At 43.6% G+C, this 60,948-nt stretch overlaps 1 protein-coding gene across 1 annotated transcript; it reads right to left on the minus strand.

Annotated features, from left to right (window-relative positions):
- Positions 1-21,723: 21,723 nt before the first annotated feature.
- Positions 21,724-56,179, minus strand: TFCP2L1 (transcription factor CP2 like 1). The gene is made up of 16 exons (XM_063429203.1): positions 55,811-56,179; positions 48,079-48,230; positions 34,524-34,600; positions 33,946-34,051; positions 33,356-33,462; positions 33,115-33,267; positions 32,880-32,990; positions 30,338-30,429; positions 29,577-29,622; positions 28,401-28,454; positions 28,100-28,202; positions 27,699-27,789; positions 27,483-27,583; positions 25,303-25,445; positions 22,615-22,666; positions 21,724-21,966 (listed from the first exon to the last, which is right to left on the minus strand). Exons 1-16 carry the CDS (start codon positions 55,870-55,872, stop codon positions 21,929-21,931), a joined length of 1,488 nt encoding a protein of 495 aa, XP_063285273.1. The 5' UTR covers positions 55,873-56,179; the 3' UTR covers positions 21,724-21,928.
- Positions 56,180-60,948: the final 4,769 nt, after the last annotated feature.

Below are 60,948 nucleotides of genomic sequence, written 5' to 3' on the forward strand. Positions count from 1 at the left end.
GGCCAGAAAGAGTCCCTGTGGGTTTTAAAATTCGCCTGCCTATTGAAGTCTATGGCGGTTCGCCCGTTTGCGAACATTTGCGGAAGTTCGCGTTCGCCGTTTGCGAACGGAAAGTTTTATGTTCGCGACATCACTACTTATGAAATTCAGAAACCAATATGGATGTTTTAGACTTTGAAAGCCACAAGAATGCATGTATTTTAAATAAAGCTTCCAATTTGTACCCAAATACAAGGCAAGCTATTAACATTGCAGGAGATAAGAAATTCTAAATTACCGTATTTATCGGCGTATAACACGCACTTTTTCTCCCTGAAAATAGGGGGAAAATCATGGGTGCGTGTTATACGCCGATATCCCATATTTACTTACCTGTCTTGAAGCGTGGGCCGGCTTCACAGCGCGCACTGCGGTACTGGAACTTAAATTTCAGGTTCCGGTTTCCGGCGGGACTGAAAGGAACACTTCCTTTCAGTCCCGCCGGAAACCGGAACCTGAAATTTAAGTTCCAGTACCGCAGTGCGCGCTGTGAAGCCGGCCCACGCTTCAAGACAGGTAAGTAAATATGGGACAAGAGGGAAAGTGCACTAGGGGACACTATGGGAGGGGGGACACTATGGGGGGGGAGGGGAGGAGGGGGGTGACACACTATGGGGGGTGGAGAATACTATGGGAGGGGGGGAAGAATACTATGGAAAGGGGGGGACACTATGGGAGGGGGTGGAGAATACTATGGGAGGGGGGTGGAGAATACTATGGGAGGGGGGAAGAATACTATGGAAGGGGGGGACACTATGGGATGAGGGGGGAACACTTTGGGAGGGGGAACACTATGGGGGGGGAGAATACTATGGGAGGGGGGGAGAATACTATGGAAAGGGGGGGGGAACACTATGGGATGAGGGGGGGGGCTGTCTAGTAGACAGCCACTAGAGGAGGAGTTAACCCTGCAAGGTAATTATTGCAGTTTATGAAAACTGCAATATTTACAGCTGCAGGGTTAGGAGTAGTGGGAGTTGGCACCCAGACCACTCCAATGGGCAGAAGTGGTCTGGGTGCCTGGAGTGTTCCTTTAACAACTAGTAAGGTAAGCTTGCAATAATAACGTCATTCCAATAAATAACTGTGTAATGGTGCCCCGAGTGTTCCTTTAAAGTGGCCCATTAACTCCTACATGGCAGTGAATTGAGCAGTGAGACTGCAGGGGCATGATATATACACAGAAACTGTATCATTAAACTAAAGTTGTGTTGGTGACTATAGTGTCTCTTTAAGGAGCAGTTGGTCTCCTTTTCCTCATCTTTCATCCCGAGTGTACCAGGCCTTACTGAGAGATTAGTTTAGTTTGTCTCTATGCTCTGCAAAAGGCCTACAGGCCCCACTATGCTCACAGTTTTGGTGGCAGACTGCACACGGCATTTAAAAAAAATACCCACAACCACAACTTAATTTGTCTACTTTTATATATAAATCATATTTTAATCCACATTAAATCAGAGTAGACTGGACAGAATCTGTGTGTATCAAAAATGACACAGAGAACCTACAGCAATCAATCTGATTTGGATTGCCACTCCCTGATCCTCAGGCTGCTGCTTACATAAGAATGGATGGGCAAGCCCTTCCTGTGTAATTAAACTGTGTCTGCATGTGTCCTGCTTGCCATCAAACAGGCTGTTCCTGGGAGACAGATGTACACATTATTTCTTGGATCTCTAGTGACGTTTCTGTGGCTACTAATGAAATACAATAACAGTAAATAATTACCAGTGACACTATTTGGGTATGGTTATTATTGTGCCCCGTGCAGACGGTTATAGTTAATTACTAATTCCTGGACTGGATTGCCGGTTTGATCACAAACAGCTGGAAGCTCTTACAGGAACAGACAAATGACAAACGTAAAGAAGTAAATAAAATACATTTTATTTAATAATAGTAACAATTATTCAAACATGATCCTAACTAATAAAATGATAATTTGTATAGGGCAATAGATATGTCAACTAAATTCTGCAGTACCTCTTAAATGCAGTGAGATAAAACATACCCCCCAACATTTCACATGGGCAGAGAGGGACACTTTAATTTTGTGGGATGTGAGTGGGCGGTGGCCAGGGGCAGGGCTGTTTTGAGAAATGATAGGTGACTTACTAATAATGTATGCAATGTAACAATGTGTCTTACTTACACCTGTAGGTTTATTCATTGGGCTTCTCACACGTTTACTGTTTTTTTTGTTAGAAAATTCAGTGGAGGATGTTTTCATTAACAATCCACGTTGTTAGTTTGGACAATCACAAGACACGGAAAAAACGTGAATGCTAAACTGGTCCACTAACACCGGACCTATAATGTCCATTTCTCCATACATCGCCCCATCCCAGTTAACAGCCCGTTTCATTCTTATTATATATATATTTGTATTTCATTTAAATACTTTATATCATTCAATTTCTTGTTATAATGTTCATACTGAGATGTTTATGTTTAGAATATCTTGATTTTATTGGTGTGTTCCGTTACATCTAATTTAACAGCCCCCCCCCCCCCCCCCCCCCGTGAGTTCCCTGGTTGAGCACTTATTGTAGTTAGTAGATCAAGCCTTCTAGACTGATGCTAACAGCCGTATAGCTTGATATCCTAGTCTGCAGGATTTGAATCAATGCAGAGGCAGAGAGATTACATGTTTTTGGACAGGAAGGACTCTGAAGTCACCTTTCCCATTCATCTAATAATCTCAAAGACAAAACAATCCACTGAGCCAGCCAGACCTGTCCTCTCGGATACCTTTCAGCATTAGGCTTTGATGTTATTTGGAATAACAAATAGGAAATGGATTTTATCAACCTGGGGGGAGGGAACTTGGATCGCACCTGTCTAGATCAGCACTTTCTGGTTTAAGGTGGGGCAATCAAATATTTTTGTGGGTACGAAGTATGGGGCGAGATTTTATTGTGTTTGTTTTATCAAAAAAAAGTATTTTTTAAAGCAAGGAGGGTTTCTCCAAGCCGACTTAACGGAACACACCAACACCATAATCTCTACAGCCTGATGCAGTGGTTATGGTGCCTTTAGTGCCTTGGTGCTCTCTGATAGTAAACTCCAGTCCCTGATTCTGGATTCCAACTGCAGGAAAATTCGGCTAACCCCACTGAGCATCAGCAAATCAATGTCCGCTATGAACCTGGTCTTTTCAGCTGGATAGACCCAACCAGGTGGTCCTGCAAGACATGACCAGATATGACATGGACATCTAAGGCCCCAGGTAAATTGTCAAATTGTTCTGAAATGGTTAAATAAATTACTCTGGGAGGGCGCAAAGACACTCCTGGTACTGCAGTGGTTATGGTGCTTGGAGTGTTACATAAATCAACCTAAAGTGCTGAGAGGGGAAAATCCAGGTCTCATGAATTCTCATGTTTACTATCACCAATAATTCATTCATATGTTTATGATCCTGGAATTGAGTTCCTCCATCTTGCCGCTTTATCTGTTATTTTTTCTTCATTTATTTAATTCTTATAAAGCTTGCAATCCCACATGTAGTGTTACAATGTATACAAATATTTACAGATCCTCCCACCCCTGATCTCTCCAAAGTTTGACATTGAGCTCAACGATTGTAACTGTGTCCCTAAAGGGACATGCCACTGTTCAAATACAAAAAGAAATAAAAATATCAATCAATCACATATAGTATATATTCCCCCAATGAAACCAGACATGCATTTAATTATGCATTTTTTCTCCTTTGCTAGTTTGCAGCTCAATAAACAGTCTTTGCAAGGCAGGTGCTTTGGGCAATTGCTGCCTCTTGAGTTTAGTTTTTCTGAACTAGCCAACCAGGAAGTAACAGGTCCACTTATCTGATTGACAGAAGGGGGAGGGGGAATTTCTAAAAGTGACAATTGAAATCTGCACTTTATGCAAAATGAAAAAAAGGCCGACACACTCTTCACACATAAAACGTTTCAGACATCTTACATGCTTTAGGGGTTTGGGGTGCCCCTTTAATGGACTGTAGCCAGAAATCAAGAAATAACATAAGGAAAGAAAGAGGGCATTTTCCACGTTTCTACCATTGTGTGGCCATCAGTCTTCCAGTTATTACTGTGAGTCGGGTTCTAGATCCTTGGACAGAATTCACTAAAAGACTTTCCTTTCGTTCACCTTTACCCAAAACGGCTTGTTACCAGCTACCCGTATATTTATTTTACCCATTGTACAGAGTTGCAAAAATAATGAATAAAAAATAATGAATCAAATGAGTCATTTGGCTGCAAGTTCAATGTTTTGTGAATAAACGATTACATGAATATAAAGAAGGAAATATCTCAATCCCAAATCATATTAGCAATGATACACAGCACATTACAAAGAGCTGACGATAACCAGAATAAGAAAAATCTGAAAAATAGATAAATAGTAAAAGTACAGTAGGTATACAGGGTATGTATATTGTATTTATATAGCACTAACAGGTGTACTCAGCACTTTACAGGTTACATTACAGTAGAGGGAGGTACAGTAAGTGCAGTAGGTATACAGTGTATGTATATTTTATTTATATAGCGCTAACAGGTGTACTCAGCACTTTACAGGTTACATTACAGTAGAGGGAGGTACAGTAAGTGCATTAGGTATACAGTGTATGTATATTTTATTTATATAGCGCTAACAGGTGTACTCAGCACTTTACAGGTTACATTACAGTAGAGGGAGGTACAGTAAGTGCAGTAGGTATACAGTGTATGTATATTATATTTATATAGCGCTAACAGGTGTACTCAGCACTTTACAGGTTACATTACAGTAGAGGGAGGTACAGTAAGTGCAGTAGGTATACAGGGTATGTATATTGTATTTATATAGCGCTAACAGGTGTACTCAGCACGTTACAGGTTACATTACAGTAGAGGGAGGTACAGTAAGTGCAGTAGGTATACAGGGTATGTATATTGTATTTATATAGCACTAACAGGTGTACTCAGCACTTTACAGGTTACATTACAGTAGAGGGAGGTACAGTAAGTGTAGTAGGTATACAGTGTATGTATATTTTATTTATATAGCGCTAACAGGTGTACTCAGCACTTTACAGGTTACATTACAGTAGAGGGAGGTACAGTAAGTGCAGTAGGTATACAGTGTATGTATATTATATTTATATAGTGCTAACAGGTGTACTCAGCACTTTACAGGTTACATTACAGTAGAGGGAGGTACAGTAAGTGCAGTAGGTATACAGTGTATGTATATTATATTTATATATCACTAACAGGTGTACTCAGCACTTTACAGGTTACATTACAGTAGAGGGAGGTACAGTAAGTACAGTAGGTATACAGTGTATGTATATTTTATTTATATATCACTAACAGGTGTACTCAGCACTTTACAGGTTACATTACAGTAGAGGGAGGTACAGTAAGTGCAGTAGGTATACAGGGTATGTATATTGTATTTATATAGCGCTAACAGGTGTACTCAGCACTTTACAGGTTACATTACAGTAGAGGGAGGTACAGTAAGTGCAGTAGGTATACAGGGTATGTATATTGTATTTATATAGTGCTAACAGGTGTACTCAGCACTTTACAGGTTACATTACAGTAGAGGGAGGTACAGTAAGTGCAGTAGGTATACAGGGTATGTATATTGTATTTATATAGCGCTAACAGGTGTACTCAGCACTTTACAGGTTACATTACAGTAGAGGGAGGTACAGTAAGTGTATTAGGTATACAGTGTATGTATATTTTATTTATATAGCGCTAACAGGTGTACTCTGCACTTTACAGGTTACATTACAGTAGAGGGAGGTACAGTAAGTACAGTAGGTATACAGTGTATGTATATTATATTTATATAGCGCTAACAGGTGCACTCAGCACTTTACAGGTTACATTACAGTAGAGGGAGGTACAGTAAGTGCAGTAGGTATACAGTGTATGTATATTTTATTTATATAGCGCTAACAGGTGTACTCTGCACTTTACAGGTTACATTACAGTAGAGGGAGGTACAGTAAGTGCAGTAGGTATACAGTGTATGTATATTTTTTTTAAATTTTTTTTTTTTGTAAATATGATTTTTATTGAGTGAAAGGTTCATAGTGAGACTCGCAGGTCTCCAGTATCAGTTGTATAAAGTAGTCAGGACACAACATGTGTCAGATCAGTATAAAGGAATAAACATTGTACAAATTATAGAACGGTTGGGCGCGCAGGCCCACAGCATCGTTGGACTCGCAGGTCCCTAGTAAGTTTCTCTAAGTCATCATATTATAAGTTAACTGTTAGCTTCCACTATGCCATTTTCATAGTCTTAGCAGCATGTCTTTGAGACATAACAGTCCTGTCTGGGTTATCTGGTCCCACATAGTAGTTTAGTGCTGTAGTCAGTTCACAGTATGTGCAGGATAAAAACAGAGAGCGTACATTCGGGCCCGTATGCCCACATTATTACTGGAATCACATGTCCCCGTTTGACACAAGGTATCCCTTCTCAGCTAGTTGGGTCTATAAACAGTTATGTCGTGTACTATGTGTCTTATCCGTGTCTAGCATAACTTTACATGGCAATTTCAGATTATGATAAACATAGTATTATAGTGATGAGCACGTTATCCGTATTGTGGGACAGGTTGACCTGTCAATGAGATCGTTCCCTTTTCATGTCTGTGGATCCCCACCTCTCCGGTGGGTGATCCCGGAATAAGACGGGGCTGGGGGGGGGGTAGGTACAGATAAGGAAGGAGGGATGGGTCAGTCTTCGGTCCCTGTGTCAGTGGGTTGTGTGTCCCTAGGTACGTGTGCAGTCAGCAGGGTCTGAAATTCGGGTGTAGCGGTTGTCAGTATCCAGTGTGTCCATATATCTAGGTATGTCTGTTTTTGCGGGCCAGCCGCGTGCATGGTAAGGTCCTCTATGGCTCTGAGGTCTTCCATTTGGGCGAACCATTTGTGTATGGATGGGGTTTCTTTTTTCTTCCAGAACTGTGGGACTGTCTGTTTTGCAACGTTGAGGATTCGGATCGTGAGTGATTTTTTATACTTGGGTATCGGGGTTGTCGTGTGGTGGAGTAGCATAGCTGCCGGTTCCAGTGGCGGCGGGTTATCTGAGAATCGGGATAGTATTGTGTGAATAGAGCGCCAGAAAGGCTGTACGAGGTCGCATTCCCACCATATGTGTATGAGTGTACCTATTGTCTTGCCGCATCTCCAGCAGAGACGAGTCTCACTGGCGTGTATGTGGTGTGCCGTGGCTGGCGTGTAATACCACCGTGTAAGTAACTTGTAGGCCGTCTCTTGGCTTTTGCTAAATACCGAACAGTGATGTATGATGTTGCACATCTTTTCCCATTCTTGGGTGCTGAAAGTTTGGTGTAGGGATGCCTCCCATTGCCCCATAAATTTAGGTAGTTCCCCTGGTGTTTGTGACTGGAGGAGGGAGTACAGGTGGGACACCCCGTGTGGTAGTGGGTCTGGGTCTGTGCATAACCGTTCGAAAGCAGTGAGGTCTCTGGTCAGAGCTGCTCCTTGCGGGAGGAGTCTCACGTAGCTGCGCAATTGTTCGTATCTAAACTGTATGAGGAAGGGTTGAGGGGTCTCCCTGCACATCTCCGTCAGGCCCTTCAGTCCTCGTCTAGTGCAGACGTGTCTTAGTCGTGGTAGAGGGTCTCCCACGAGGGCCCGAAGGGCTCGCGGGTCTAGACCCGGTGGGAAGTCTATGTTGTGTGTGAGAGGTAGCAGTGGGGATGGATATGAGGAGAGGCCATGTCGGCCCATGCTCCTTCGCCACACCGTCAGTGTGGCTTTGGTGTAGGCTGAGTATCTTCCCTCCCTCTCCTCCCCTTTCACGTTTAGCCACGGGAGAAGGGGGGCGGGCACGCCCGCCATGTCCTCCTCCGGCTTTTTTCCAGAGCTTGGTGACCCCCATTTTGGACCACTCCATAATGCGCTGTAGGTGACATGCTTTATAGTATAGTGTGAAGTCTGGCAGGGCTAGTCCCCCTTTGTCTTTAGGTTGTGTGAGTAGTGTGTATCTTAATCTAGGTCTCCTGCCATCCCACACATACGCCCCCATTGCTCCCCTGAGTGCCTTGAAGAAGGAAGTTGGGATCACTATGGGTAGAGCCTGGAAGAGGTATAGCAACCTCGGCAAGAAATTCATTTTTACCACTTGTACTCTACCCAACCAGGATATGTGGGGGAAGGCCCACTCTCTTAGTTCTTTTTGGAACTGGAGTAGTAGTGGGGCGAAGTTTGCAGCGTACAGATTTGCTGCCTTCGTCGTTAACCAGGTGCCAAGGTACCTTATTTTGTCTGGGGCCCATTGGAATGTGTGGCTCTGTTTTAGTCGGGTGGCCCTTTGTGTGGGCAGGTTAATGTTTAAGATACAGGATTTCGAGAAGTTGATTTTCAGTCCCGATATTAGCCCATACGTGTGGAAGGCCTGTAATAGATTTGGCAGAGATGTGTATCTCCTGTTTGGATTCCTTTGATGTCGGGGTGGTGTCTGATAGTGTTTAGGAAGGGTTCCAGGGCCAGGACAAACAACAATGGGGACAGAGGGCAACCCTGTCGAGTGCCATTATAGATTGGGAAGGCTTCCGTAAGTGCCCCGTTTACCAGGACATGTGCCGTCGGCTGGGAGTACAGGGCTTTGATCCAGCCCTGGAGGTGTGGTCCCATTCCCATGTGTGCTAACGTCTTGAACATATACTCCCAGCAGACCCGGTCAAAGGCCTTCTCCGCGTCCGTGGACAGCAGGAGAAGGCCCCCGTCCACCCCTGTCGATCTATGCATGAGTGTGAGGGCTCGGATCGTATTATCTCTGGCTTCTCGTCCCATCACGTCCCATCGCATTTTGAGGTCATTATTGATGAGGGAGATAGGGCGGTAGCTCCCACATTGCTCCCTATCCTTGCCCTCTTTAGGGATTATGGTAATGTGCGCCGTCAATGTTTGCTTGGGGATGTCATGTCCCTCCCTTATTGCGTTGAACATGGCCAGTAACGGGGGGTAGAGGACATCTGCATATCTCTTATAATATTTCATGGGTAGTCCGTCTGGGCCTGGGCTCTTCCCCACTTTAGAGTGTTTGATCGCTAAGGCTAACTCCTCTATGGTTATGGGTTCCTCTAGTTGATTCACCGCAGTTGTCGGTAAGCTAGGGAGTGCGTGAGATTGGAGGTAGTCGTCTATGGAGGAGTGGAGCTTGTGGGTGTGTGTTGTGGATTGTGGTCTCGGTATAGAATACAACTCTGCATAGTATGCTCGAATAACCTCTTGTATCTTTGTGGGGTGTCTGTGTAGGGTCCCGCCCTTGTCTCGTATGTGGTCGATGTAGGTGGCCTGGCGCTTTTTATTAATCATGCGTGCTAGGAGCTTCCCACTTTTATTTCCGTTTATGGCAAAGAATGCCCTATGACGCAGAACCTCTCTATGGTGTTGGGATTGTATAAGTGAAGACAGTTCCCTCCGTAAGGAGAGGAGCGTTGCCTGATGTGTGGGGAGTTGGAGGCGTTTATTAAGGGTGTCTAGGTGTTGTATTTCAGTTAGTATTGTGGTCATCCGTGCCTCCCTCCGTCTCTTCACAAGTGTGCTTTTTTGAATGAAATGTCCTCTGACCACACTCTTGTGGGCTTCCCATCGTATGGTGGGAGAAGTCTGATCGTTATTGTGTGTGAAGTAGTCTTGTAATGTCGTTTCTATCTCTGTTGCTACCTCATGATTAGCAAGTAAGGCTTCGTTCAGCCTCCACTTGGAAACCTTCGGCCGGAAGAGGGGGGATTTCAGAGTGATGGTCACCGGTGCGTGGTCTGACCACGACGCGGTACCTTGTTCGGCTTTGAGCACCAGCGGAAGGTGGTACTGTGTCATGAAGAGGTAGTCGATTCGGGTGTACGAATTGTGGGGGTGGGAGTAAAAGGTATAGTCCCTTTCGTCTGGATGTAGCGCCCTCCAGCTGTCTACCAGTTGTGCCTTGGCCAATAAGGTTCTGATCGCCGTCATATGTTGTGTAGGGATATGGGAGTGTCCTAGAGAGGAATCCCATTTAGGGTCCAGGGCCACATTTAAGTCTCCCCCTAGTATCATGACGCCCTCTGTGAAGCGCTGGAGGGTGCGAAGTACCCGAGCTATAAAGCGATATTGGTTGCGATTTGGGACATATATGTTAGCGAATGTGTATACCGCGCCCGCTATCTCCCCTTTAATAAATGTGTAGCGGCCTTCTGGGTCTGTCAGCACTCCTGACTCTTTAAACGGGATGTGTTTGTGAATGAGAATTGCCGTACCTCTAGATTTGCCTCCCTGGAAGTCGCTGTAGTAGCCTATGGGGTAGTGGTGGTTAGTCAGTGTGGGTCTCGACCCTTCTCTGAAGTGGGTCTCTTGGAGGAATACTATCGATGCCTTATGGGATAGGAACTCTCTTGGCTCCTGACCTTTTTTCAGGTTTATTTAGGCCTCTGGCGTTAAGGGAGAGTATCGTGATAGGTGCTGGGGCAATAGACATGGTCAGTGTCTTATAGTCGGATGTGTTTGTGATCTGTCACGTCAGTCAAGGGATCTAAGGGTAGGACGGGGATAGGGTATAGGAAAGTGTGGGGTAACCGGGAAGGGGAAGGTCTGGGGCCGTGTTACACAATCCCGAAAGAATAATCGCTGTGTGTAGCGATTTCGGAGAAGAGCGTCGGGGGGCAGTAAAACCCCCTCTCCACTAAGGGGGTGGAGGGGTACCGCTCACCTGAGTCTCGTCGCTCGCTCCGGTAGGGCCGTCGAAGGAGTCCAAGAATTCCTAAGTGGGTAAAGCCCAGGGGACCAAGTGCGCTCGCAAACCGGTCGTCGCAGACCACCGTGGTCTCTCGGGGCTCCACCCAGTCAGGAACTTCCGTCTCCCCGACTTACAGCTCGATCCATCTAGAATGTAGCATATGTGTTAACCTCACCAAAAGTAACGGTAATTAAACATGGTATGCAGCCATAACATAAACAGTATAATTTAACATAACATAACATAACCCCCTGTGTACCTCGTCTGAGTAGTCCAGTGACAGGCTCGTCTCCCTACCCCCCTCCCTCCCCTTTTCCCCCTTATCTCCCCCCCCCCCCACCTCCCTCTCCCCCCTGGCTACGAGCGTCAATTCGTGATATAAGAGTTTTACCCCCTATTAGAATCCAAGATCTACCCTCGGGATGGTTCAGGACCTTGCCCGCCCTCCTCCCCTCTCCCAGCGAGAAGCCCGGTGTAGTGCTTGCCCCTTTCCACTGTTACATGTATTCCCTCTGGGTCCTAGCAGAGGCGGCTCTAGACTTTATGAGGCCTTAGGCGAAACTCAAACATGAGGCCCCACTAACAAAAAAGTGTCAGTGTATGTGCCTGAGAGTGTCTGACAGAGTATCCTTGTGTGTGAATGTATGTTTTTGTCTGAGACCCTATGTGTATGGGGTAGCTGCTTGAAGTGTGTTGTGTGTATGGGGGGGTGATGGTGAGAAGGAGAGGCGGGTGAGGGTGACAGGGAGGTGATGGTGTGGGGGGTGATGTGAGAGGGGTGATGGTAATGTGAGAGGGGTGATGGTAATGTGAGAGGGGTGATGGTAATGTGAGAAGGGGGGGTAATGTGAGAAGGAGGGGGAGTTGATGGTGAGGGGGGTAGATGGTGAGGGGGGTAGATGGTGAGGGGGGGTAGATGGTGAGGGGGGGTAGATGGTGAGGGGGGGTAGATGGTGAGGGGGGGTAGATGGTGAGGGGGTAGATGGTGAGGGGGTAGATGGTGAGGGGGTAGATGGTGAGGGGGGTAGATGGTGAGGGGGTAGATGGTGAGGGGGGGTAGATGGTGAGGGGGGGTAGATGCTGAGGGGGGTAGATGCTGAGGGGGGTAGATGCTGAGGGTGGTGGGGGTGGTGAGGCTGAGGGTGGTGGGGGATGGTGAGGCAGAGGGTGGTGGGGGATGGTGAGGCTGAGGGTGGTGGGGTGGTGAGGCTGAGGGTGGTGGGGTGGTGAGGCTGAGGGTGGTGGGGGTGGTGGTGAGGATGAGGGTGGTGAGGCTGAGGGTGGTGGGGGTGATGCTGGGGGTGGTGGTGAGGCTGAGGGTGGTGGGGGTGATGCTGGGGGTGGTGCTGAGAGTGGTGGGGGTGATGCTGAGGGTGGTGGGGTGGTGAGGCTGAGGGGGGTGGTGAGGCTGAGGGGGGTGGTGAGGCTGAGGGGGTGGGGGTGATGTTGAGGGTGGGGGGGCGGTGAGGCTGAGGGTGGTGGTGAGGCAGAGGGTGGTGGGGGTGATGTTGAGGGTGGTGGGGGTGATGTTGAGGGTGGTGGTGGGGTGAGGCTAAGGGTGGGGGGTGGTGATGCTGAGGGTGGTGAGGCTGAGGGTGGTGTGGGGGGTGGTGATGCTGAGGGTGGTGTGGGGGGTAGTGAGGCTGAGGGTGGTGGGGGGGTAGTGAGGGTGGTGGGGGGTAGTGAGGCTGAGGGTGGTGGGGGGTATTGAGGCTGAGGGTGGTGGGGGGGTATTGAGGCTGAGGGTGGTGAGGCTGAGGGTGGTGGGGTATGGTGAGGCTGAGGGTGGTGAGGCTGAGGGTGGTGGGGTGGTGGTGAGGGTGAGGCTGAGGGTGGTGAGGCTGAGGGTGGTGGGGGTGATGTTGAGGGTGGTGGGGGTGATGTTGAGGGTGGTGGGGGGGTGATGTTGAGGGTGATGCTGGGGGTGGTGGTGAGGCTGAGGGTGGTGGGGTGGGGTGGTGGGGGTGGTGGTGAGGATGAGGGTGGTGGGGGTGAGGCTGAGGAGGGTGGTGAGGCTGAGGGTGGTGGGGGTGATGTTGAGGGTGATGCTGAGGGTGGTGGGGGTGATGCTGGGGGTGGTGCTGAGAGTGGTGGGGGTGATGCTGAGGGTGGTGTGGGGCTGAGGGTGGTGGGGGGGGTAGTGGGGCTGAGGGTGGTGGGGGGGTAGTGGGGCTGAGGGTGGTGGGGGGGTAGTGGGGCTGAGGGTGGTGGGGGGGTAGTGAGGCTGAGGGTGGTGGGGGGTAGTGAGGCTGAGGGTGGTGGGGGTATTGAGACTGAGGGTGGTGAGGCTGAGGGTGGTTGGGGGATGGTGAGGCTGAGGGTGGTGATGCTGAGGGTGGTGTGGGGGGTGGTGATGCTGAGGGTGGTGTGGGGGGTGGTGATGCTGAGGGTGGTGTGGGGGGTGGTGATGCTGAGGGTGGTGTGGGGGGTGGTGATGCTGAGGGTGGTGTGGGGGGTAGTGAGGCTGAGGGTGTTGTGGGGGGTAGTGAGGCTGAGGGTGTTGTGGGGGGTAGTGAGGCTGAGGGTGTTGTGGGGGGCGTAGTGAGGCTGTGGGGGGTAGTGAGGCTGAGGGAGGTGGGGGTGAGGCTGAGGGTGGTGTGGGGGTAGTGGGGCTGAGGGTGGTGGGGGGTGAGGCTGAGGGTGGTGTGGGGGGTAGTGGGGCTGAGGGTGGTGGGGGGTGAGGCTGAGGGGGGTGTGGGGGGTAGTGAGGCTGAGGGAGGTGGGGGGTGAGGCTGAGGGTGGTGTGGGGGGTAGTGAGGCTGAGGGTGGTTGGGGTAGTGAGGCTGAGGGTGGTTGGGGTAGTGAGGCTGAGGGTGGTGTGGGGGTAGTGAGGCTGAGGGTGGTGTGAGGGGTAGTGAGGCTGAGGGTGGTGTGAGGGGTATTGAGGCTGAGGGTAGTGGGGGGCGTAGTGAGGCTGTGGGGGGTAGTGAGGCTGAGGGAGGTGGGGGTGAGGCTGAGGGTGGTGTGGGGGTAGTGGGGCTGAGGGGGGTGAGGCTGAAGGTGGTGTGGGGGTAGTGGGGCTGAGGGTGGTGGGGGGTGAGGCTGAGGGGGGTGTGGGGGGTAGTGAGGCTGAGGGAGGTGGGGGGGTGAGGCTGAGGGTTGTGTGGGGGGTAGTGGGGCTGAGGCTGAGGGTGGTGTGGGGGTAGTGAGGCTGGGGGCAGGGTGAGGCTGAACCTACCTTAATTTCCCTGGTGGTCCAGTGGGCTCCCTGGTGGTCCGGTGGCCACTGCTTCCGGTCTGCAGCTCCGCTGAGCTGCAGACCATGTAATCTCGCGAGTGAATCAGAGCGTTGCCGTGGTAACCCGCGGCAACGCTCTGATTGGCCGGTTCTCGCGAGACACATGGTCTGCAGCTCTGCTCACTGCGGAGCTGCAGACCAGTGTCTGCGGTGGCTGGCCGGGCAGCCAGGAGGGGCCTCGCACCCGGCGGCATACCGGGCAAGCCGCCGGGCCCCCTCCTGGTGTCAGGTCCTCGGTCACTGACCGAGGACCTGACACACTCTGCCCACAGGCGGTTTAGGCGGCCGCGAGGCCCCAGCCAGCGCGAGGCCTTAGGCGGCCGCCTAAACCGCCTAATTAGAGAGCCGCCTCTGGGTCCTAGTGTTCCCAGCGCCACCCACCCTCCTCCCTCCCTTCTCCCTCCCTTCTGATCCTAGCCCAGGCAGTACTTGCTGTGAAAAAGGGGGGTAGCCGGGCATTCAGTCCGTGGTAGTGTGCCAGCTGAATGTCCTTAATTTCAAGAGCGTGCATGCCCGTTGCATCTGTAGGAGGTGGGGGAGAGAAGCAGACATAAGGCACAGGGTCAAAGCGTCACTGGGGTCAAAAAGCATAGAAAGTTTGTTTATGGGGGTCCCAACATGTCCATGTAGTCAAAGTAATTCACTGCAGCTGGTATTTGCCTGATAGTCTGTCTTGCTGGGGGTATGGTCCCAGGAATGAGGAGACCCATGGTGTTCAGTTAGGCGTCCCCGCCGGTCTGATCGTTTGTGTGCGGGGGGGTCTGATTCGTTGAGGCCTGGGGCCTGTGCCCTGTTGCTTGGGGCCGAAGGCGTAAAAGTTCAGTGGATTCGGCCATTGCAGTGACTCTGGTGGCAGGTGGAGCTCCCTCTGGAGTGCTGCGGCGTCTTCTTCACTTTGGACCGTAAAGGGGCCATTGGGCGTTGCGACTTGTAAGCCCGTGGGGAAGCACCAACGGTACCTCATGTTGGCTGTTTGTAGTTGTCTTGTTAGGGGTTTCATCGCCCTCCTGAATGTTAAGGTTGCAGGGGATAGGTCTGGAAACAAGTGTACCTCTGAGCCCTCTAGTAGTATTTTGTCGGCGCCCCTGGCCTTGCGGAGGATCTCCTCCTTCAGGGGAAAGCTCTCCAGGCAGCAGATGATGTCTCTGGCTGGGCCTTCTGGGGGACCCGGAGGCCTCAGTGCGCGGTGTGCTCGCACAAAGTTTATGGGTGTCTGGAGTGGCCGGACAAGTAGTTTATTGAATAACTCAGATAACGTGGTCTGTATCGGTGTTCTCTTGTCCAGTTCCTCGGGTACCCCTCTTAAGCGTATGTTTTGTCTCCTTCCCCTGTTGTCTAAATCTTCTATGTGTAACGCCATTTGCTGCAGTACCTTATTTTGGGTTTGCAGTCTGTCTGTGTTCGCCGTCTGAGCTGCCGCCATGTGGTTGCTGTCTGCTTCTAGCTGGGCCACTTTCTGGCTAAGGCCTTGAATCTCTTCACGTAAGGCATGTAGTTCAGAGGTTATGGAGTTGCGGAGTTCGGCATTCGCCGTTTTCAGGTCTGCCTTTGTGGGTAATTGCTGTAGCATCGAGATCAGCTCCGGTGTGAGTGCGGGAGAGACCTCACGTGTCAGCTCTCCCTGCGGTGAGCGCGGGCGGGAAAGGCCGGAGGCCGTGGAGTCGCTCGAGGCCTGTTGGTCTAGGTCCGCCTGTGGCACCAGAAAGTGCTTCACGGATGGGGTCGGGTTGCCTTTCGGTGTGTCCACTGACCGCTGGGCACTTGATGTGCGGTTAGTTTTCCCCATTTTGAGTGTTAGGCTGTGCTGTTGGTGAGGTATTGTGCAGAGCCTGCGGGGAGCTCACGGATTAGGCTGCTATCTTCTCGGACCTCCAAGCCACGCCCCTGTATATTTTATTTATATAGCGCTAACAGGTGTACTCAGCACGTTACAGGTTACATTACAGTTGAGGGAGGTACAGTAAGTGCAGTAGGTATACAGTGTATGTATATTTTATTTATATAGTGCTAACAGGTGTACTCAGCACTTTACAAGTTACATTACAGTAGAGGGAGGTACAGTAAGTACAGTAGGTATACAGTGTATGTATATTTTATTTATATAGCACTAACAGGTGTACTCGGCACTTTACAGGTTACATTACAGTAGAGGGAGGTATAGTAAGTACATTAGGTATACAGTGTATGCATATTTTATTTATATAGCACTAACAGGTTACATTGCAGTAGAGGGAGGTACAGTAAGTGCAGGAGGTATACAGTGTATGTATATTATATTTATATAGCACTAACAGGTATACTCAGCACTTTACAGCTTACATTACAGTAGAGGGAGGTATAGTAAGTGCAGTAGGTATACAGTGTATGTATATTTTATTTATATAGCGCTAACAGGTGTACTCAGCACTTTACAGGTTACATTACAGTAAAGGGTGGGTACAGTAAGTGCACTAACAGGTGTACTCAGCACTTTACAGGTTACATTACAGTAGAGGAAGGTGTAATAAGCGCAATAGGCATACCGTGGGAGTATATTTTAATTGTATAGCTGCTGATATCAGTTTTGGGAAACTTATCTGATAAGTGGAATTGCCAAGTACTGAGCTCCTTGACCCATAGATATTTGCTGCATTTTGGTTATCTCACTAAAACAGTAATAGAAGCATCAGCACAATGTTTTGTCGTTTCCTTCCAAGATATTAAAAAAAGGTAGAGTCTCAATCAGAGGCGTATCTAGAAATCACTAGGCCCCTGTGCAAAAGTTGCCCTACCTCCCGCCCCCACGTGTCTCATTCTCCCCCATCCAGTCCCTACATGTGTCTCACCCCCCCCATCCAGCCCCTCCATGTGTCTCATTACCACCCCTTATTTCCTCCATGTGTCCCATCCCCCCCATCCAGTCCCTCCATGGAATTCTCCCACCCCCCAATGGCTTTCATACTCCCCTCATCATGTCTCATCCCCCCCCCATTCAGCCCCTTCAGGTGTCTCATTACCACCCCCATCTGTCCCATTCTCCCCTTTCAGACCCTCCATGTGTCATTCTTCCCCCTCTCCAGCCCCTCCATGTGTTTCATTCTTCCCCCTCTCCAGCCCCTCCATGTGTTTCATTCTTCCCCCTATCCAGCCCCTCCATGTATCTCATTCTCCCCCCTCCCTATCCAACAACTCCATGTGTCTCATTCCCCCTCCATCCAGCCCCTCCACGTGTCTCATTCTCGCCCCTTAGTTCCTCCATGTGTCCCATTCCCCCTCCATCCAGCCCCTCCACCTGTCTCATTCTCGCCCCTTAGTTCCTCCATGTGTCCCATCACCCCACCCAGTCCCTCCATGTGTCTCATTTTATCCCGCCCTCCATGGTACCCTCCCACCCCCCAATGTGTTTCATACCCCCCCCCATCATGTCTCATCCCCCACCCCAACCAGTGTCTAACCCCCCCATGTCTCATTACCACCCCATCTGTCCCATTCTCCCCTATCCAGCCCCTCCATGTGTCTCATCCTCCCCCCTATCCAGCCCCTCCATGTGTCTCATTCTCCCCCCTATCCAGCCCCTCCATGTGTCTCATTCTCCCCCCTATCCAGCCCCTCCATGTGTCTCATTCTCCCCCCTATCCAGCCCTCCATGTGTCTCATTCTCCCCCCTATCCAGCCCCTCCATGTGTCTCATTCTCCCCCCTATCCAGCCCCTCCATGTGTCTCATTCTCCCCCCTATCCAGCCCCTCCATGTGTCTCATTCTCCCCCCTATCCAGCCCCTCCATGTGTCTCATTCTCCCCCCTATCCAGCCCCTCCATGTGTCTCATTCTCCCCCCTATCCAGCCCCTCCATGTGTCTCATTCTCCCCCCTATCCAGCCCCTCCATGTGTCCCAGTCCCTCCATGGGTCTCATTCTCTCCCGCAGGCCCTCCATGGAACTTCCACCCCCTCCCTCCTAGTCCCTCAATGTGTCAATAGATGGCAATTATTTCAGTTTCATTATAATATAGAGTATGGGGAATATCATGTAGCTCATTCTGATGATTAATGGTATATGTGGTGGGAGAACAAGCATCATCCGTACTGACGTCAGGCAACTTTCCTCCTGGCTAAAGTTAGCATGGTGTACGAGCATGTTTAGGCTAAAATAATTTTATACAAAGGATCGGATTTAATTTTCATTCAAGAACTACCCGTTTAAAAAACAAACACCCTTCCCCAAATTGTATTATTTTGTCAAATACTTCTAGATTTTCCTTCCAATTACCTTACCATTGTAATATTACACCGGTATTAAAGTTAACACAGAGAAGGGTGTCTAAAATGTTTTAAATCAAGAAATGCACAATCTACTTTTGTACAAAGAAGTTTATTGCATTTATAACAGCTTCCAGTTTCAGAATGTTTTTCTGTACAACAGCAAAACAGCCAGTGCAAAATATGCTTTCATTTCCTCTCCATTGCACGTACAATAAAGTGGCAGTAACTGGTTCATTTGATGCCCTATTCACCATCAATTCACCCGCAGTCTCTGCACAGAAAGATTGCTACCTCCAGACACATCGCTGGGATTATGCAGGACAGACAGATCAGGATACAGTCACCACAAATATTAACTCACACACAGAAAATAATCCCAATTAATCAAACTAGCTTAGCATTTTCAATTAGTGGAAAGTTTCATTACAAGAAAGTTCATCGAAAAATGTTACAACACCTGAAATCCCAAAGCCAAGTGTTACGGTCATAGTTAGAAGGGGGCTGTTACCCCACAAGTGAAAATAGTGCAGAAGTGTTTAAGGCACCTAGCGGTCAGATTATTTGGGGAAGGGGTTGGGGGGGAATAAAAGACACCCAGATTCTCAGACCTGCTGAGATTACAGTACATCACACATTCTAGCACCTCACCCAACACCCCAGATACATCTAAAAAAAAAAACTCATTAAAACATTGATTCGAGAAGGGCAGATGCCAATCATAGTATTTATAGCCCAGTAATCACAAAGGAAACGCAGTCCTACCCTCTCCCCACATTTTGGAACCTATATAGAACAAAGGCAATATTGAAAGGAAATAACAGCATTAAACAGGACTTTCAAGTAAAACAGGGAAACACAATTAAAATTGCTTTTATGTGAAAAAAAAAAAAAAAATACATTTTGTGGCATTAACATACACATGGATATACATTTCCACTCCTGGTGTAAAAAAAAAAAAAAATATTACTTCCAGATGGCAGAATTAGCTTTTTTCTTTTTAAAGCAAAATAATCTGATTATTATTTTTGGATCAGTTTGCCCATCAATTTCAGCAGATTATTTTTTCTGTGTAAGAAGTGTTCTGAAGAGAAGTCAGACAGTCTCCCCCTCCTGGGCCCAACAGAACAAGCTGCTGTCTTACTCTGGTCTCTTTCACACATACATTAGAAGAGACACCAACATTCTCTAGTTTATGTGAAGCCTGTTCAGACAATTAAATCTTTTAAAACTACACAAATATCCTGCTGTAAAGGGAACAGTTTAGGTGGATTCAAATAGTGGTTATGGTGTTGATTGAGTCTGATAGTTCTGATTTAAGTTCCACTTGCGTATTCAATATACCCATTTCATCCATATCCTAATAATAATCATTGGCCAAGCACATCACCCGACCGTCTCAGACAAGGATGGAATTTATATTATTAATGTGGAAGTAGAACTGTAGAGGGTATGCTCAAACGGCTCCAAAAAAAAACATTTGACCATAACTACTACACTGGTATATAGTGGTTATGGTACCTAAAGATGCCGCTTTAATAAAAAAAAAAAAAAAAACAAGATTTTTAGGTTTTTAAAGTATTTTCAATACACTTTGTTCAAGGTGTTTCCAAACATAATACCTAAATAATGCACAGTGCTTTGAAACATCCAGCATTCTGTGTAAAGGGGGGGGGGGGGGGGGAAGGGGGTTAAATCTGAATCAAGCTGTGAGCTTTGTGCAAATAAGAAATATTTTTCTTTGGCATTAAAAAAAGGCTACAATAAAAATGGCAAGTGAACAACAACAACAGTGAGCATCAAAGCCACATGTCATGGGCCAAGATGAGAATAAATAAGAAATCTATAATTGTCGGGTAAGGTTATTCAGTAATCATCGGATTTTAGCACATTTTAATAAATCCACATGGCAAAGCTATGAATTTTCGCAAGCCAGATATTAAATTGTCAGCTCATGAATTAATGGGAACGCTGGAGGAATTATGGCAGAGCGCACAAACATTTACACAGTTTAGGGAGGGAGGAAACCACGTTTGGAGAAGAAAAATGCTCAACAAACCCGTAAATTTGGGACATAAAGGATGATCCACACCCGTCACCAATAACCTTTTGCGATGTTCGATGTTTAGGGAAAATATTTGCATTATTAAATTGGACAAGATTAATTGTTGTGAAAATAAATGTTTCTGCGACTTTTAGAGATTGTGAGGGAATAAAAGAAATTGTTAATCAAATTTCACACACTGAGATTATAAATTATATTGAAATATTATACCAGGAAGAATATATTGAGATTTCTCTCAGTTTCAAGTACAGCCCGGAAATTAACAAGAGAATCCATTTTTTATTTTGTTTAATTCCACCCTCATACAAGAGTAGAGTGTACAAAATAAACTTCAAATACTACACAATGACTGGTCTTGGATTACACCAACCCTAGTGCATTCTAAAAAAAATAAAATGGGACAATGCCTAGATCAGTGATGGCGAACCTTTTTGAGCCAGAGTGCCCAAACCGCAATACATGCCAACTTTTTTTTCCTTAAAATGCCAACACGGCAATTGCGCGTGTGTGTGGGGGGTGCGTGTGGGTGTTGTATGTGAGGGGTGCTGTGTGTGTGGGGGGGGGGTGCGCTGTGTGTGTGGGGGGTAGGGGCGCTGTGCTGTGTGGGGGTAGGGGCGCTGTGCTGTGTGGGGGTAGGGGCGCTGTGCTGTGTGGGGGTAGGGGTGCTGTGCGGGGGGTAGGGGTGCTGTTGTGGGGGGGTTGGGGTGCTGTGTGTCAGTATCCCCCCCCCCCTCCCTCCTTCTTACCTTTAATGAAGTGGGGGGGGGGACACAGCCGTCCCTGGTGGTCCGGTGGTGGTAAATACTGCAGGGGGAGGGATCTGTGAAGCAGCTCCCCTGTCCTCCCGCGCGATGCTGTGTGGAGCGTTGCCATGGTAACGCTCGGCAACGCTCCACACAGCATCGCGCGGGAGGACAGGGGAGCTGCTTCTCAGATCCCTGCCTCCCAACCCAGAAGCAGAGTAGGCGCCTGCCCAAAACATGCAGGCACCTACTCTGCATTGATGGTAAACCTATGGCCGCGTGTCCACAGAGAGGGCCCGGCGTGCCACGCGTGCCATAGATTCGCCATCACTGGCCTAGATCAATAACAAAAATGCTAGGGCCTGTCTCAGGGAGACAATGATATCAGATTAGCAAATTTGCTGCCTGCTATTCGGATGTCCATTAGTTGAGTATGTTAGTTTTCCGAATGATTGCCTTCTAAAATGCCACAAAATGTGGGCAAGCAAATCCCTACCTCATTGGGATATTCATTCTATACACAAAACATAAAGGTTCATTTTATTTTAGCAAATCAAAATTATCTTTTCTTTCAGAATGTATCAAAAAGTAGATGAAACAATTCTGACCCTTACACAGAATTGTTAATAAAGTCCCACCAGTTGCAGCTCTTTTTATTTACATTTAGCACATGCTGTGTCTGATACACTCAAACGCAACCTCCCTTCTTTAGATAGGCACACAAAACCAGATTTCTGTTCTCTGCTTCTAGATGGAAAGGGGGACATTGAAACTGGATGTTTGTTTGTTCTGTGGCCAGTAATACCGGCTTGCAGTGTGCACTGTTCAGAAAAAAGATGTTTTTGACGCCATATGGAGTTAAGATTTTCACTTTAAAATGATGTGATATCCTCCGTTTCCTTCAGCTGCAAATGGACACAAAATAGCATACATTACTTCATGTTAGAATGGCAGATAAGCCAGAAAATGATATAAGAAAGGGAGAAAATGAAGCTCAGATAAGAGAAATGGATACAAATCTAGAAAACGCTAAACATGAAAGAATATTAGAGACGTTGCAGCTATATCTATATCAGATCTGTCATGCTTGAAATGTGTGTTACAAGACTTAATTGGATGGGCCGCCCATTTCTAGAATACATTCCCACAATGCTTAGAGCTGCATTGCACCATAATGCTTGGACCTGTGCGTCCCCTCTGTAGTTACCATATTTGTCGCTTATACATCTAGAAAAGTTGTGTTACTGTGTTAAAAAACAAAAATTCATATGAAAATATAGAAAAATGAGACAGTACCCAGCCACTGTGTATCACATGTAAATATGTCATTTACATATTTGCCTGTCTGTTACTTTATGACCTCAAACAAAACAAAACAAAACCAATTGTCTGCGTGATGACCTGGTAGATATATTCCTGCACTCCAGGAGCCTAGAATGTTCATTTAACTATTCCATGGCAGAAGGAGAATACAAATATTACTAAAAGAATATTACTAAAAGGAAATTACTAAAGGAACACAAATAGATGGAAGCATGTTCTGCAATATTTACCTTTGAGTGTGTTAATCAGAAAACAGGATTCATCCGGGAAATTCTGGACCATCTGTAGAGAGAATAAATACATGTTTAAATTAATTTGCTTTACAAAATAAAATGTAATATTTAATAAAGCCCAGTTTACCAACATTTTAGGAGTGATAATGAACATGTTCCTGCCAATAACCTATTCTACCTAGTAAATGTCTGTAAATGAGCTGACAATGACAGCCCCCCCACTTCCCTTGCAAACAGGAAAGGAACCTTCACAGATCATATTCAGTCAGGGAATGGGAAAGAGTGAGAAGGTCAGCATTACAGAGATTGAGATAACATTTTAAATAGCGTTATTTTACAAATATTCGCTTTAACTGTACTGACTGGTTTTAGGATCTTACATTTAAAGAGTCAGTAATGCCTTAATAGAAACAGTCTTTAGAGAACTTGAGTTATATCGGAAAAAGTTATACATTGTGTGTTTTGTCTTTAAAGTGGGCAAAAACAAGCTCCAGGGAAATAAGACACAAAAATATTATCAATCTGAAATAAAAGTGCTATTCACATTGAGTTGTGTTGTCAGCCAATAACAATACAGGTGGCTGTGGAGATTAAAATAAAAGACCAGCTCTGCTTCACTATAGAATTCTGCCAATCCAGAACATGCAACCATGGGTTACTTTCAGAATTTTTGTAAATAAAAGTACTTGGCCCACACAGAAACATTTAGTAACAGTATGAATTTACTGGGTTTGTTAGCTTGTTACAAGTGGGATAAGTCTCTCCTACTGTAGGTAGGCTTAAGAGAAGTGATCCAAAGGCTGGACACACTATTGCTTCTATAGAGTCGCCGTCATTGAGTACATTTGTTTCAGCCACCATGATGCTAATTTGAGATAAAAAGAAGCGAAAAAACAAACTAAAAAAAGCTTAGTCAGCTCTTCCTGGCAAGCGTGTATTGCCTCAGAGAGAACGAACAATTTGTGCTTTTAATAACCATCTAAAGTATTTTGTCATTTCTCTGACAGGTGACCTTTCGTTAGGAGCTGAACATGACACACTATCACGAATGGAACGCTGCCAGGTCGCTGGGAGATGCAACTCTCCCATTTAGTAATAAACAAAAAATAAAAAAAAAATTACAAAAATGCTCTTCACATGGATAGGAATTTGGGAAGCTTACATGCTACCCCTGTTTTTACTTTACATTCCAGAGTAATTTATGTATTGGTTAAAAGGAAGACATAACTGAAGAGTAACAAGCAGACATTCCTCTTTATACACACATGGTATCCACAGACTGACAGGATTTAACAGATTAGAAGTTCTTTTAAAGGGACACTATATTCACCAGAACAACTACAGCGTATTGCATTTGTTCTGGTGAGTAGAATCATTCCCTTCAGGGAGGTATGAGGGGACCAGGGTGGCTAGAGGGTGGTTTTAACACTATAGGGTCAGGAATACATGTTTGTGTTCCTGACCCTATAGTGCTCATTTCAGCATTGGGGGAAGGTGTGTACGTGCGCGGGTGGAAGATATTTATCTCAGCACTTTCTGTTACAAACAGGCTTCGCAGACTAATTTACAAATACCTCATTCCCCTAGGTGGGATTAACATTTTTTGAAGCCTGGAAACTTGTGATACAGTCTCTACATAAATTATAGTACACGTTCCTCATTTTTCCAATGTTCCATTTGGTAAAAGATTTCCCTTAAATCTCAGATTTGCTCTGATATTTGACAGCCCAATTCCTACTTTTGACTATCCAGAGAGGATACACATTATTGATTTGGATACCATTTTGCTAGAGAAGACGAGAGGTGTTTTGGGTAAATTAACAGATAGGCAAAGTGTGTGTTTGACCTATGTGCAGAAGGACCTGTTTGGGTACAAAATTCCACACAATTGTAAATACCACCCACTGTGAGGCCTGTGTATAGAACTAGAACATTGATACACATTTAAATCTATTGGAAAGGTTTAATCTCATGGCATAGATATTTCGATGAATGAATTCCCTGGTCGGGTTATTTCGATGAATGAATTCCCTGGTCGGGTTATTTCGATGAATGAATTCCCTGGTCGGGTTATTTCGATGAATGAATTCCCTGGTCGGGTTATTTCGATGAATGAATTCCCTGGTCGGGTTATTTCGATGAATGAATTCCCTGGTCGGGTTATTTCGATGAATGAATTCCCTGGTCGGGTTATTTCGATGAATGAATTCCCTGGTCGGGTTATTTCGATGAATGAATTCCCTGGTCGGGTTATTTCGATGAATGAATTCCCTGGTCGGGTTATTTCGATGAATGAATTCCCTGGTCGGGCTATTTCGATGAATGAATTCCCTGGTCGGCTATTTCGATGAATGAATTCCCTGGTTGGGCTTGTGTGTAAACGGATTTGATAGCCACGTGTTTAGGCTATGTCTATGTATGCAGCTCAGGATCCTTTTTCCAAAGTACAGGAATAAATGATGATGTAAGCTGTAAGCACAGCTTTTTGTTTTGACTGGAAAGAAGTGTAGAGAGACAGTGAGAGAGATATATCACACCCGTGATCTAAACTTGTTTGACAAACTTCCACTTTTAGAACTGATTAATATATACATTAATATGTACTGTAACTGCCAAGGATATCCAGATTCCATCTCTCCATGTTTCCTCTATATTGGAGGGGGGTAGAAGGGATACTATACACACCTCTGAGCTCACCACCACGTGGATCCCAGTCGGCCCTTGTCTATAAACCTGATGGATTTGCTGGGGTGAGATGGAGTATAGACTGGCAATCTTTTCAATTAACTCCAAGGCAGTCAGTTCTTCCAGAAATATGGCGTGGTACACTGCAAGGGAAGGAACGCCTGTAAATAAAGACGTCAGGGCGAACTTCAAGGCTAAACCATACAGCACTTCCTCCAGTGGAGTCCTGGAACTATTTATATAAAAACTGGTTAACAGAAACTTATTTGATAAATCTCAAATTGACGAACACATTAAAAATGATTTATGTTTATATTTTAATCAAAAAGCAGCTCAAATCGCTGCTATCAGGGACCATAACTCCCATTAATGCTAGGCAGCTATCATTACAATGAAATTATCCCCTTAAAGGGATACTATAGTCACCAGAACAACTATAGTTTAATGTACGGCATTCAGCTTAATGTAGTTGTTCTGGTGAGTATAATCATTGCCTTCAGGCATTTTAATGCAAACACTGCCTTTTCAGAGAAAAAGCAGAGTTTACATTGCCCCTAGGGTCACCTCCAAGTAGCCACTCCTCAGATGGCCACTGGAGGTGCTTCCTGGCTCAGTGCTGCACAGTAAGCAGCACTGCCGTTCAGCATCTCAATGCTCTACATGGGGACGCTGAATTTTCCTCATAGAGATGCATTGATTCAATGCATCTCTATGAGGAGGTGCTGATTGTCCAAAACGGCGTTTGGCCCTGCCCCCATGCCGATTTTAGCCAAAGCATTTGATTGGCAAAAAAAAAATTAAAAAAAATAAAAAAAAATCGGCAATTGTGATGATGTCACTAAGGGGGCGGGGCCAGCAGACCCGCACGGTGCTGGAAATAAGGTGAGTTTTCATTGCTTGTAAGGGGGGGGGGGCAAGCATTTAGCATTTTAGGGTCAGGAATACATGGTTGTGTAGTAAGTCGGAGCGGGGACGGATTGATGGATAAGATAAGATGCCAGTGTTAAAATAAAACACAAAGTTCTATTGGAAGAACCAAGCGTTGGGAGGAGCTGTGCTATGGAGGCGAGGGAATCGAGGAGGGCAATTCTAATGACAGGATAGGATTTCCTAAAGGAGTAAGTTCTAAGTGACTTCTTAAATGGCCAGCGACTGATAGCACGGGATAGGGAATTCCATAGGAAACATTTTAGCTAGAATGTAAAGATAGAACTCTTTTTATAGTTTAGAAATGTACAATAGGTACAGAAATTAAATGGTTAAGTAAGAGCCCAAGTGTTAGCAGCAGCGCATACTGAAAGAGTTCACTTTCTAATTCTGTCAATGGGTGTATGAACACCCACAATTTGTAACATCAAGCAAGCACTGAAAGGCAAACTTAGTCTGGGTATATGGGGGTTGTATGCTTTTACGTAGAGAATGCAATATGTCCAGGATGAGACAAGCTCTGAAAATCGATCCCCAGCTTCAGGATAGATAATCAAACAAGTGTCACCTCTCACGATCGGCATTACTCAGCAAAACCAGTTTGGCAGGAAATACAGATCGAAAAAAAGGACATGTGCAGAATCCGGTTCTCTTTTGCAATGGGCTGAAATGGTCTCACATTTCATTGTATCAGAGCCGATGCGTCTGATTTAGTACACATGGGGATTTCAGGGGCATGGCATTCGCAAAGACTCAGCAAAAGGGAACACAATGTTAAATAACAGTCATTTTATCCGCAGGAAATAAAATATAACATTGAGAGAAAATAAATGCCATACTGATACTAAACATTTGAAAAGGAAATCTCTTTAATTTGAATAAATTTGTCAGCTTGGCTAGTTTGTTATAAAATTAGTAGTCCCCTTGTCAGTTCTCCACAATTCCAAGCTTAGTGAAAATTGCCAAGAGACTCTGTCCGTGGCTAGATTTGCCTATAGGCAATGAATCTGCATACTCTAGGGATGACTGCAATAAATATGTTCTAGGGCCATATGAAAAGGTTACAATATACATGCTTATTACCAAATATTTATGGATTTTATTGCACCAAAGCATTAAGCCTGCTGCCCTGCACAATATTAGGGATATCAGTTTAGAGGCCTATTAAAGGTACAGGACTCTGTACAGCATGAATCTGGTATAAGAATTAACATGCAGCTATTTCGACCGATATACTGACATAAAACACATACCACACATAGTGGTGTCACCAAGCTCCTGTTTGTGGTGCAGATGACCTCTATTCTGTTCAGGTTCCTGGCAGACATAAATGGTGAGCCGTGGTCTCACATTCCTGTTATTACAGACAGAATTTAACAAATGTTAGCAAGTGTATGAAAATATAAGCAACACGTCTGTCATCTTGGGGTGTGGTGTAAGAAGCCAGCAAACAACTGATTGTGACTGACCTTGCCTTCATGGCATTAAAGAGTCGGATTCCATCTGCAGGTCCACACACTTGGACAAAATCTTCTTTAGACATCTTTAACAAATCGGCACCTAGAGTAGTGCACAAATGTAAGCTCTTCTGCACATTCAAAGCAGTTTGCAGCACAGAAAGGAAAAGAGCCACTGGCTATCTAAAAACTCCCATTATATTTTGCCAGCCTAGAACTGCAGGGTTGTCTAACGTTTGCCACCCTATCCCACCTGATATAGAAAGTAGACATATTGCACGGCTTATAATGACAGCAATCCGAATGGGAAAACGTAAAAGAACATTGTAACACAGACATGGTAAGAGGCTTTTCAGAAGGTTAATCGTTTATAATGCAGATATTGAATGCGTACAAGTAGTCAAATTGCTCACCAGAAAAACTTGAGAACATTCTGCAATATTGAGGAAATCGGTTGCGTTGCAACCACTGCTGGACATCTTGGATGGTAGCAGAAGGCACAAGATATTGTATCAGCTAGAAGAAAATCAAATTTAAGTCAAATTTTGTTAAAAAAAAACACCAAAAACCACAATGAATAAAACCAGTCCCTTCATTTATAAAGTGTGATACTTTTGCTTATGGGAGGAACAGTTAATTATCACCTTTAACAAATTGTAGGAAGAAGTTAAACTGTCCAAATCAAGACAAACAAAAACCTGCAATTTATCTTACCTTTCCTTTATCTTCCTGATTCCAAGTTTCATTTTGGAATTCACTGGCAATTTTCTATTTTAAAAGGCAAATGAAAAAAAGATTAATTCACAGGGTGGCCTGCCTAGTCAGGGCCTATAATTCTACGAAGCACATGTAGGATTAAACGGGGTCTCCTTACACACAATATCTATTTCAGATTTAAAATGACAGAACCTGTATTGTACACATGGAAGGGGAAAATGAGCTTCAGGTTAATACCACCTATCTATTACCATGTTTGATGTTTGCGGATCTCCATCAGTGCAAAGTACCTCACCTCATTCCTCCAAACTAAATTATCTTGGCTGCAGAGGCAGATAATGTTTGCAAGTGTTTAACCAGAGGCAACTTAAATCTGAGTTTAATCCCTCTGCTACTAAGTCATGTAACTCCACCCCTAGCAGCATAATAGGGGTGTCTGGCTAATGTGAATTTTGTGCAGAATTAGCGCCTGACACCAGCAACGCACACTTGCGCTAGACACACAATGGTGGCACAGCCAACCCCTAAAGAACTTGGGCTACATTTTAGCGTTTTGTTGGGACAGACCAACTGGGTAAGAGTTACTTTAACCAAAAGTAGAAAAAAGAAACAAAGAAATAAGAGAAAATTATACCATCAGTAATAAAATCCAAAAGAAAAACCCTGGCGATGTCACAAAAAACACTTAAATTGTATTTGCTAGCTGCGTACCTTAAAGAAAACAGGTGAAAAACGCAATAAGGAATATTAAGTAACTGTAAAGGTAAGGTTGCGCTATAAATAGATAAAATATATAGAATTTATTAACTAACAGTACAAATACATATGGCACAATATCGGTTTTAAACTGGATAATGGGCCGCCCACATTTGAACATCCAAAGGTTACAGAACAAAACGATTTACTTCTAGATTGTAAGCTTGTATGAGCCGGGACCTCATCAACCTATTATTTGTGTAACATTTTATAATATTCTCATTTATTGTTAATTTTCCCCTACTACAATATTGTAAAGCGCTGTGGAATAAGTTAACACTATTTCAATGCCAAAAAGAATAGCTTTAAAGTTGGCCCCAAAACCTCACCAGATCAGCCGGTCACTTGGTTCGTTACCGGTTCATGCATACAGATATCACAAGTAAAATAACTAGCTATAAACACCTTAAAACTTACATTATTTCGCAGAGGAGGCTCTATGGGAGGAGTTGGAGAGCAGTTCCTAAAAATTTAATAAAAAGGATCATTATTATAGAATTAGAGTACACATGGGGGTACAATACTTCTGCACATAAACTGCAGTGCTGAAGACTGGCACTGTCCCGTCACTCACACTTACAAACAATGAATGTTTGTTTTGTAATAAGACCTCCATCGTATCTCTCCCGAGAGGCCAACTCTATCAGTTACAAACACAAGTAGACGGATCAATGCCATCTCTTTAAAGCTTCAATCAGGGCTTAATGATCCCATGAATGAAAGCATAATCCACATGTGGATAATTCCTTTAATGTATGAGAAATCATTGCCTTCATATCAGTGCAGGCAAAGTGCCAACATTGACATAATATTCCAATTCACTCAGATGTCCTGATGGCTGCACAAGATTCAAGTTAGACTGATATAGAGGGGATACCATACGCAGAAACCCCCACTGCTGTGAGAAAGTAGCACCCCATCCAGTACACTTTGAAGAGTTAGGGAAGATGGGCCCTAGCTTGCTCATCTCCCTTTGGCTGGACTAAGCTTTGTATTTTAGAATGTTGCCAATTAAATTTTTTTATTACAAATGGTTACTTTGTTTAACATTTGTGACTGAATGTCCTGCTCAATATGGTTTAAACAGTCCATTGACTTAAGAAACCAAAGGATTAATGAATTTATTGACATGATTCCCTGATTTAAAGCCGGGGTTCAGGCAGGGCACAGGAACATACCCATCTCCGATGCTGAAACTGTTTGGGGAGCTGCTGTACCCCGGGGAGGAGGAGTTGTTTGGTGGATATGGCAAATCTGGCCAAGGAGAGCACTGCACAAAGAGAAGCACACGGGAGTTACTGGGCAGCAGGGCAAAGACAGATGCATTCTGGGAAATGAAAGATACAGCAAGAATGGCATAGGTTCACGAAAGATACAACATATTAGGGGTTATAGACTGGAAAATATAAAAAGGATATTACAGAACAGCAACAGCTAAATGGAGAAAAATGTAAATGAAGCAAGAGAAGCAATTATATGGCGTTATATGAGGGGTTCTAAATACAGAGAGGGGTTATAGTAAGGGTACCAGAAAATACAGAGATGGTTTATAGTGAGGGTACCAGAAAATACAGAGAGGGGTTATAGTAAGGGTACCAGAAAATACAGAGAGGGGTTATAGTAAGGGAACCAGAAAATACAGAGATGGTTTATAGTGAGGGTACCAGAAAATACAGAGAGGGGTTATAGTGAGGGTACCAGAAAATACAGAGAGGGGTTATAGTGAGGGTACCAGAAAATACAGAGAGGGGTTATAGGAAGGGTACCAGAAAATACAGAGAGGGGTTATAGGAAGGGTACCAGAAAATACAGAGATGGTTTATAGTGAGGGTACCAGAAAATACAGAGGGGGGGTTATAGTAAGGGTACCAGAAAATACAGAGAGGGGTTATAGGAACGGTACCAGAAAATACAGAGATGGTTTATAGTGAGGGTACCAGAAAATACAGAGAGGGGTTATAGTGAGGGTACCAGAAAATACAGAGAGGGGTTATAGTGAGGGTACCAGAAAATACAGAGAGGGGTTATAGTGAGGGTACCAGAAAATACAGAGAGGGGTTATAGTGAGGGTACCAGAAAATACAGAGATGGTTTATACTGAGGGTACCAGAAAATACCGAGAGGGGTTATAGTGAGGGTACCAGAAAATACAGAGATGGTTTATAGTGAGGGTACCAGAAAATACAGAGAGGGGTTATAGTGAGGGTACCAGAAAATACAGAGAGGGTTTATAGTGAGGGTACCAGAAAATACAGAGAGGGGTTATAGTGAGGGTACCAGAAAATACAGAGAGGGGTTATAGTGAGGGTACCAGAAAATACAGAGAGGGGTTATAGTGAGGGTACCAGAAAATACAGAGAGGGGTTATAGAAAGGGTATCAGAAAATACAGAGAGGGGTTATAGGAAGGGTACCAGAAAATACAGAGATGGTTTATAGTGAGGGTACCAGAAAATACAGAGAGGGGTTATAGGAAGGGTACCAGAAAATACAGAGATTGTTTATAGTGAGGGTACCAGAAAATACAGAGAGGGGTTATAGGAAGGGTACCAGAAAATACCGAGAGGGGTTATAGTAAGGGTACCAGAAAATACAGAGATGGTTTATAGTGAGGGTACCAGAAAATACAGAGAGGGGTTATAGTAAGGGTACCAGAAAATACAGGGAGGGGTTATAGTAAGGGAACCAGAAAATACAGAGATGGTTTATAGTGAGGGTACCAGAAAATACAGAGAGGGGTTATAGAAAGGGTATCAGAAAATACAGAGTGGGGTTATAGTAAGGGAACCAGAAAATACAGAGAGGGGTTATAGTAAGGGAACCAGAAAATACAGAGAGGGGTTATAGTAAGGGAACCAGAAAATACAGAGATGGTTTATAGTGAGGGTACCAGAAAATACAGAGAGGGGTTATAGAAGGGGTATCAGAAAATACAGAGTGGGGTCATAGTAAGGGTACCAGAAAATACAGAGGGGGGTTATAGGAAGGATATCAGAAAATACAGAGAGTAGTTATAGGGAGGGTATCAGAAAATACAGAGATGGTTTATAGTGAGGGTATCAGAAAATACAGAGAGGAGTTATAGGAAGGGTATCAGAAAATACTGAGAGGGGTTATAGGGAGGTTATCAGAAAATACAGAGATGGTTTATAGTGAGGGTACAAGAAAATACAGAGAGGAATTATAGGGAGGGTACAAGAAAATACTGAGAGGAGTTATAGGGAGGGTATCAGCAGATACAAAGAGGGGTTCTAGAGAGGGTATTAAATGATACATGGAGGGGTTACAGGGAGGGTATCAGAAGATACAGTGAGGGGTTACAGGGAGGGTTTATAGAGAGGGTAGTAGTGGATACTGGAGGAGTTATAGGGAGGGTATCAGACGATACAGTGAGGGGTTACTGGGAGGGTATTATAAGATACATGGAGGGATTACTGGGAGGGTATCATAAGATACAGAGTGTGGTTTTACAGAACAAGCTATGCAGAGCCTCCTAGCACATAAAATAAAAAAATATCAATGTAGAAAAATAAAACACATTTTAAATTGCTATGTTTGTGTAAAGTTGTGGTATTGATCAATAAAATAGTGTGCGTAAAGATTAATTAGTTAAAATGGATCATCTCCAGGTGATATGAAAAGGGTCAATGTCTCTAGATAAAGTACGATGACTCAGCCTTTAACTGATAGATTGACCTGCGTTCTTGAACCCGGGTCTTACCTCAGTTAAGATGGTGGTATCGTATGATGGCTGATATTTTTCCTTCTCTTGAGGAGTTCTTTTCTCCATCTTTTCTCGGTCTGTCTTCTGTTTCCTGTCTGCCCCCTTGGGCTGCGAGTAATAGAAACAGTAATTTTAATTTATTATGGTGGCGTGTAGTGGTGCCTGTTCATACTACTGCTATATCAATAACTGAAGTATGCCAGAAAAGACTTCTACTGCGCAGTATTCATACCTTGAAGACTTTAATCTGACAGCTTGCTGAGTGTAGGTGTTCTGTGTATTCACCATTTTCATTCTGTTTAAACGTGTCAAACTGAATCCGAAATGGGACACCCTTCTCGCCGCCATGTTTTCTGGGGGTGAACTCTGTGCTGATGCAGTGCACCTGGTAAAACATTGCGTGTGAAGAGGTTCTCAGACTATTCGGACACTCTGGCCATAATAAAAACAAGCAGACAAAAATATTTTGATACCTGAATAAACGCGGAGGATCTTTTCGCAGGGTCCCACAGGAATTCCACAGTATTCAGCCGAGTGGTGCTTGATTTGGGGTCCAGAATACCAACAGACAATGGGATGTCTGGGGAAAAAAAACAACAACCATAAATTGTTAATAAGATTTCAACTAAGCCTGAACATCACGGCAGCAAAAGAACTCAGTTTAGGCATTGCCCTGCAAATCCCACCAATTCTGGATGGATATTGGATGATTTATTTAAATCCATTCATCTACTCTGTATACTCTATTAATTAATGGATTAATAGAGGATGAAGTATCGAAATGTGATTTATTTGATTAACACAGAAATCTAACATTTTTAATAAAGAAAATCAAAAGCTAATCACTTGGCAGCATTTACAAAAATAGTCATAACTTTTATTTTTGTTGCTGGATCACGATCTTAAATTCTGTCTTCTTACAGTAATTTTTCCAATCATACTTTCCCAAACTGAGGAGTTATGTTTTCGGATATATTTTCTTTATTATTATTATTTGTATTTATTCATTTATTGAATTCATTTTTTTTTCTTAGTTCTACAAGGTTCAATGAACACGACTCACCAATATCGAGAATGCGGTCGCCTGGTCTGCTCCATCGCCAGCCTTCCAGCTGCTGATGTTCTGTGTACTGTAAACGCCGGTCATGAAAAACCACTCTGATAATGCTCTAAAACAAGAAAAATTATAGAAGTTATAAATAAATAATAAAAATATGAATACTTCATGACATAAATAATTAATAGGGTTTCATAGTCTGTGTTGTATTGTTGTAGAACAGGATAAAAGTGAGAACTGAGAGGGGATAACTAAGAATCAATGTCTGCAAACATTCTCCCCCTTCCCCTAAACCATCAGCCAGAAGTAATAAACATGCAACAACCTATAGACAAATGTATACGATTGCAAGTCAAATGTATACGCTTCCAATAAATGCCTCCTCATCTCAATCATATCACAGAGATTAAAACATAAACGCATAATTAGCTACATATCTGTGTCTGACTGTGAAGGAAGCTATTACTATGCTCTAATGCATATGATACAAATGCAAAATATTTAAATGCATCTACCCTACATATAAACACCTCCACTACGCAACTATAGAGTCCTATTTTTTTTTACATGCATTTTCAAAATACCTTAACAAACTTGGAGTTCAAGTCTGGAAACTCTCCCAATTTCCTGTTGTCTAGTAGACGGATTTCGTAAGATTGTCCTAAAAGAAAATGAGCCAGATATACCAGTTCAGTGGGTTACTTTAATTTCAGTTACTGATCTACCAAAAGGAATAACGACCTTCCAATATAGTTTATTCTGCAATAGCAATACAGATATTATTTTACAAGTACAAAGACTAACTCAGGACACACAGTACAGTAACAGTAACCCTGCACTTCCTGCCGGTTTCAACTCACCGTCCTTGAGTTCTAATGCAGAGACAGGCAAGATAATTGCACCAGTCTGACAAAAAGGTTAGCATTCTACCAGTTCCTGCCAGGTCCGATTCCTTTATACATTTGCCACTTTTTCTACATGTGAGTACAGTCTTCTTTGATTGAAGAGGGATGCTGACTACCAGTGAAGTAGTTTTGCAATAAAATGTTTTAGACTGCAGGTTGTGAAACCTAAATAATTTCCAACCAAATTGGGTCACACACTATCCAGATGGCTCCTGAGAGGGGGGTCACAAATGTTATATCTTTTCACTTAATGGGTGAAAACTGAATGGGGGAGGAAAGAGAAAATAATATTTGCTGAAATAAAGCATTGAGCAAAAAAAAAAAAAAGTACCTATACCTTCCAGTGAATTTTACATACTTTGCAGATCAAAATAGTAATACTAAACAAAATAGTAAAAATACATGAACAATTTGTTTTTTTCTGAAAACATGTATATTCATGGTGTATTAGGACTGTTTGTGGCTGGAAATGTTGGACGGCAGTGAGGTTTTGGCTTTCTGTTGGGTAGAGCTGAAGGAGTTAGGCATCATTTTTGGAGGGTGGGTAGGACTCTTGCTGCTGGGTAGGTGTTGATGTAGATGATAGTTATGGGTTGCATTGTTGGAGGGTGGGTAGGACTCTTGCTGCTGGGTAGGTGTTGATGTAGATGATAGCGATGGGTTGCATTGTTGGAGGGTGGGTAGGACTCTTGCTGCTGGGTAGGTGTTGATGTAGATGATAGCGATGGGTTGCATTGTTAGAGGGTGGGTAGGACTCTTGCTGCTGGGTAGGTATTGATGTAGATAGTTATGGGTTGTATTGTTGGAGGGTGGGTAGGACTCTTGCTGCTGGGTAGGTGTTGATGTAGATGATAGTTATGGGTTGCATTTTTGTAGAGTGGGTAGGACTCTTGCTGCTGGGTAGGTATTGATGTAGATGATAGTTATGGGTTGTATTGTTGGAGGGTGGGTAGGACTCTTGCTGCTGGGTAGGTGTTGATGTAGATGATAGCGATGGGTTGCATTGTTAGAGGGTGGGTAGGACTCTTGCTGCTGGGTAGGTATTGATGTAGATAGTTATGGGTTGTATTGTTGGAGGGTGGGTAGGACTCTTGCTGCTGGGTAGGTGTTGATGTAGATGATAGTTATGGGTTGCATTGTTGGAGGGTGGGTAGGACTCTTGCTGCTGGGTAGGTGTTGATGTAGATGATAGTTATGGGTTGTATTGTTGGAGGGTGGGTAGGACTCTTGCTGCTGGGTAGGTGTTGATGTAGATGATAGTTATGGGTTGTATTGTTGGAGGGTGGGTAGGACTCTTGCTGCTGGGTAGGTGTTGATGTAGATGATAGTTATGGGTTGCATTGTTGGAGGGTGGGTAGGACTCTTGCTGCTGGGTAGGTGTTGATGTAGATGATAGCGATGGGTTGCATTGTTAGAGGGTGGGTAGGACTCTTGCTGCTGGGTATGTATTGATGTAGATAGTTATGGGTTGTATTGTTGGAGGGTGGGTAGGACTCTTGCTGCTGGGTAGGTGTTGATGTAGATGATAGTTATGGGTTGCATTGTTGGAGGGTGGGTAGGACTCTTGCTGCTGGGTAGGTGTTGATGTAGATGATAGCGATGGGTTGCATTGTTGGAGGGTGGGTAGGACTCTTGCTGCTGGGTAGGTGTTGATGTAGATGATAGCGATGGGTTGCATTGTTAGAGGGTGGGTAGGACTCTTGCTGCTGGGTAGGTATTGATGTAGATAGTTATGGGTTGTATTGTTGGAGGGTGGGTAGGACTCTTGCTGCTGGGTAGGTGTTGATGTAGATGATAGTTATGGGTTGCATTTTTGTAGAGTGGGTAGGACTCTTGCTGCTGGGTAGGTATTGATGTAGATGATAGTTATGGGTTGTATTGTTGGAGGGTGGGTAGGACTCTTGCTGCTGGGTAGGTGTTGATGTAGATGATAGCGATGGGTTGCATTGTTAGAGGGTGGGTAGGACTCTTGCTGCTGGGTAGGTATTGATGTAGATAGTTATGGGTTGTATTGTTGGAGGGTGGGTAGGACTCTTGCTGCTGGGTAGGTGTTGATGTAGATGATAGTTATGGGTTGCATTGTTGGAGGGTGGGTAGGACTCTTGCTGCTGGGTAGGTGTTGATGTAGATGATAGTTATGGGTTGTATTGTTGGAGGGTGGGTAGGACTCTTGCTGCTGGGTAGGTGTTGATGTAGATGATAGTTATGGGTTGTATTGTTGGAGGGTGGGTAGGACTCTTGCTGCTGGGTAGGTGTTGATGTAGATGATAGTTATGGGTTGCATTGTTGGAGGGTGGGTAGGACTCTTGCTGCTGGGTAGGTGTTGATGTAGATGATAGCGATGGGTTGCATTGTTAGAGGGTGGGTAGGACTCTTGCTGCTGGGTATGTATTGATGTAGATAGTTATGGGTTGTATTGTTGGAGGGTGGGTAGGACTCTTGCTGCTGGGTAGGTGTTGATGTAGATGATAGTTATGGGTTGCATTGTTGGAGGGTGGGTAGGACTCTTGCTGCTGGGTAGGTGTTGATGTAGATGGGTTGCATTTTTGGAGAGTGGGTAGGACTCTTGCTACTGGGTAGGTCCTGATGTAGATGATAGCTATGGGTTGCCTTGTTGGAGAGTGGGTAGGACTTGTGCTGCTGGGTAGGTGTTGATGTAGATGATAGCTATGGGTTGCATTGTTGGAGGATGGCAGGACTTGTAAGGTATGTGTAGATATCAGTTATGGGTTGCATTGTTGGAGAGTGGGTAGGACTATTGCTCTTGGGTAGGTGTAGATGATAGCTATGTGTTGCATTGTCGGAGGGTGGGTAGGACTCTTGCTGCTGGGTAGGTATTGATGTAGATGATAGTTATGGGCTGTATTGATAGGACCCTTGCTCTTGGGTAGGTGCTGACACAGATGTCAGTTATGGATTGCATTGTTGGAAGGTAGGTAGGACTCTTGCTGTAGGGTGGTGTTGATGTAGATGTTAGTTATGAGTTGCATTGGTGGAGGGGGGTAGGACTCATTGGGTGGGTGTTGACTGGACTGTTTTGTTAAGACTGCATTGTAGGAGGGCGGGCAACACTGCTGCTTCTAGTGGGAATGGCCGTCAAAATAGAGTAAGTCAAGGTGAGCTGGATTGGTACTGCTTGGTCAGTTTTTATTTGGATGGGATTCAAAACAGAAACTTTATATCAGAAAACAAACAGGAGCAGGTTGTGTAATTATCAAGTTTTGCATGAATAAAATAAGAATTACAGATTGGTAATCTCATATGTTATTGACACATGGAAATCACAAGTCTCTGAGGTGTATAATGATTGGCTGAGTGTGGTGCTGCCAGTAATCCATTCATTCACAAACTGTTCTAAGCCAATACATTCTCTATCCATTTAGCTGTCACTGGGGCCAAGAGTATCGTGTTCTGAAATCTCCTGCCAAGAGAAATGTCAGCCTATGGCAGGTACACATGTAGGTGTCACTGCCCTAGGAATAAAATGTTCCAGTGTAGAAGATATCCCTCCCATATGACAAACATCAGTTGTCCATAGTAATTATACTAGTAGTCTGCAATTAAAGCCATAAATGAGCTTCTAAGCAAGCAGCTAAATCACTCGTTAACTGCTGAATTGGGCTTGTGGGAAAATCAAACAATTATCTGTTGATTTGGCAGGACAGCAGTACTAGTGAGCAATGGCCAAAATCTACAATATTTACAGAAAATAGCTTCTCATCAATATCATTATACGGTATATAGTAACCAATTATAGGAGTAAAAACTACTAAACTATTACATGGTAAATATAAGATTTCAGCAGAGAATTCTTTAAGACAGAATTCAGAATTAAAAAAAAAAAATAGAGCAAGACCCTCAAATCAATGGAAGTGGAACGCTATAAGTAAAAAAAAAAAAAAAAAGTACTTTTAGAGTATGCTATGAAATAGTTTGGCAAAGTGTCTAAATGAGTCATAATTTGTGTTACAGAGACACAGTACATGACCAATTCATAATACAGGCTTGATTTACAGGAGGTCTACCTCAACTCTTCTATTTCTACTTTACGAAATCTGATCTGTTGGGGGCAGCTCATACACATGATGCAACAAGGAAACAAAATATCTTTCACGTCCCAAACTTACTAACTAGGTAAACGGTAAAATACGGGGATATTCTATTGCAAACGCATATAACCGCATTTATAAAATATTTAGCTACAAAATTACTAAAGTGCTGCTTCCCCAAAGTATGTTAAAGGGAAAAAAATGAAGGAGGTTATAATGAAAAAAGTACTCACAATTCAATTGGATGTGTAAATTTATGGATAATCCGCTCCAAATAAACAATGTTCCAATGAAAATCCAGATGAATGTAAAATGAGGAATATATTGAATTCTTGAGAATCTCTGATAATCCTTGTTGTTGCTTACATCCAAATACAGGCAAGACAAACGGGGGAACGCCACTAGGCAGGAAAGTAGGCATTTCACGTCTAACAGGAGACACTTCTTCAGCAATGTTTCTGAGAAACGTTTGCGGTTAGACGTGAAATGCATACTTTCTTGCCTAGTGGCGTTCCCCAGTTTGTCTTGTCTGTATTTGGATGTAAGCAACAACAAGGATTATCCCTGTTCATTACTTCAGAGATTCTCAAGAAGGCAATATATTCCTTATTTTACATTTATTTAGCTAGAAACGTGTGTAGCGCATAAATAGAGCAAGCTTCCATATGAGCTACACATAGCATTTATTATTTGGGAGATATTGTATGGGGTGCTTCCAGCTCTACCTACTTGTCTAGGTTATAATACAAACATTAAAAACTGGTCTATAATTTAGTTACTAGATTAAGGATGTCCAACTGTGGTCCTCCAGCTGTTGTACTATAATTCCCAGCTTCCTCATCTGGCGTCAAAGGATAATTGAGCACATGCCATAGTAACAAATTAAATGGAAAAAAAAAACAGAATGGAAGGTTTTATTTCCATAAGACATGTGGTGCATAAAATAGTTTATTTACACTGTATTGGGAAACATGATGTGAATTCATATTGCACACATAGCAAGTAGGAAGGTGCTACATCTAAGGGCTTTGGAGAGGATTATGGGAATTGTATTTCAATTTCAAGAGCTGGAAGGCTTCAGTTGAACATTCCATACACTGCCCGTACCACAATGTATCTTCCATTACACAATAGATCTTGGTAGGATTCAGCATGGCTTCCAAAATATACGTTTGTCAAAGGACTTTCCTAGGCTGTAACAAAGTAGAGGAAGAAAAGCAAAATAGATACCTGTCACCTCCAACTGTTGTACATCAGGAAATTCCTCTAACCACCCACCTACAAAAGAGAGCAGGGTGCGGGATTCTGAGCGGGGAGCTTAGCATCACCCAAGATGGACCAAGAACAAGTTTTTCTCCACAGGAAAACAGGTGAAAAAAACAGTTGAGAACTGGGAAAACAAAACACTCCCTCAGATTGGAAATAGTAACTACACAAAAATCACACTGAAGAGCGAGAATGCGATGGTATCTAGCGGACCTGCAGAGAGAGGCGGTTACGGTGCAGACCGTACAGCCTGCGTACAGCGCTCCAGAGGAAGAGCATGACACATTGTATCAAGGAGAAAATAAAAGCAGATTTAGAATTTTACAGGCAGTGTCTGATAAGATGGGGACCTGTAACCCTTAATCAAAAAATGTGTCGCATAGACCTCTGACAAAAAAATGTAAACTTCAATCAATTTATATAGTTTACGTGTTTTTATTTGTATTTCCCCCGGAACGTGTTAATGTTTAATTCCATCCAAAGCCACGGGCACTGGTAAACACAGTCAGAATTGAGAATTTGAGGAGCCTGTTTTAGATGCTCAGAAATTGTCCAGATTGACAAAATAACTTTTCAACGTCATACATGGTGCCTTCCTCTGGAGCACAGCTTGTGAATTGGTAAAATTGCGTTATGAAAACATACCACAAATCAAACAAGTCTGTGCTGTGGTGGGTCTGTGTAAGAAGAGTGCCCCTCCCAGCATTGCCACATTAAACATTCGGTCCACTCTTCCATACAGACTCACTACAGCAGGGACTGACAAACTTAGAATTCAGGAGCAACAGACCTGTCCAGGAGTTTAGGAGCCAGAGACGTGGTACATCCAAGATGTTCTATGTAAAACACACAAAAACCACAGGAGCCTCCGGTGACATTTTAAGAATGTTTCACTGCCTGGCACCCAGGGTTTGTCAAACCCTGTACTACACTACAGCTACAGTGACCTCAAGCCGAATAACTGCACTATAAAACAAGTCCCTAAAACTCTACAAACTTTATATCCCTCCAAAATAAAGGAAACCCCTCTCTGGACTCAAAGTATCTTTCTATTCCATAAGTAGGACCAGATTAAAAGACTCATAAATATTATAGGAGGTAACACAATCGCACAATAATAACTAAAATAAACCCATCAAAAATGAAATACCAAAAACCTTAAAAAAAAAAAAACACATTATACAAAACGGTCTGAATGTTGTGTTAAACATATTGAAAATTGGGTAGTGTTCAGTGGATTTTGAGATATACATTTACATTTTAGCTCATGTGCCTGGCACCACAGACAAATTGGGCTCTAAAGCCCCTCTTATGTTGGGATTGGAGCTCGGTATATGAAAATCATTACAAGGGACGGATAATATGAAGAATCAGGAAGAGGCAGTGTATATAGCGGGAAACGTGCAAACCAGTTCTAAATATCTATATTTATAATTAACACAACATGCAGATTTTTAAAACTCTCTTAATGTAATAAAAAAACAATGGCTCCTCGTTTAAAAAAACTGTAGAGAAAATAATGACAGCACAACACCAAAGTGCCAGAGAAGGGTTTACTCCACCTGTAGGAAGTGGTACACCCAGTTGGCAATTTTGCCCGGTGGAATAAACTTTTTTTTTAACAACTGGCTGGCTTTATTTTCCTTTTTACTTTAAGAGTATTTGTGGATCTGAGAACTAGACATGCTATCACTTGGTATGCACATCAAAAGTCTTTGTTGGAAAAATATTTTCCATAGGCTATGGGTAGACGCAGAACATTTAGCCACACCCACAGCGCTACATGTGGATTGCACAGAGGGGTTTTAGTTCAGCAACTACTCAAAAGATGCATGTGGACACCTTGCTCTAAAAGAAAATTACTGGATTTTACTTATTTTTTACTGCACTGAATATTTTCATAAAAAGTATCACGAAAGTAATGACATTCCAATAACTGCCATAGTTTCATTAAGTAGATATTTTTTTAAATGTGTTGCCGTCTCTAAGAGGCAGTTGCTTTCCAAATTCTCCAAACTGTTTTTCACTGTTATTTGAGTAAAATATTTCACAAACTGGAGAGCCTCAGACTCACAGCAGAAGCAGAAAGAGGCTTTGCAAGTACTAAACTTCCTACCAGGTGCAATTGTTTTTGAATGTTTTAGTAAAATGGGAAATTGCAGGTTATTGAAAGGTAAATTACTGCATAATTATTATTACAAACAAAAACACAAGAATAACTGTTCCTAACTTTCTTTGGCATTATAAAGTTCTTTCCTGAGAGTGGAGACCGGTCACTGCAGGTTCTATATATTCTATATATCGCTGTGCTGGTGAGAACCTAATGCTTATATTATGACTTACTGCAAGCACAGCCTAACCAATTCTATCCATGGGGTGTGCAGTCTGCATATAACATCCATCAGTATCTGTTTAACCCCATGTTTTGGGTGAAAGTAAATACAAATCATGATGTGGTTTCTTTACCAATTGCCTGCATGTGTAGTTTCTTTTAGTTTATTAAAACAACATTCAAAAAGGTTCACTTTAATTGGATTTTTGATATGTTTATTATTCTCCGTATTTAATGGGACACTAGAGCCACCAGAATCAGTACAGCTCAATGTGGTGGTTCTGGTATCTATAGTCTGTCCCTGCATGCTTTTTAATGTAAACGCTGCCTTTTTACATTGCTGCCTAGTGACACCTCTAGACGGCTATTAGAGGTGCTTCCCATAGAGATACACTGATTCAATGCAGCTCTATGAGGAGGTGCTGACTGACATAGCGCTACGTTCTGTCTCCCAAAGCTTTTTCTGTGAGAATGCATTGGATTGGCTGAGATCATCAAAATGAATGATCTCAGCAATGGAAGCGGGGCCAGCCAACGGCCAAACTATGGAGAAACGTAAGTAAACTCATCTTTTAACTCCAGAGAGAGGGGGCCAGTCATTTAAACATCTGTTCCAGCACTATAGTGCTAGGATTACATGTTTAAATTCCTTACACATCTCCCTGTCAATCATTGTTATAAGCTCCGCCCTTACACCTGGCAGTCAGTATAGAGGGAGCCACCTCCATCTTAGCTCCCTGTCAATCATTGATATAAGCTCCGCCCTTACACCTGGCAGTCAGTATAGAGAGAGCCACCTCCATCTTAGCTCCCTGTCAGTCATTGTTATAAGCTCCGCCCTTTACACCTTGCAGTCAGTATAGAGAGAGCCACCTCCATCTTAGCTCCCTGTCAGTCATTGTTATAAGCTCCGCCCTTTACACCTGGCAGTCAGTATAGAGAGAGACACCTCCATCTTAGCTCCCTGTCAATCATTGTTAGAAGCCCCGCCCTTTACACCTGGCAGTCAGTATAGAGAGAGCCACCTCCATCTTAGCTCCCTGTCAATCATGGTTATAAGCTCTGCCCTTTACACCTGGCAGTCAGTATAGAGAGAGCTGCCTCCATCTTAGCTCCCTGTCAATCATTGTTATAAGCTCCGTCCTTTACATCTGGCAGTCAGTATAGAGAGAGCCACCTCCATCTTAGCTCCCTGTCAGTCATTGTTATAAGCTCCGTCCTTTACACATAGCAGTCAGTATAGAGAGAGCTGCCTCCATCTTAGCTCCCTGTCAATCATTGTTATAAGCTCCGCCCTTTACACCTGGCAGCCAGCACAGAGAGAGCCGCCTCCATCTTAGCTCCCTGTCAATCATTGTTCTAAGCTCCGCCCTTTACACCTGGCAGCATAGAGAGAGTAGACAGAGAAGAGGAGAAATTAAACAACGTTTCTATCTCTCCACTTTATTTCCAATGTGTGCCCTGCCTTTGCCTTGTCTGAACTGGATTATGATATCATTTGATAAATGTTTAATAGAAATTAAAAAGAAAACAAAGCATCTGATGTTTAATACAAGTTCTAGAGAAGGTGACAGCTCCTAATGTCTGTAAAGACATGCATGGAATGGTTTAATATGAGCCTGTCTAATCCAAAATAATGTTTGCCTTATACTGCGAGTCTTGCAGAGTATGCAGTGACAGGTATACCAAATTTTGTTTGACTTTTTGGGAAATTCAGTAGCATTAATTTTCACTGATTTGTCTCTCCGGACACATTTGTGTTAGGCTTCTGTAAAATCTAAAATCTATATTGTTAAATAATTTACTGTGGGCAGTGTGAAACACTGAGGATGCTGTCCCTTTTAAATAAGTTTAAACAAAATCAAATACAGGAATGTTCAGTTTAAGCCTTTTTGAATAGAAAAGGCCAGGGTTAGCAGCGAAGCGAGCGGTTAATGGATTCTAGGACCAGATGCCAGGATTGCTTTAATCAGGCAGCAGCTAGTTATGTAACTATTAGAGACATGCGCGTTAATAGAGTAAGGCACACGCCAGCAGATCTTAGCAGTAATGAGATTAACTGTGCGAACACGCGAGAGGAGCAAGTCAATGCATGCAGACAACTCAATCTACAACGGGAAAGGAGGAATCAGAGATTAGTCAGTGAGAATGTATTACTTTTTTGAAGGAAAGACTGATTAATTATTGTATTTTAATCTGCCTTGTAATCGAGTATTAAGCATATTTTCACTAATGCTGAGGATGTGATTCTGAACTGCCTAGAATGTACCCTGTGATAAATTATCTGAATATATTATTCTTAGAGATACAGAGTATGCCTAAGAATTGCCTGTAGATTGTGTCACATTATGCCCCTGCGATGGGTGTTTGGGTTTCACAGAGACTGATGGGTGCTTGTAGAGTTTGGGGTTTAGTGCCGGGCATTGAGCTGAAACTCAGATACAGAAAATCAGATGGATTTTTGTTTTGATAAAACTATTTTTATAAACTTAGCAGAAGTTAATTTCTCTTCACTACAATCCAGTCTTAAATGTATAAAACTCAAGAGTTCTTGCGGTTTGGGAAGATTGGGGCGGCCCATCCTCAAACCCCGCAGACTGCAATCTGCACATTATAAAGGATGGCTTTTTCCATTCTGCATTGAGAACGGTGGGGAAAACACAAACTCCAGCAATCTTACAAAGGGTACGTGACATTGTATATTGCCCTTGTTAATAATAAATTCCAAGTTAATAACAAATCCAGCCAAACCTTGGGAATTAAGAAAATAAATATGGCTCTCTGCCCATTGCTAGGTGGAATTTTATCAAAGCTTCAAGGAACAATTTTGCAGAGAATCTAGTTTTCCAAAGATATGTAACAAAGTGACATAACGCAAGTTCTGCAGTTTGCTATATATGTTGTCCAAGGAGTTATTTGCACAAAGACAGCACAGAATCCAAGAGCCTCTCACAAAGTTATTAGTTGGCAATCGAGGTTTTAAACATTTTATTTAGAGAACAAGGAACATCTAAAAAACTAGCTACAGGACGACCTTATTGAGGTATAAATTCAAGCCGCACTATAGAGTCAGGAACACAAATATGTATTCCTGACCCTATTACTTTAAAACCACCATCTAGCCCCCCCCCTTGCCTCTCTAGATTTAGTAAAATCTTAGCCAATCACAGAGCTTTCCCATAGGATTGGCTGAGACTGTCAGATCAGGGGCAGAGCCAACACAAGTCAAATACAGCCCTGGCCAATCAGCATCTCATAGAAATGAATTGAATCAATGAATCTATATGAGGAAAGTATATAGGAGGGTGGAAACACTGAATGGCAGTGCTGCTTACCATCTATGGAGTGGCCAGTGGAGGTGTCCCTAGGCTGCAATGTAAACACTGCATTTTCTCTGAAACAAGCAGTGTTTACAGGAAAAAGTCTGAAGGGAATGATTCTACTCACCAGAACAAATTAAATAAGCTGTAGTTGTCTTGGTGACTATAAGTGTCCCTTTAGGTGATGGATACATTTGGCTCTCTGCGTTTATAATAATTTGCCTGAGTAATAATATAGATGAGGTATGTTGGAAGATGCAGTTACAAGTAACTCTTAAATTTGTAAAATATTACATTTGAAAAATATTTCTCTGACTTTCACAGAATGAAAGGTCATGCTGAGCTGTGCATTCCAAGAGTTCCATTTAAGGAGGGGGGCCATGCTCATGTCAAAACGAAAGGTTTTATGAGTTATAAATGTAGCCCTTAGCCCAGAACCATGAGACAGATGTTAATTTAGCAGATACCAGATCAACGGAGCTTTGGGTAAGTAAGAAATTGCAAACGTCTGTAGGACTAGCTGGAGAATGACAGGGAAATGATAGACTGCTTTACAGGAGTCCCATCTGCAATGCATTTCCTGAAGCTTCGTCCTGCGGGAATGCAACATCTGTCACTGCCTCCCATCATGCACTGCATTGGCAGAGCATCATGGGATATATAGTCCACTGAGATTTGAGTCCTAGATGAAGAATATCTAATTCAGTTTGGGTCATTTTTCTCCAGGTTAAATTCAGTTTCCACTGGTACATTTTGTACATGGGGGCGTCAAACTGCATTATTGTTGGACTGCAACTCCCATTATTCCAAGTCAAATTGTATGAAATTTTTAAGGGTAATTTCTGGAGAAGGTTCTCTGACACCCTTGGTTATAGGTTTAAATGTATTTTATAGAAAAGAAAACCCTCCCATGTTTCCAAGATTCTGATCTGCAAATTCTCAGAGGCTCATGTACAACTGTGCACAGCCATCCATCAATCACCTGACAGTGTGCACAGCGTCCCAAAGGTCAAGAACGTTTAATTACACACTAGGTCTTGGTGGTATGGAGGGGGAGGAAATTTAAGAGTCCAGGCCTCCTAAAAACGTTTAGGTAACTAAAAATAAAAACATAAAGGCTTCCTGAATATTTGTACAAATTTCACAGTAGACACAAAAAAAAAAAAAATCGACAAGTATAGGAATCACATGTCCACGTGAACTAATGTATCCAAAGTTTAAAGGAACATTTTACTGAAAAAAGATATATATATATATTATTATTTTATTTTTTTTTTAATTATTTTTTTTAAGTCCACGGTGTCAGTGCATTTTTTAAATTAAATTCCTACTTTTTATATTGGGGAAAAAAAAAACAACAACAAAACATTAAAATCACCTTTGAATTTGCATTTAATCCAGCGCTCAGACTCCTCACTGCAGCCCAATCCTCTTACTGTGAAGTCATCAAGCTTGATGACTTTTGTCCAATCAGAAGAAAAAGCTTCGCCTAGAAAAAGATTGCTGACATATCGCTGCGATCTTTTAACTCTGGAGACACACCCAGCTCTGGTGTCCAAAATTAATTAATTAAGATGGAGTGATTTTGAGGTGTAGACTGTCCCTTTAAACAGATATAGTTCTGGAAGAATAAAAATGAGCTGGATTGTAATCAGAGGGGTGCCATTCAAAAGAATGACTGACCACATGATGGGATTTTATATTAAAAATATTATAAAAAGCAGGTTTACATTTAAATTAAGACTATGCATTATTCAATAACTGGAGAATAAGATGTATATCCTAAACTGTGCGGAGGATTCTCAATAACATTATGGTTTTGCAAAGTTAGTTAAACCCACGTTCTTAAGAGCATATAGCTGCTAAGCAAGTGATTTCTGTTTGGAAAGAGAGAACTAAGCTTCAGGGAATGGGAAGCCAAAGTCTCTCATTACAAGATAAAATTATTATTATTATTATTATTATTAATTTATTTTTTACAGAATATAGAAAATGAGAACATTTATCCTTTAGTATTCCAAAATAAAAATAAAAGTGAAAGTCCGGCTGCGCAGTAACTCCTAATAGGATTTAGTCGCCATAGCTTTTACATTGGTCTCCAAGACTGCTGGAATGAAAAAGAAATAGGTTAAGTTTATAACAGATAATACATGGCACATTTCGAATCCATTCATAATGCTATCATAGATTACTACTACGGTTGCATGCTGTAAACAGGCTTATTACACATGATGCATGCATGTGCAAGTCACGCGCTCACTCCCTACCTTGGTTGAGATAAGTCAGCGTCTCCTCATGCAGTTTGACAGCAGGCGATGTCGCAGCACACAGAACGTACTGGAATGGAGGCAATTTGGCATTGTTCTCAGTGGAGAGAGGATTCTCCTCCTGTTTAAACAGCGGCAGCGCAAGGACGTCACTGAAATAAAGCATTATGCAGAGGGTTAATCACAAAATTATGGGGGGAAAAAGACAAACATCTTCCCATCTTCCCTAACATTGGGAACCAGCTCTGCGGGCACAAGAATCAAGTGACCGGCAGGAAGGAAGCGCACAGCGCTCAACCCTACCAGTCACTCAGGTTAGGTTGTTTGAGCGGACCGTGGTACAGGAGCTTCAGGTTTCCCGTACCCGGCCGGACAGACAAAGAACTGCTTCAAACTGAAGCTCCTGAACCGCAGTCGGCTATGCTCGGCCTTGCTACAAGAGAGATAATGAGGCACACCAGGGAGGAAAGAGGACCACTAAGGATGTACACACACACACACACACACACACATTAAAGAACAGGGAGGGAGAGAGAGGAGAGGAGAGGACACTAAGGGACTGGGAAGGGAGAGGATCCCTAAATATTCTTGAAAAAAAACAAAAAAAAAAAAAACTGACCGATATGTATATTTTGTGCATTTACCACTTAATAAAAAAATTAAATAAAAAAAAAAGATTTGCTAAAAAAAAGCAAATGTGAAGTGCCGTAAGAGCTTATTGTCGCTCAGCTCGGCAAGCTATTCAAAAATAGTCACTCATACAATCTGAGGTTTTTGAATAAAAGGGGAATCATGGGAAATCTCCAAACTCACAGATTCACCAGATAGTGTTTGAACACACAAGGGGCAGGTCTGAGACTTATCAGTAAACTGTCCCACCTCTGAACCGGCCACCTGAGGTAAAGGGCAAATATATATAGATTTAAATATACACTAAGGGCACAACAAGGTCATACCAGACAAACACAAAGCACAATTCAAGGCTGCCTGGCACAGATTTCCAGCCCTGGAAGGTTTAATAAATGTGGAGATAACTAAATCTTCGTTATCAATCCAATGCAAGACAACAAGTTACTTGAATGTTTAAATACTTTGCAATGTAGACTCCACATTAACTTCACATTCTCAGGGGTACAATTTTCTAATTGGATCCACAGCTTCTTAGTAATAGAAGAATCCAGGACAAAAAATGATTTACACTTCCAACGCATGGCTTCAATCTCAGAAAGTCTTCTAAAGATTCATGTTGGGCAGCCATGGATTAATAACACATTTAACATTCAGGAGAGATCTAGTTTAAACAAGACTTTCAGGGTGGAATTAGCATTACCCAACATGGACCTGGGCAATGCACTCCACAAACCCAACATGAAGAATCAAGGAATATTTTAACCCATATCTCTGACTGGCGACTTGTGGGGAACAACTGTCCACAAACAACAGTTTAAACAAAGCATTAACAATATCAATTTATTTTCTGTTACTTTGTTGTAGGATATGCTAAAGAAAAATAATGGCTAATTTAATTCCCTAAATGTTTACAAATGTGGGGCTTATTTTACCTTTAAGAAAAGATATTTTCATATCTTTTCTCTTTAACAGAACCAAACCACAGATTTATATTTTGGGCTAAATTCGGCACGTGGGTAGCTTTACAATGGCTGCATATCATCGGGGATGGTAGATGGGAGCTTATATTTAGCATTATTGCAATTTGTTAACTTATTCAAGAAAAATAAAGGCTTCTCAAGGAAGATGAGATTCTTCCGTCAAGAATGTAAAGCCAGATATGTTATAGAATGACCCTTCTTGAATAAATGGCTAAATGTTATACAGACCATCTTTAGAATGTATGGATAATTCATTTCACAGCCACAGTGTATAAGGTTTAAAATAAGAACGTTTCTTCCTGAGAAAATGTAAAACTTTATGAAATATTCCCAAATATTTTCATTTATAAATCACCAACAAATTCCATAGCATAGGACAGATTTTTGTAATTAGCACAATATATGAACCAGTTAATGGCAGAAGGTGTGAGAGGGTCTCTAGTTCCTGGAGTTTACAGTCTAATATCCTAAGTCTATCATATTCCTCTTTAATTCCATGAGACGTACCACTAAGAGGTCACTATAGCAAAGTAAAATGAATACAGCAAGAACCCCAGAAATCTAGTGTGCAGTGAGTTTACGGGATGTTTGAAATGAGGGCTGAACCTCTCTATACTGCATCTGTTTGCTTTAGCCAATAGTTGGATGTGACAGTACAATGTGTACAATGGTGGTCAGAGTTCCAATATTGTCACTGTGTGCCTAAATCATCCTAATCTATAGGGATACTCCAGGTACCAATACAGCTTAACCGCATTTGATTTTGGATTCATAATCATGACAATTTCTTCCACATTTACATCTGGATGGCTACATGTGCTCTATATTCAGTAAAGAGTCAGGGCTCACTGGATGGGTCTGCAGAGAATAGGAAACTTTACACAAAAATGTGTAATAATCAGAATAGAATCGATAGTTTGCTTTGATTTAAGGGGACAGACATACTTTAAGCATGTTTTGCCATTACGTTCATGGCCGATCAGCTCACAGGGCTGAAGATGGCAGAAGCTGTCCACTCTGCGCCAGGAGATGAACTCAGGGGCACTGGAGGTGAAAAGAGGTCAGGCAGGATTTTGGATGATGTTAATTCAGGACAGAGACATGGGTAGCACAACAAAATCTTGGCAATAGCCCTCAGACGGTGGAAGATTGCGAAGAACGAAAATAGAGCAGGCAGAGGATTAAATAAGTCAGAGTTTGAAGACCTCGGCTAAATTTAATAAAACTAATAAGAAAAAAAAAATGACTTTGGCACAGAGTAAACTAAAAACAACATTCTACACTAAGATAGCATCAACGCCAGAACAATAACCCATTAGAAAACCCAAATAGACAAGAGACATTGTCTCAGCCAATCATCTGCAAAGCAAGGTCACCTTCTTAATCTATACGCTGTAGTTGCAAAGTCATCACAAAATATATGGCTTACTTAAAGGGAAACTAGAAGCACAATAACTACTACAGTTTATTGTCTTATACAGGCCTTTGCATTATCACCACTCATTGTGTCACTACAGCTCATTGTATCATTACAGCTTTGTCTGTCATTACAACTTAATGTAGTGGTTGTGGTGCTAGTGGCTTTGGGTCCCTGTGGGTTTTGTCAAATGTTTCCAAGGATTTACACACAAAAAAACCCAACCTATGAATGATTACCCCAATACCACCCTTCAGCTAAAGATGTGGAATTAATACGTTTTACCTCATTACTTATATTACCAAATATTTGTATATTAGATCCTTGTTTCAATTCCGTGCACAAAATAGTCAACAGCAGCAATTCAGCTATGGTAAAAGGTTACAGAGATTTGGTATGGACGAATCATTCAGTACTCCAGTATCACTGGAAAGACTACAAAGACAGTGTGAAGACTGGAGATTTGTTTGAAAGATACCTGGTGATTCTAAGCTTGAGGTTTCATTCTCCAAAGTGGAACATAAAGTACTGAGTAAAGCAGGGTCAGCAACCAATCCCTTCCCTCCTAGAGACACTTATCCCTGCTCCCCTTGTATTGCCTGGGTATTTACCCTGCCTTTTCACATTCCTGTTGCCTTTAAGTTGTTAAAAATAACCCCAGGTGTGTTTTGACTTCTCTTTCAATCAGTTAAAATCCAATCTAAGAGCAATGTGGGGGCACATTACCCAATGGCCCTTTACATGTTACAAAAAATCTGTCCTGTGCAGTTGTAGCCCTACTTTGCATATATATATATATTTATTTATAATAAGCTTGTCATGTGCAAAAAAATCCAGAACATTCAAACTTGTTATAAATGTTGCCACCAATTCTCCTAAAAGTCAGTGAGATGCCAGTGCATTCGAGTTCTTGTACATTATTACTATTAGCAGTATTATATAGCTCAGCAGAAATCTGTCCCTTGGCTTCAACACAGCCTGATCTACGCCTGGCGGAGAGTTTAGAGGTAATGGGCACTATCCTCTTACAGCCAAACAAGTACCACATGGGCATGAAAGGCATTTAAAAAAAAACATCTAGGAAATATTACAACATAAAATTCCACAATTTATGGCAAAAAGGTTTTTTTTTTGGGGGGGGGGGGGGGGGGGGGGAGGGATAGAAATATAAAAATTGAGGAGATAATGCAACAAGTAAAATAAGTAATTGAGTGTCTTTTTGCAGTTTTCAGACTGCGATTCCTACTATTTTCAGTCAGTCCTAGGAACCCAAAAAGCTGTGTTTAGTACATCAACAATTACAGATCTGTACAATATTCAACGTAAAAAGCAGGTTTTGCAGTTTGGGCCTTTTTATGGTGATTGCAGGTGCCAGACCTTATTGCCAGCAGTTCCTCATTACAATTGTGGCAGCTGAAAGTGATACAATGTGGTATTGGAGGGTCATGGGGAGACATTGCATCACCTTAAGCTGCCCCAACGTCAGTGAGAAATAGTTTGTGGCACCTACAGGCAACATGAAGTCTTAAAATGTGAATTCTGTTAGTTATTAAAAAAAAAAAAGGAAATCTTATCTGGATCTGGATTTTACTTTTCTTACATGTTGACATAATCACATTACATATGTGATTGGGAATACAGTTAACATTACTTAATGGTTATTATTACACAAACATTTGAAATCAGGACTCTGATACAAAGAGCATCAACACAGAGCACAAATACAGAGTCCATGCACAGTGCACCGACACAGAGCCAATACACAGTGCACCGACACAGAGCCAATACACAGTGCACCGACACAGAGCCAATACACAGTGCACCGACACAGAGCCAATACACAGTGCACCGACACAGAGCCAATACACAGTGCACCGACACAGATTACTAATACAGTGTCCATACACAGTACACCAACACAGAGTACTAATACAGAGTCCGCACACCAACACAGAGTACAAATACAAAGTCCATACACAGTGCACCGACACAGATCACAAATACAGAGTCCATACGCAGTGCACCGACACAGAGCCAATACACAGTGCACCGACACAGAGCCAATACACAGTGCACCGACACAGAGCCAATACACAGTGCACCGACACAGAGCCAATACACAGTGCACCGACACAGAGCCAATACACAGTGCACCGACACAGAGCCAATACACAGTGCACCGACACAGAGCCAATACACAGTGCACCGACACAGAGTACTAATACAGTGTCCATACACAGTACACCAACACAGAGTACAAATACAGAGTCCGCACACCGTGCACCAACACAGAGTACAAATACAAAGTCCATACACAGTGCACCGACACAGATCACAAATACAGAGTCCATACACAGTGCACCGACACAGTACTAATACAGAATCCATACACAGTGCACCGACACAGAGTACTAATACAGAGTCCGCACACCGTGCACCAACACAGAGTACAAATACAAAGTCCATACACAGTGCACCGACACAGAGTACTAATACTGAGTCCGCACACCGCGCACCAACACAGAGTACAAATACAGAGTCCGCACACCGTGCACCAACACAGAGTACAAATACAAAGTCCATACACAGTGCACCGATACAGAGTACTAATACAGAGTCCATGCACAGTGCACCGACACAGAGTACTAATACAGAATCCATACACAGTGCACCGACACAGAGTACTAATACAGAATCCATACACAGTGCACCGACACAGAGTACTAATACAGAATCCATACACAGTGCACCGACAGAGCACAAATACAGAGTCCATGCACAGTGCACCGACACAGAGTACTAATACAGAATCCATACACAGTGCACCGACACAGAGTACTAATACAGAATCCATACACAGTGCACCGACACAGTACTAATACAGAGTCCATGCACAGTGCACCGACACAGAGTACTAATACAGAATCCATACACAGTGCACCGACACAGAGTACTAATACAGAATCCATACACAGTGCACCGACACAGAGTACTAATACAGAATCCATACACAGTGCACCGACAGAGCACAAATACAGAGTCCATACACAGTGCACCGACACAGAGTACTAATACAGAATCCATACACAGTGCACCGACACAGAGTACTAATACAGAATCCATACACAGTGCACCGACACAGAGTACTAATACAGAATCCATACACAGTGCACCGACAGAGCACAAATACAGTGTCCATACACAGTGCACCAACACAAAGTACTAATACAGAGTTCGCACACCGTGCACCGACAGAGTACTAATACAGAGTCCGCACACCGTGCACCAACACAGAGTACTAATACAGAATCCATACACAGTGCACCGACAGAGCACAAATACAGAGTCCATACACAGTGCACCGACACAAAGTACTAATACAGAGTTCGCACACCGTGCACCGACACAGAGTACTAATACAGAGTTCGCACACCGTGCACCGACACAGAGTACTAATACAGAGTTCGCACACCGTGCACCGACACAGAGTACTAATACAGAGTTCGCACCGACACAGAGTACTAATACAGAGTTCGCACACCGTGCACCGACACAGAGTACTAATACAGAGTCCGCACACCGTGCACCAACACAGAGTACAAATACAAAGTCCATACACAGTGCACTGACACAGATCATAAATACAGAGTACTAATACAGAGTCCGCACACAGTGCACCAACACAAATCACAAATACAGAGTCCATAAACAGTGCACCAACACAAAGCACAAATACAAAGTCCATACACAGTGCACCGACACAGAGGACTAATACAGAGTCCGCACACCGTGCATCTACACAGAGTACTAATACAGAATCCATACACAGTGCACCGACAGAGCACAAATACAGAGTCCATGCACAGTGCACCGACACAGTGCACTAATACAGTGTCCATACACAGTGCACCAACACAGAGCACTAATACAGAGTCCGCACACAGTGCACCTACACAGAGTACTAATACAGAGTCCGCAAACAGTGCACCAACACAAAGCACGAATACAGAGTCGATACAGTGCACCGACACATAGCACAACAGAGTACTAATACAGAGTCTGCATACAGTCTGCACACAGTGCACCTACACAGAGTACTAATACAGAGTCCATAAACATTGCACAAATTGAGAGTCCATAAACATTGCACAAATTGAGAGTCCGCACACAGTGCACCAACACAGAGTACTAATACAGAGTCTGCACACAGTACTAATACAGAGTCTGCACACAGTACTAATACAGAGTCTGCACACAGTACTAATACAGAGTCTGCACACAGTGCACCAACACAAAGCACAAATACAGAGCCCGCAAACAGTGCCCCTACACAGAGCCAAATACAGAGTTTACATAGTACACAATGAGCTAATAGACTCTAGGCAACCTTTGGCACTCCAGATGTTGTGCACTACATCCCCCATAATGCTCTTACACCCATAATGCTGGCAAAGCATCATGGGAGGTGTAGTCTAAAACATCTGGAGTGCCGAAGGTTGCCTATGCCTGCTCTAGATCATAGTGCACTATTAGTGTACTTGTGAACAGTGCGTTAATACACACACACAGAGTAACTAATTGTATTACCCTTTCTGAGATTGTATTATTAAGTAACATGTTGCATATAGAGAACTTTATCAAAAAAAGGTTTATTACTAAAAATTGAGTATTTACCCACCGAGCCCCAACAAGCAGTGACACTTACCGGAGGAACCCGCCTGCTTGATGATGGTTGTAGTTTTCAGGCTGTGAATGCCAGAAGAGCATTTTCAGGAGGGGTAACCGGGACAAAGAGTGGAAGAGATCCAGGCAGACCCCCTGCTCCTGTATTAGCACTCTCTGCACCCCCTGCTCCTGTATTAGCACGCTCTGCACCCCCTGCTCCTGTATTAGCACTCTCTGCACCCCCTGCTCCTGTATTAGCACTCTCTGCACCCCCTGCTCCTGTATTAGCACTATGTGCAGACCCCCTGCTCCTGTATTAGCACTCTGTGCAGGCCCCCTGCTCCTGTATTATAACCTCTTGATCTATTCCTGTTCAGAACCCTGGTTTCCCCTCTCTCTCCCTATGCATACCCCCCCTAATTCCCCCAGTGCATGCTCCCTGTCTCCCCTATAACTCCTCCCTACACTCCCCTAATCCCCCTCTATCTCTCCCTGATTAGTCTCTTGGACTAGTATCTGATAAACACTATACATAACCCTTGTCTCCCTTACGATTCCTCCTGGTACAGACTATTTGGCACCCCTGTGACCCCTCTCCTTGCAGGCTGGGATCCCCCTATTTGCAAACAGAGTGATCAGTGTCCCCAGGTACAGACTCCCAGCAGCTCCCGCTCTGCCAGCACAACGTTCTACAGCACGCGCTCACAGGCTGGTCGGGTCTTGCGCTCTGGCTCCCAGCTTTATTTGCCATCCGCCTCCTGCCTGTGATTGGTCAGTTTTACAACCCCTCCTCCTGCCCTGCGTGCTACTGGGACCCAAGCAGGGCCATGCCCGTGGGCAGCAGTGACAGGGTGTGCCTTCAGAGTGCACTGGGCACTCTAACCCCTGGGCAGCAGTGACAGGGTGTACCTTCAGAGGGCACTGGGCACTGTAACCCCTGGGCAGCAGTGACAGGGTGTGCCTTCAGAGGGCACTGGGCACTCTAACCCCTGGGCAGCAGTGACAGGGTGTACCTTCAGAGGGCACTGGGCACTCTAACCCCTGGGCAGCAGTGACAGGGTGTGCCTTCAGAGGGCACTGGGCATTGTAACACCTGGGCAGCAGTGACAGGGTGTACCTTCAGAGGGCACTGGGCACTGTAACCCCTGGGCAGCAGTGACAGGGTGTACCTTCAGAGGGCACTGGGCACTGTAACCCCTGGGCAGCAGTGACAGGGTGTGCCTTCAGAGGGCACTGGGCACTGTAACCCCTGGGCAGCAGTGACAGGGTGTGCCTTCAGAGGGCACTGGGCACTGTAACCCCTGGGCAGCAGTGACAGGGTGTGCCTTCAGAGGGCACTGGGCACTGTAACCCCTGGGCAGCAGTGACAGGGTGTACCTTCAGAGGGCACTGGGCACTGTAACCCCTGGGCAGCAGTGACAGGGTGTGCCTTCAGAGGGCACTGGGCATTGTAACCCCTGGGCAGCAGTGACAGGGTGTACCTTCAGAGGGCACTGGGCATTGTAACACCTGGGCAGCAGTGACAGGGTGTGCCTTCAGAGGGCACTGGGCATTGTAACCCCTGGGCAGCAGTGACAGGGTGTACCTTCAGAGGGCACTGGGCATTGTAACCCCTGGGCAGCAGTGACAGGGTGTGCCTTCAGAGGGCACTGGGCATTGTAACCCCTGGGCAGCAGTGACAGGGTGTGCCTTCAGAGGGCACCGGGCATTGTAACCCCTGGGCAGCAGTGACAGGGTGTGCCTTCAGAGGGCACCGGGCATTGTAACCCCTGGGCAGCAGTGACAGGGTGTGCCTTCAGAGGGCACTGGGCATTGTAACCCCTGGGCAGCAGTGACAGGGTGTGCCTTCAGAGGGCACTCTAACCCCTGGGTAGCAGTGACATGGTGTACCTTCAGAGGGCACTGGGCACTGTAACCCCTGGGCAGCAGTGACAGGGTGTGCCTTCAGAGGGCACTGGGCATTGTAACCCCTGGGCAGCAGTGACAGGGTGTGCCTTCAGAGGGCACTGGGCACTCTAACCCCTGGGCAGCAGTGACAGGGTGTGCCTTCAGAGGGCACTGGGCATTGTAACACCTGGGCAGCAGTGACAGGGTGTACCTTCAGAGGGCACTGGGCATTGTAACACCTGGGCAGCAGTGACAGGGTGTACCTTCAGAGGGCACTGGGCATTCTTACCCCTGGGCAGCCTGCATGCAGATCACTGAATATAATATAACACACAATGTATCATTGGGAGATCTCATCAGCTCTTTTTTTATTATATACTAGATCTTGCAATAGCATCAATTAATAATATTTACTATTCACAGGTTCCAGGGCTGTGCAGCCTAACCCGGCCACTTCATCAGGTATCACCATTGACTGGATATTATTCTCTAAACATGAGCTAAATATTCAATTCTTAAATTACTCTAAAAGAACCAAATTTAAAGAACTCCAACTTATTAAATGCAGAAATCCCTTCCAACTCAGCTAGTTAGACTGAAAGTGTGTAAATCCATTAACAGAGAGCCAATAAGTAAATAAATCCCTCATTAAAAAAAGCTTCTAGCCTGCAGTAATGCCTCTCTGCATATCTGTCACACTGAGAATTATTGGAAACTGACAAGGAAAAGTAATTGGGTGAAAAAATGTCCAATTCTGCTTTTTCCCAGCTCTGCTCTTTTAATGGAAAATTCTAATTTCCCTTATATGTGATTTCTAAGTTACCCGGTTAAGAGAATATTGTATCACGCATTGAAATGTACCCATAAACTGACGATTAATTGAAAGGAAATGACATCATGGTTTCTGTCTCAGTTTTGCAGATATAAATGCTGAAGAGATGGCACAGGGCAGGGTGATGGGGGTGTGAAGTTCTGTAAACATTTGCACATATCTTCTGGTTTTCCAAAACTAAGCCTTGACGTGCCAGCCCAGCACCAATAATCACCTCTACATCTGAAAAAAACTCTACCACTTCAGCTGTAAGCCTATTCCATGCATCCACTACCCTCTCAGTAAAGTAATACGTCCAGATATAAGTAACACAACCTCATGTACACTCTGCATATCACATAAACCCCGGTACACTCTGCATATCAAATAAACCCCGGTACACTCTGCATATCACATAAACCCCGGTACACTCTGCATATCACATAAACCCCGGTACACTCTGCATATCACAAAAACCCCTGTACACTCTACATATCACATAAACCCCTGTACACTCTGCATATCACATAAACCCCTGTACACTCTGCATATCACATAAACCCCGGTACACTCTGCATATCACATAAACCCCGGTACACTCTGCATATCACATAAACCCCTGTACACTCTGCATATCACATAAACTCCTGTACACTCTACATATCACATAAACCCCGGTACACTCTGCATATCACATAAACCCCTGTACACTCTACATATCACATAAACCCCTGTACACTCTACATATCACATAAACCCCTGTACACTCTACATATCACATAAACCCCTGTACACTCTGCATATCACATAAACCCCTGTACACTCTACATATCACATAAACACCTGTACACTCTACATATCACATAAACCCCTGTACACTCTACATATCACATAAACCCCTGTACACTCTACATATCACATAAACCCCTGTACACTCTGCATATCACATAAACCCCTGTACACTCTACATATCACATAAACACCTGTACACTCTGCATATCACATAAACCCCTGTACACTGTGCATATCACATAAACCCCTGTACACTGTGCATATCACATAAACTCCTGTACACTGTGCATATCACATAAACCCCTGTATATTCTGTATATCACATAAAGCCTGCCCATGGTGGGATTGTGATATGTAGGTTATCTATCACAATAAAATCCTGAATGCAACTATTTTACCTACAAACAAATTGCACATTTATGAAGCTCTGAGAGAATCTGTACATGTTGCTTTTGCCGTATACAACATATGCTGTACGAAAATGTATATGCTGGAGGAAGCATTGTTTCCTCAGTGATGTAACCAAGCAAGGGTTTAGATATCGCAGGGCCCTAGGCAAGTTACCAGTTTGCCCCTCCCCTAATCCATAGGTATGGTTAATAGGGCCAAACAAATTGATGGTTCCGGACTCCCTGTCTAACTCCTGGGACCTAGGAATGGTTAATCCTGCTCTGAGTTAGGCTCCTAGATATGGTGAGCTTTACAAATTATTACAACTATGATAAAGAGAATAAAGAGGACAATTCAAGCTGCACTTTATATTACAGCTTTTGCACAAATCATGGGTAGTTTTGATGGTTAGAATGCTCATCTAATATAAGCAAAAGAGTTCAAAAGTGCCATTTCTATTTCATTCCTATTTAGAACAAACACAAAGTATCATATTTACATGCACACAGACAGGGCCGCCACCAGAAATTTGGGGGCCCCTAACTGAGCTCAGGGTCTGGGCCCCTGGGGGCCCGCCTCCAAAAACCGCCCACAGAGACCGCCTCCAAATCCCGCCCACAGGAATACACACACAGACACAAACACATTCACTGATACAAAAGGACACAGATACACACACACACACACACACACACACACTGATACATACTAACAGACACACATACTGATACGCATATAGGCATACATACTGACACACAAATACTGAGACATACACACATATACAGACACACAGGCGTACATAGTGACAGACACATACTAACATAGATACAGACACACATGCATAAGGACATACAGACACAGACACATTCATAATGACATACAGACAGACATTCATACTGACATACACACATTCATACTGACATGCAGACATACATACACTGACATTCATACACACATAATTACATGCATACAGATAGACATACATGCATACATACATACAGACATACATTCATACTGGCATCCATACAGACACTGACATCCATACATACACACATTCATAATGACATACATTCATACTGGCATACATGCATTCATACAGACACACATTCATAATGACATGCAGACATACATACACTGACATGCATACACATAGACATACATGCATACAGACAGACATACACATTCATAATGACATGCATACATACATACACTGACATTCATACACATAATGACATGCATACAGATAGACATACATTCACACACAGACACACAGACAGACATACACACAGACAGACATA

This window comes from Pelobates fuscus, chromosome 8 (genome assembly GCF_036172605.1).
Source record: "Pelobates fuscus isolate aPelFus1 chromosome 8, aPelFus1.pri, whole genome shotgun sequence".
NCBI lineage: Eukaryota > Metazoa > Chordata > Amphibia > Anura > Pelobatidae > Pelobates > Pelobates fuscus.

Coding starts and splice junctions, on each gene's coding strand:
- TFCP2L1 (XM_063429203.1), bottom strand. CDS start 55,872: ATGCTCTTCTGGCATTCACAGCCTGAAAACTACAACCATCATCAAGCA. Junction 34,052..34,523: donor TGAACTCCAAGTTTGTTAAG/GTATTTTGAAAA, acceptor TTCTTGTTTTAG/AGCATTATCAGAGTGGTTTT. Junction 33,463..33,945: donor CGACCGCATTCTCGATATTG/GTGAGTCGTGTT, acceptor TTTTTTCCCCAG/ACATCCCATTGTCTGTTGGT.